Source organism: Macrosteles quadrilineatus, unplaced genomic scaffold (genome assembly GCF_028750875.1).
Source record: "Macrosteles quadrilineatus isolate MER2022 unplaced genomic scaffold, UCM_ALF_1.0 Scaffold_2__2_contigs__length_208266976, whole genome shotgun sequence".
NCBI lineage: Eukaryota > Metazoa > Arthropoda > Insecta > Hemiptera > Cicadellidae > Macrosteles > Macrosteles quadrilineatus.
Window position 1 is genome coordinate 114,133,392 of NW_026542595.1, and position 72,089 is coordinate 114,205,480.

The window sequence follows — 72,089 nt, forward strand, 5'->3', positions numbered from 1 at the left end:
CGTCAGTTTCACTTCCTGCTTCGTTACAACTAGACTCTTATCTACTAATCTTTTTTATCAGCTTTAGAAAATATTTTTTATAAGGGGTTCTTTAAGGTGGAGCTTGAAATTAACTTGCCAACCTCCTCTAAGTATTCGTGAAATTTGTTTTTAAATAACGTAAAATTGACTGTTTCACTGCCTGCTTTGTTTCAACTTTGCTACAACTCTAATCTATTAATTACGACTAACAGCTAGGGGGCCTGGGGCCCCAGCGAGCCAAAGGCGAGTTAGGCTTTCCAACGACCCATTAAGTAACAACATCAGTCCGGTAAAAGTCTAGATTTAGTTGTACAAAGCTTAACAAAAATATATCTAATTCAGTATTTTCTCACCAGTATAAATTTGGAGGTCACTTAGCTTATTGCCAATAACTTTTAAATGGATGGGTAATCGACCAAAGTGGATGTGATATTCTGAAATAGAATAAGATGTACCACAAATAACCACTATGCACTTCTTGAAAATACTAAATAAAGGTAGACAAAAGCTGGCTACAAATAGAAACTTAAAAACAGAAACTTGACAAAAGCAGTTTTTAATCTATTTTTGTAATTTTTCATTTTTTACAACAAATATTTAATAAAATCACACTTTCATAATTATTTGCAAATCTACATAAAAAAGGCTTTCCATTGGTCCATTAATTAACAAAATTGGTCTAGTAGAAGACCAGATTTAGTTGTACAAAGTTTAACAAAAATATCCCTAACTCAGTATTTTCTAATTACTATAGTTTCGGAGGTTGGTTAAATTTTTTGTAAATAGCTTTTAAATGGTGAGGAAATCGACGAGAGTGGAAGGTGATATTCTAAAAAGAATAGAATTTCCTACAAATTGATACCATGCACTTCTTGGAAATAAAAAAAACCACAAGCCACAAGTCGCACACAAATAAAAAGTGTGAAAAACACAGTTTTCAATATATTTCTTAATGTACAAGCATAAAATAAAATAAATATCAAGAGTTAAAAAATCAAACCAAGCAAAAATCAATCAAAACCAACCATGTGAAAAAAAGTCAAGACCATGCACAAAATAATACCTACAAAGCAAACCAATGCAGTTCATGCAAAACGCATGCACTATGCAAAAACAGGAAACTGTTCACAGGAAAACTTACTTTACTAACTACAGTGCCAAAAAACTCATTAAATAAAAAAAAGGATTTTCAATCAGCCAGTCTAATATTGCGGTTTGGAAAATCTTATTCCAGATATTGCACAATATGAACGTGTATGAGTGATATTGAAGAACAAATCCGATTGTGCAATATATTGAGTGAATTCAAAAAGTTTTCAAATATATTACACAATCTTAAATATTTTAAATCATGTATAGGTGATATTGCACAATATCCTTTCAGTCTGTAAGTGCATCTTCTAAAAATTGACGACTTGACTTAACCAAAGGTTGCACAATGTGTATGGTCGCTCTTCAATAAAATTGCGCAATATTTTGCACAATAAATATTGACTTTGTATGGGCCTCTTATAGTTATTTAGCTCAAAAAATAGGCAGAATCTTAGAAAAGTACAAAGCGAACCATGTGACTTGAGCCCTAGGCCTAGATGGCTACATGAAAACTACATGTGAGTGAATAAATCCTAATAAATGTAAATATTATGAAATATGTTTTGTACATACCTTTATTCGATGATGGTAGAGAGTTAAACGAAATAGTAACAAACCAATTTAGTAAATTTAAAACAGTATCCAACTTTATATAGAAAGTTAAAATTGGAGATACAAACACGTCTTCCCTGACAGAGATGGAGTAGAAAAAAGAAAGCTTCTTTCCAGCAAGAAATCTAAGCTTGCTCGCGGCGGAGGAATACTTGAGCAGCGTGAAATAGAACTAAAAGACTAAAGTACCAGATCTTGGTTAGAAATTGTAATAACAAATTAGAGATAGTCATAATCAAAAGCAATAACAATGCTTTAACGGAAAACTAGTAAATCAGACAGAAAATTCTTAAAAGCAAGAGAACTATATTTTTAATAGCTGAAAGCGGAGCGAACTACTACTGGTGACCCCACAGCCAACAAAATAAACGAATCGACGACTCACGTAAGTACTATAACAAAACCCACTATTCTAGTTAGCATACTAAAACAAGTGTGTCAGAAAACTGTCACAATTCATAATTAAAACATTCACTTCGGATACAACATGATCTCAGAACAACAAACAAACCACAAGAAACAGCTGCCAGCAGACTGTTCTCTGTTAAAAAGGGATTTCGACATCAGCTGATTTCAACAGCTGTAATTTCGTCTCAACCCACTAAAAAAATATACTCTCAGGCTATTACGATTGATGCTTAAGGCATAGATAATGCATTCTCCTGAAAAAGGTCTTTCATAGTCAAAAGCCTTTATTCCAGCTACCGCCTACCGAGTAAATATTTGATAAATAGAAGAATTTATTCTATTTACCAAATATATACTTCAAGTTGACCGTTAAATGCTTTTCAAACTGTCCCTTTTTAGCGAATTATAATAGTGAATAAGCTTTTACCGTAGTACTCATGGTAAGACCTGGACCCGGGACCGATTTACTTTTTCGTTTTGAGGTCCCTAGAGACCAAAAACACCATCCATTATTAATAAATAATACACTATAGTACCCTTTTTTAATATTTTTGTATATAATATAATACTGTATATTTAAAAAAATGGGTACTATGGTGTATTATTTATTAATATTAATTACAGTAGCCCTACACGTGAACAGTATCAAATATAATATATATATGTATATATATTTATATACAGTATATATATATATGTCTCCGTTAGCGCGATAACTCGAGCAAAAATCATCCGATTTTGATTAAATTCGGTATAAACGTGTAAACCTACGTTTATTCGATCGAGTTCTCGAACCAGCATGATCGGATCATGGGAACGGGGCTTTTATGGGGGAAGAAATAGGTTTTCCCATTTTTGCCTCTAAAAAATTAAAACATAGCATTTTCTTTCCAAACCATTTTGTAGAGCTTAAAAAAAAACAAATAAGTTAGGATATTGAAGCGTTATTATGCGCCTAATGGTTAGGGAGAAAATTCCAAAAAACTGTAAATTTAAAATTCCCATGTTATTCTTTTGGAGAATAAGTAAACTGTTGTAGTTTGTTTGTTTATGATCATATTTTGATCAAATTTGGAAAATGCATTAATTTCATACTAAACTATTAACATAAAAAAAACCTTTTTACCCTCCCTGTTGCAGCAAACCTAAGTACTCGTTAAACTAATGATATTTAAATAGGGAATAAATGTTATATTTTTAAGGAGACATTTTAGTGTTAATCCAATCAGGCAAATGGAAATTCGCTTAGTCTGCAGGTTTGCTGTGGCTGGTGTATTTTAGTTTATATTACGTTTTGTTATATTTATGTTTTACTTGAATGATCGTTTGTATGAATAAATTAATTTCTCCCAACGTTGTCCTGTTGTGTAAAGTTTTCTGTGTCATTTTTCATCATTTCCGAAGAAAGTAACATCCTATGCTTTCGCCGACCAAGGACACAAAGATCCAGTAGAAATGAAGAACTGAAGACATGCAACAAAATAAGGAATAAACTGGAAGAGAATAGCTCAACATAATTGAAAGCAGACAAAAGTTACGCCTATCGTAACCATCGGAAAAGAAGAATATATAAAGAAGACTAAAGATTTTATCAAAGAAAATACTTTTAGACTGTAAAACAACATATGCTTTGTACACAAAAACCTAATAGGAAGCAACTATTATGCCTTTACTCCATAAAAGATACACGTAAAGGGACGGCAATTGAAATTATTTCTATATAATACGAATGCAAAAACCGCTGTTGATTAACAAAATGTAACTGTCTTTTATAAAATGTTTTCTTGGGAAAAGAAACTCATTCCAATCTTGTTCAAAAGTTTGGATTTAACCACATGAATAAACCAAATATCAATGACACGAGTCGAGCGAAACTTTATTTACCAGGAACATTAATTGTTCAACTACAAGTCACTGTTACTCGTGCTTAATTAACAGTTGCAACTACTATAACGAGGGAAACTATCTGAATGTTTACAGCAAAATGTCACCAGCTACAAGTCAACTTTGTCATTGTTGAAATTGTTTACTGGGCTGAACAAAACCGAGTATCCTTTGTTTGATTCCACATGTTCTTGGATTCATTTACTGCGTTCAGTGCTTTATTATAGTTTCACTGTTGTGTCGTATTTCAGCTGTATTATTTATAACGAAACGCAAGCAATTTCGACGTAATATTTTAAGCATTTTTTCATCAAAAACATATTAAAATAAATACAATTTTCAATGCATAAAATAATCTGTACAACGTTGATTCTGTAAAATCATTGCATAGGCTTGCGGATTCTGTTAAAATAACTTAAAACCCATTTTTTATCTTTGAAAATCAAGTGTAATTTTTATAAACCCTCATTTCATAAAAAAGTTTTATGACTTTTGAAGATTTTAAGATAAGAAAAGTCTACATTTGTTTTTGTATGTTGTGATTTTGTATGGTTTTAACATAAGGTTATTTCGCCAGTCAAACAAATATAATACAGTACAGTATATTTTATTCATTTAAAAATCCTTACTGTACAATGGCGTAACACTTTTTAATTCACTTCCACTTTTTCTTAAACTTTATCCAAACCAATTAAAATCTAAAAGACAATTAAAATCTTTGTTGATGAAGTTTACCCGTTTCAACGTCCAAGAATTTTCATCTAAATTCAGTTCCATGAATCGTGATGTGAATATTTAAATATAAATTTACACCATTGTATATTGTATAAGATTGTATATCTGTCAATAGTTCTTTAATCTATGTATCCAACTTTTATTTCATTTTCACTATGCCAATACAACTTGTATACATTGTTAATTATGGCTCAATAAATTATTTGATTTGAATTTATTTGACCCTATTACAAGCGTACTACCCAATATTATGAGCATTGAATTCGCTTGATATTTTTGTAAATTTAACAGATAGGTAACGAATCAAATTGCCAATTAGAAACTTACTTTCCAGGATTTTTTATAGATGCTCTAAATAATTTGAAACCTTAACGATGAGCTCTAGACCCAGTTGACTTGACCATCACTTGAGTGTCGGATTATAAGGGACTACATGACATCAGTGTATGCTTGGCTTTACAGTGTCTAGATTAGTATATGACGTCACAATATGTGTAGAGAATGGCTGATTAGGTCTCTGAATCCTCTTGAGTTGCAATAATGACAAAAACAAGTACAATTGAAAACTTTGTACTTCAAATTTGAGATTTAATTTCGAGCAATCTTTATTTCAGGACATTAATATATTAACAAATGAAAAAAGATTGTTGCGAAGCTTGAAAATCATCGTTTTATAGTTCATACTTATTGGTTTGCCTTATACAATCACAACATAACATAATTCGAAGTAAACTACTATAATGGAGATTGGCAAAACCCATTTTAATTTAATTCCTGGTCCACAAAATCTATAATAGGGCAAATAAACTTAAACGACTGTTGTATTTTTTTTTATTTACCTAATGGAACATATTTAACATACACATAAATACATGCTTTGCTTCGACTAAGTTTGAGATATTTTGTGTTATTGTAAATGAATCTAAAAGTTAAGTTACTAAAGAAATTTGAATAGATTCCTTTTACCAAATCAAAATAGTACGAAATATTTTAAACAGCTTACGAGATTTGTTGAAAATGATCCTTTGTAAAGGATTTTCGCAAACAAACAGATAAAGAAGTGTTTACATCCCTACACACGTGTAAAGCGTCGTTTTGCCTTTGAAGTAACTCAACTTGTTTATAAATCGATATCATCGCTGGACGCTTTTTGTACTAAAAGGTATCTTTGGGTATTTAATGTATGGAATATTCAAACAATTTGTTTGGCTTGTATTTAAGACTTAATCATGACAGTTTGTAATCCAGTTGAAATTAAGTAGTTTGATGAGCAGTTAAACTTTTCTTACAAAAAAATCAGATTTATTTAACCTATCCAATCGGATATTGCTTAAGTTCTTTAATGAAATTGCTAAGCTATTCATTGATTTGAATTCTTAAACAAATCCTATTGTATTAAGTATTTTTTTTTTTACTGTAAGTTATTAAAAGATGTAATTTTTTAAACGGCGTTGCCTCGTTTTGTTGTGCAACAAGGATAGCAATATTTCTAAAAAATCTAGCTTTATACGAAAATTTACGAACAAACGTAGTCCCAAGGATAATATTATCTATAGTATTATAAAATTAAGGTGGTGTCTATCTGTCTGTCACGACTAAAATACTAAACCGATACTGCCAAAATTAAGCAGAAATATGGTCCACATATTTAGGAATTTCTTAGGACTATTCACTTCCCTGAGTTCCTCTCGGGCTACGCCCCTTGGATGTTTAAAGTTTTGAGGTGAGGTTACCAAAAGTAAATACTACTTGGTGTGCATTAAATAGGTGTTCCTATTAAGCCACTAGTTGACAATTATTTACATAACTACACAAACGCACCCACAACAATATCGCCAAACAACTTGAAATAATTCTGAAAGATTATATATTGTAACTTCTACACAATAACCACAAACTAATGCAATCTATCGCTTTGGAAATTAGCTAAAAAGTTGGTTTTAGGCAAAAGAGAAATAAGATAATAATTTGTCAAGAAACTAATTATAACAATAACACTACATAACACATCTCCCCTTTAGTATGAAAATACCGACTAACCAAAAGTTCTACACAATAGTTCAAAAATTACTGAACAAACGAAATGTGTACATCAAAATTTGACATAACTGAGAACCAAAATTTTAATTGTATTTGAATTAGAAATAAACGACCTTTTACGCATTTGAGCACGGCCATCTTGTTTTTAAATAAAACAACCAATTTTCTTTATTACCACCAAAGTTTTCAATTAAACGTTATTATTTGAATTGTAATGCTATCAGTATTCATTCATCAGTTAACGAAAGATTTTTTATAGAACTCGATGATGTAATCACGAAAACCGTAACTAAACTCCTGATTCAGTGTAATCTTTTGAGGTAAAAACATGTCGAGAAAGATGTTACTTTAATTAATTGTAACTAATATTTTTGTTTATACTTGAACGCAGTCCCACTGAATATTTTAAATCTAATTGACTTTTACTTATCACCATCAATTGTTACCACTAAACATATAACTTCACAACAATTATATGTTTGGTGCCTTTAGCAGACTATAACCTCTGGAATATTCAAATTTATTGATAATAACATCAACAAGGTCATACAAAGTGACTGTTTACACAAAAGATATGGTGTGTATTTGTATATGATTTTCCTTCACCCACGTTTCGACAAGGTATAAAGTCCTGTCATCACTAGTTCCTCGGAGCTATAAGGTTGTCATAAGCTATAAACGAGCTGCTACGATATCGTTTCTATCAAATACAACTTTTCCTCCGTCGTTGGTTTTATTGTATCTGAAACCAATTTGTCTTAACAATCTATTGGTCAAGGTCACCGATCCTTCATAGTTAATATTTTCTTTAAGGGGAGCGAGGCATAGTTAGAGCGCGGGACTTCAGTCCCTGAGGTCCCGGGTTCGATCCCCGCCAAATCACCAATGGATTTTATCCAAGTGATAATGCCGCAACCCCTAGGTCTAGCCTGAAGTAATGTGAAAAACAATCCCAATAGAGTCCTAGGACAAAAAATATTTTCTTTAAATTCATAGGTGATTCTTTTTGTTGTAGAAAAATTCTCCTCTACTATAATACGCATTCTACTGCCCGTCTCAAAACATCCTTTTTTAAGTTTTACAACTTTTCCATTTTTTTAAGTTTTCGCTTTCTTTGCGTACATGGTGTTTAAAACTGCATTGGATCATCTTCTAATAAATTTTCAAATCTGATGAGTGCTAGGTTGGCGCAATAGCTCTATTGTATTGGGAATGTGACAGGTTATTGAGCGTTTGGATGATACAACAAGTCTATGGATTCGTTGAATGGACAGTTGGTTGTAATGGTTTATTATTTCGATGTATTTTAAAATGAACCTGATTTTAAATTTAAAAAAATTAACATCATGGCGTAGGAAATGTGGATAATCAAAATTATTTTTAAAACAAAGTCTCATGTTACAGACTTGTTGTGTTTTTATCATCAAACTTTTCAATCTCCATTAGAAAAAAATATTATTTTTACTTTGTAAATCCTTATTTGTGTACAAATGTTACAACATTTTACCTTAAATCCTTATCTTGTGTGTACAGCTTAACTTGAGTTTATACACACAGTAAAAGCCGAATTGGGTTCAGTGTTGGCTTCGTTAACACCAACCTAATAGCTTTTAACAACTAGTAGAATGTTCAACAGTAACTGCGCTGTTACTACTAACTGTGTCGTACAACTGTTAACTCGTCTTAGATATTTGTTGTAACACAATCTAGAAGTGCACAATCTGGAAATAATGTCTTGTTTAAAAATCATTTATCTTATTACCTTATGCTAAGCAATACAATGAGTAAATTTATAATTTTTATTTTTGTTATCCCATCAGTCTGTGGATGTAGAGTACGATTATCCTTATAATTTTCAAAAATGGTACCTCAAGCTGTTCTTACATTTGCTTAAAACTGGCATGAAATACTATATTTTTGTGATACTTTACAAAAAAAAAAAAAAAAAAAAAAAAACCTTTAAAATATACTTTTTATCATTACGAATGTCACAAGAAATATCTTTTATTTCTGTGAGTTCGAAGAAAACAATAAATATAGACAATTATAAAGTTTCTGTGACAGTATTCAAACTATATTTTACTTTTGTTTGCGATCCGCTTAAGGTTGTACAAAGTCGAGTTTACTGCTGTGAGCTGTGTACTCAGACGAGGTCAAAGTCGTTACAGCCCAGTATCTTGTGTTTATAACTTCATATTACGTTTTGTTTACATTCAAGACTAGATCTTAGAGAGGTTAACATTGCTCATCTAAGTCATTTGTCATTTTTGTGGGAAATCGTAGCAATAAGTTGACTTGTAAGTTATATTTATCTACTGTTCGGTTATTCATAAGAACATTTAATCGGTTGTTCTAATGAACAAATTAATTTAATAATTTTACAAACAAAGTAAAGTAAAAATAATAGAGACACATAAATGTCTCTATATTGGGATCATCCAAAAAAATATTATTTTAAAAGTATATTAACATAACCAAAATAAAATGACAATATTATTCCTATGAAAAATGACGATATTTTTCTGTTTTCGTGAAAATGATACGTAAGCAAGCAGTAAAAATGTTGCACCATTCATGAAACTTCACATCCAGAAAGTAAAAAAATATATATATGCCAATCCATATATGTAATAAATAATAAACACTTTAATGTCTTAATTTAAAAGTAAAAATATCCATGAATTATGTAAAGCTTCCTTGTAATGTTGTAAATATTTTTCTTTGACGACACAAACGAGCCTTAATTGGCTGGCTCTCACACAAGGTAATGAAACCACAACATGTTCACTAAATAAATAGGATCTGTTTTTTATATAGTTTTCAAAAAGATTATACTTATCAAAAACTCAGTGTTCATTGATCTTAACCGTGTAAGACATTTAAATGAGGGTAATAGTTCTTATATTGATGAACCTTATAGTAGATGGTTCAAAGTTTTAAATTTCACTGAATATTTAAAGAAAACAACACAAATTTCTAATACATGTGTTTTCTTTAATTACTCACGTTTAGTCCTAAATTCACAAGACAATATTTTTTTCAGGGTTTCTAAATTTGGAACACTGTTGTCCTCAAATAACTTATCACTTTTTACGAAGTAATGATATATACTCTATCGGGGAGCTTTATGTATGGTACAAAATCTGTGCGGTGTTATACAGATCAGTTACACGAAAACAGAATAGTGCCGTAATTTTTTATCTGAAAATTATCTTCAATTAATTTTTATTACTTAGGTATACATATAAAATCATATTCTTTACATTGATCTTAAAATGACGATAGTTTATTTTTGATTATTTTTTACTTCACTTTGTTTTTAAAACTATAAAATAAAACTAGGTTATTAGATTAATCGTACAAATCCAAACTGTCAATAGATAGAACTTACAAGGCGTCTTTTTGCTACCATTTTTCACTAAACGGACAAATGACTCAGATAGTTAAAGCAAACATTTGTAAGTACATTTTGACACTAATAAAGCAATTTATTCCGCCGTCAATTTTAGACAATCATATAACAACTGTATCCAAACAATTTTCTGGAGTGAAAACTAAATTATTTTCTTATAGGATTTAGTTTTAAGAAATGTCCTTGTAAATCAGAATGGACTCGATACTGCCTAAATGGTTAATATTCCTTTATGTTTTTCTAGGAGTATTACCTGTTAAACAATTAAACAACGGAAAATACATAGTTTCCTATTGGCCTGCAATAAGATATGTAGTTATGGTTTTGGTAGCGTTACCAATTTGGATTAATACTTTTTTTAGCGACCGCTTTTTAGAATCTATAATGGAACAACATATATTAGTGATGATAACAGTATCGCTAGCAGGTTTAATAAATGTTAGTGGTGCTATAATCCTAACTTCAGTAACAATATTTAAAACTTTACAGAACAGTTTTCACGATTTACTAAAAGATTTAATTTATGTGAAAACTTTATTTAAAGTGATAAACATACGGTGTAACCCAAAAGACGAAATTAGAGTTATTTCTTTTGTGGTTATTGCAATACCAATTTTTATACACTGTATATTGAAATTGATGTGTTTGAAAATTAGTGTTCAAACTATTCTTCTTGTTTTAACAATGAATTATCTACTCATTTACCATAATTGTCTGATAACTCTGTACTTAAGAATTGTTATTGTGACTGGTGAATTATTTAATAGTTTGAATAACTCTGTTAAATATTGTTGTGTAACAAGTAACAGAAGTGTATCTATTTCTTATTTGTACCATTATTCTGAAGGTATGTAAGTATACTTTTAAAATAAATTTATATTAATTTGGCTTAATATTTTTCTTTATTTTATTGTATTGCCCGTTGTGTATTAAAACAACCCGTTGTAGTATCACTAACAGCTGCTTTGTGCTGTCAGAGTTTGAACGACTGCTTATGGTGAAGTTCGTAGGGGATTTAATTAAGTAAAAAAATAGGTCCTTAAAACAAATAACACACGAGGCTAGACATGTAATAAAATATTTTTGTTCACCTCACAACGATTTTTTTAAGCATTTTGAAAAACGTTTATTGAAGGCCGAAAGTTACGTATTGCTGTCCATGCCAACTGTCATCGTCATTTGGGGGCCGAGCAGGTTGTACTATTTCTACTATTCAGGGCTGTTTTTTTATGCCTCAGATGAATTTCAGTCAGACTTACGCTCTGCTTATGTCCGAGATAGTCTTTCAACACGTTTGTTTTTTTTTTTGTTTCTTGTTCCTTGATTTCACCACTGAAAATGTAAGCAAAAAATTTCCCCTATCTTTTTTAATCCTCTAATATGTGTTAAACTTGATTTAACATAAAAAAACCTTTATTGCTATACTTGTTGTTTTTACTGTCTACCAGCATTTTATCCAACCCATCAATATGCTTTTAGGTTCACCAAACGTCACCATAGAAGAAGTGAGAGAAATACACTCAATGCTAACAAAAACCATTAAAAAAATCAATTCATTCTTTAGTATTCAGCTCGTGTGTGTCTTTGCCTTTCTTTTCGTCAATGCAATTGCCTCTCCATATTTATTTGCTTCGCAATTCAAAAACTATTTTGGGTTTAACTTGGAGCTCGTTGATGATTTACTAGCATTCTCTCACAATGGGTTCCTGGTTTTCTTTTTGTCATGGGTCGCGTCAGATACATCAACAAAGGTAGGTTGTAGAAATCTCTGTTGAAAATCTTAATTTTTTTTAGTGTTATATTAAAAATTAATTTTTAAATTAACACATTCACTACCATGTGATAGAAGACCACTCACAAAGGAGTGTAGGCAACGTGTTAAACCTTAAAATAAAAGACGCTACCAAATATATTTAAATGTACAAATATTTAAAGTGAAATTAATTTAAATACTAAAATAATATTACATTATGATAATTGTGTATGTGACTAGTGCTTATTTGTATTTTTATAGGCTAAGAAAACTGCTATCCACTTAAGTTGCCTACTAAGCAGGAATCTGACAACTCGAGCTAAAAAAGAAGTGAGCATAGTGAGACTCAAAATGGGATAAGTAACTGTAAAACATTTAAATTAACTTATTGTTTTGAAATTCGTAAGTAAATGTAATATGTGAATAAGGTTTTTATTTTTTTTTTCAAACAAAGGTGTCTTGTGAATGAGTTATCACACAACTTCAGGACTCTTCTATTTTTTATTTATTTAATTAGCTCTTTAATTTTATAATGGACTGCTAAGTGTCTTATGTAATTTTCAGATAAGTCAGCTTGTCCTACTTCAGATTTATTTGCCAGATTATGAGTTTCTATTTACTCCATTTAAAAATAATCTATGTCCAACTAGCAAACTTGTGTAGAACTTGTGTGTTTTTTTCTAAATGTAAGTTTTTACCTCAATATATTCATATTTTATGTTTAGGTAAAATACACCTTGAGTCAAATAGTGGAAAGCGATACGAACTTAACTGTTTGTGATGTTTTCAATTTGGACTTGACCTTGGTAATCTCCGTAAGTATTTTGAATTTGGGGTTTTTGAAATGGAAATATTCAAAGTCAAGTCGTATTGCTTGTATAGTATTTAGATTTCTTATTGTATTCGACCTTTGTATCTCTTTAAGGGGAGTTGCTACTAAAATCACTAAAATTGTTATTTTAACTAATTTTTACTTTGTATCAGGCTTTTATACTTAAGAGAGACCTAAAACAAAAAAAAACTAAAAATTTTAATAAAAATATTTTTTTTATGTGCCCTAAAAGTGGGTTTTATTGTTTTTTCGGAACATTTTTAAAATTGATATTTAAAGAAAACCACAAACCTTACACAAATGGAAATGTTATACTTTTGTTCAGCATTAAATTTACTTTAATATCACGTATTTTTATTGTATTAAAGAAACATTTACTTTTTTTTTAATAACAGAAAATTTTAAGAATATTTTTAATTTTTTTTAAAATTTATATATAAAAAACAATTTTACCAAATGGATTCAAAATACGTGTTCTTTTAAGTTTTTAAATGCAAAAGGTGTGTACAAAATTTCAGAACTGTAGCTCAAGTAGTTTTTTTGGAATATAAAAGTTTTTAGGCTTAAACATGGAAAAACACAACTTTCGGGAAACAGAAGTTTTACGGCAGATGTGTTTTACTATACAAAATAATTAGAATTTTTTAATAAAAACCATTTTTGGTAATGTTTTTTAACAATGCCATGGTAACAAACAAATAAGAATGCAAAAAGCTATAAACTACAATTTATTTAGGGCTAAGTTATGAATAACATATGCACGTATACCTTTTTATAAGCCTTTGGTTACATTAGCCTATTTTATTTTTATTCTTTCGTTTTATTTTTTTCTTCTAGGTACATGTATGTAAAAATGATTTTGGGTGGTTTTTATGATGTAAAAAGATATATATAATAATTTAGGAACAAAAAATTTTTTTTTAATTTTTGAAGATTTTTCACTAATTTGAGTAGCGACTCCCCTTAAACATGAAATTTAATCGCTAATATTTTCCAATGTCTCTTTGAATGTTCCAATGTCTTTTGTTTCTGCTCAAATAAAGTAATGTGATAATAATGCTGTACCTATTTATCTTTAAAGGTCATCATATAACTTGATACGTGAAATCAACTGTTTGACTGAGTAAAACGCCTATGAACCGTCGTGATTTTTACTTTATAGTTAGTTTTAAATCTATGTATTAACAGTTATTGGGATTTCTTTCCCAAGTCGGTTAGGCTCTTCTGCCCGACCGATTTTCATAATTTTTGTCTTAAATTATAGGTATGCGCTCTTTGAGTTAATTACATTGCACAAATTAATCATTCCATTTGTGACTTTCCAGTTTGTCGGCATGTTGGCATCAGTAGTGACAATCATCTTGCAATTGGAGCTAGCAAATGAACCAAAATAGCTATGAGCTGGATCTCTTTGGACCCAAAACATTTCAAAAGTTACATTGAATCCAACAAAAAGTGCAAATATGAATGCTTTTCCCTGCGAGAACGGATGCAATTGCAGGAATACAATGTGTGTGGATATTTAACAGGCTCTTGTAAATTTGAGTGTTAATCACAAAGAAGAAATCTCTTATTGCATGAGAGATTATGAAGATAATTATGAAGATAATGATAATTACAAAGTCACAGGATCGATTCTGAAAAAAGACTTTTAAGATGCTTGATACTTGACCTAGTTGATCATTTTACTAATTTCACCTGCTTAATACACAGCTGATTTCAGTCAGTAACAATGTATTTACCTTATTCAATGTATTTACTAAATTATCCTCCTATCCTCCTTCTAGTGTCGTAACACTTAACTTAGTGTCAATGTAAGTAGTTAGGGATAAAATAGGAGGGTTCACTAAATTTACAAAACTCAAACCAACAAGGTTTAAAACTAAATTGCCCAAGTTGCAATGTAAAATTCAATATAACCCTAAATAAACAAGCTCCTGTTCTCATCGACAAACGAAACAATCCATCATTTTCTTTACTTTACAACATAACAGGTTAATTTACAAGATTGATTGGTCCATTCGTATAAAATCATTGAACTGAACAAAGAATCATCACACAGTCACTGAATTGTTTGTTTGTTTACCAATAATACAAGTTTAATTTTCTACCAAAACTCTCTTTTGCTCATCGATGATACTAATGATGAAATAACAATTCACAGTTGTTATCCAATCCTAATGTGTAAAGCATTGAACACCTTATATTAACCAAAGTAAAACATCTGGTTAAGCATTGTTTAAGAGAGATCAATCAACTTGAGATACAAGATACAAGATTCTTTATTTGGTCGATTGAACAGATATACAGTTATGGACCACGTCAAATTGATGAGTTAGGCTACCGATACATAAAAATTGAAATATTGCATACAGTACAGGTACATAGTGAATGAACATTTTTGGTTGACTAGATTTAGTAGGAACATTTAAGCTGCGAATATACACAAAGGAATAAAAACATAAAGGTTACTAGACACAAACAATAAACATGTGGAAAACAATAGCCTACAGTAGGCCTACTTATTTTAACAGAAAACAGATTTTAGTTCGGAAGAAGGTACGTCAAAAAATCTTCGATTTTAAAAAATGGCCTAGACACTAAAAACCTGTAAAGAGTGCTTTTATATCTGCTGAAACACATTTGTCTAGCATTTTCTGGTTGCCTATTAAACATTTTTACACTTATTTTGTCTAACCAACAATGGGTCAAGCTTAGCCTATTAAAGGATTCATCTATCTGCCACTTGTGTCTTGTGTTGTGGTGGTGGCCATCACTTCTAAGTTTAAAATCATTAAAATTATTCTTAACTCTACAGAGACAAACATAAATATATACATTTACTACAGTCAAGATTTTCTCAGCAACAAATAGAGGTTTACTGTGTGCAAGGAGAGATGATCTGTTCATGACTCTAATGGCCTTTTTTGCAGTTTTAGGACACATGACACATGACTACTGTTGCCCCACAGGCTAATACCATACATCAAAATACTGTGAAAAAAGGCAAAGTAGGCACCCCTGAGAAAGTGTTTAGGTAACAAGTTTCGTAAATGCCTCAACAAGCAAATTGCCCTATTTTACCTAGTACAGACGGATTGGATATGTGGGTTCCAGTTTAATGTGGAGTCTAGAACAATGCCTAAAAGTTTTGCATGGCCCATGTTACAGTGTTCAAAGGTGGGGGTAACTTTACACAAAGAGAAAAGCAAACTTTGAGTTTTATTATTGTTAAGTGACAAACCGTTTGAATTAAACCAGTCAGTGCTTTCAAGCAAGGCGTTGCAAGCAAGATATTGTGAACAATCAATAAATAAACAAATTGGTTTGCACCCCGGTACAACTTATAATTATTTTTATTAGATTATGTTAACACAACCTTACCTTAGACGATGTTCGATAAAAAAAAAATTGTGAACGGAATTATTTGTATTTTGAAAATTATCACCCTTTCAAAATTTGAAATTTACACTGATAACTTCATACAAATCCTTTAACGTTGTCTACAAAACTCGCACATCCAAAAGAAGTTGAGAAGCGTTGCCTTGGACAACAACCCGTTGTGGAACTCAGATAAAATATCACACAGCTAAACATGTCAACAATGTCCACGTGACTTCTTTTGTAAATACACGTGCCTTTTACACTTTGCCTTTTTACATTTTACCTTTACAAAAACAACATTTTACCTTTTACGAAATACAACCAAATCCGTGTACATGGCTGTCCTCTGAGTGGACATATTTATTTGAACCTCTAGTTAGATTGATTCTTCATGACGTTTTTATTTAGGGTGTAGAAATAAGTATGTGTATCTTATAATCTTTTCGTTTTATTTAAACAACAAAGTTAGGCTAAATGAAAATGCAACTTTATACATCGTACTTTTCCTTAACATTAATTAATAGTTTAAAAGGAGAATTGAACAAATTGAGGAAAGATAGACTCAGAAGATAATACCTGAGAATATTATCCATAATTTTTAGTATGTATTCTTAAGTGGACCAAAATACATTTCTTAAAATCTTTAAGAATATAGATGCGATCTTAAACTGAGATTGAAAAATGTTAGTGTTAAAGCTTAAAGGAATTTTAAATAATGAATAATTAATTGTTGTATTATCTTGGTAAGATATATAGAAAATGCCCATTTTTATACTTTCTATGCAATATTCGCAATGTTTTAAAACTTATTTTTAATAAACAGCTATAAATTGTGTCTGCAGTCTTCATTAAAACGATTCTCAAGATTTTCCATTAAACTTTGAATCTGATTCAATTTAGCATCTAAACACAAAGTCTCTGAAGGTTAGAAACTTAATATTGTGTCTTTGTTGTCTAAATTCATTCGAGATACAACAGTGATTGGAGTTTGAACAATATTCTAAAGTTTTAATAAGTTTATTAAATATATTTTGGTGGGGAACACAGTTTAACCTTACAGAGCAAGAGACTTCCAATGCAAATCCATCCAATTTATTTATAGTTTGATATTTGTTATAAAAAAAATATAGAAATATTAAATTATTATCGCACACAACCTGCAGAGCGACGGCATCGGTCCAGAAAGAGCTTTCTATCACGGACAAGAGTTCTGGATGGATCACTCTCAAGCAATCGGGTGGTATATACCATCAACAGCTGTAGACATGGAAGGACCCTTCTTCATTAGCATGAATCTCCTGAAAAGGCATTTCTGCGTGTAGAATATTTGAGTCTCTCCTGAAAAAATAGAGTTTGAGAATATTAATATGCTGTTCAAAACTCTCCAGTATCTTCTTCAGATGGTGGAAGGACATATGATTGAACTTAAATGATAGTCTTACTGGAAGAGCTACCGGGGTCAGCACACGAAATGATTAAGGGAATTACCTCAAACTGTACAAGGTGTCTATTCAATATTTATTCGTAAAATCTCTTTTTATAACAATAAGGAAATAATGGGCAAGATGTCATATTGTAGACGATTGTCACTAAAACGGATTACTCGGATAGTTAAAATAAACAGTGTCTCTTTTGACAATGATGGAGCAATTCATGTTTTTCCAATTATTTAACGAAAACTGTCATACTCAATCTTAACAATAATTTAGGATTTGACTAAATTTCTTTCAATAATTTAGAAAAGCACTCAAGCAATGTACTTTTAAATCCTGATGGAATCTGTACTGCCTAAATGGTTCTTAGTACTTTATATCTTCTTAGGAATACTACCTCTACGAAGAACGAAGAAAGGGGAGTACATAGTTTCCTATTGGCCATCGTTCAGATATTTCATTATGGTGTCAATTGCTCTGCCGTTTTGGATAGATAGATTTTTCACCGACCGTTTAGTAAAAATGATGATAGAAAAACGTATCTTACTGATGATAACAGTGACGATATCAATTGTAATAGCTGTCAGTGGAGTTTTAATTGTTACTTCAGTCACAATAGTTAAAACTTTGCAGAACAGTTTTCACAATTTACTTCAAGACTTGATTACTGTTGAAACTGTTTTCAAACTCCTAAAAGTAAGGCGTGATAAAAAATATAAGAGGCTCGGTGTTGTGTCTTTCGTGGTTATTGGGTTTTGTATTTTTATACACTTCTTTCTAAAAGTACTTTCTGCAGGAATTAGTGTACAGACTATTTTAATTGCTTTTACGTTAAATTTTATCCTCATTTACCATATTTTTACTATAAATCTGTACTTGGTGATTGTTTCTGTGACTGGTGAATATTTTAATGTTCTGAATAGTACGGTTAAATATTGTTGTTTGAGAAGTATGAGAAACAAGAGGACTGTGTCATACTTATACCACCTTTCTGAAGGTATGCAAGTCCACTGTATTTTTATTTAACCTTTCTTAAATTTTGAAAACTTTTTTATATTTGCCCTTATCCTTTTCTAAAACTAGTAATTGCCTTCTTGAACAACCCTGCAAACCTCTAGAACTATTATTTTTTAATACTTCTTTGAAGTTTCTGCAAAAACAGCCCGTACAACCAGTACCTTAGAAGTTTTTACTAGATTATCCACTGTATGAAAAAGCCACACGTTACTCTAAATATGAAAAAAAATCACAATTTTGTTCTATAGTTTAACACAAAGAAAAGGTTTCAAGAATACGTTGTCAAAAGATTAACAGTGCCTTATTACTTTAAGATATTTTTTAATTAATTACTTAGCATTGTGTGTTTGAAAATTTCTTATAACATTGCATTTTCAGAGTCACCAAAAGTCACTATACAGGATGTGAGAGAAGTTTTCTCATTGCTTACAAGAACAATCACAAAAATCAATTCATTTTTCGGTATCCAACTTCTGTGCATCTTCGCTTTTCTTTTCTTCAATACAATTATCACTCCGTACGTGTTTGTTTCACAATCTAAAATCCATTCAGGTACGAATTGGTTGAACTTGGAGTTCATCATTAGTGTACTGGCATTCTCACATAATGGGTTCATGGTTTTGTTTTTGGCATGGACAGCATCAGATACTTCTACAAAAGTAAGTATAGGAAACCCTTAGTGTTTAGTTGTATAGTTTCTTATATTAAAATTACGGCTTTTTTAAGTTGAAAAAAAATATTCCGAATTAAAATCAAATATTACGATTTTAAAGTGCAAATGGAATGCTTTCTTCACAACATAAGCTAAGAATAAAACATCACTAATCAACAGACTGATACAACATTCTGATTATTTAGTTTCACTAATTTAAAACAAATTTTTGTAGCGAATTTATTTCGTAGAAGAAGATAAACATTTTCTTTAACTATATATCAAGATTTCACTACAGTAGAATGGGGTACAACCAAACACACCTTATCTTATTCTCAAATTGAAATGTTGCCCTGTTTTGGAAATAACTTGTACATTTTGTTGAAATTCGTTTTACAAACAGTGCTTGGTTATTTATCTTATGGTCATTAATTTTAATTGTATATTTTCTTATCATTATTTTATGTTAAATTAATAGTCACGTTACGTATATAATAAGATTATAACAAACATTTCTATACTTGTTTCTGTATTATGTGTCTATTTTTTTAGGCAAATAAAACTGCTTACCATACAAGTTGCCTACTAAGCAGGAATCTCTCGCCATCAGCTAAAAAAGAAGTAAGCTAAATAATATTTAACTTTTATAAAAACTGAAAAGTATGATTTCATATTTTTATATTTGGCCTATAATTTGTTTGGTTATATATATTACCTTTTGATACCAACAGCGACTTTGAGTAATATAGTGTATTTTAGTTGTCAACAGATTTTGACTTAAGTAACATTATTTTATGATAGTTTGTTATTAGTAAATTATAACAATAAAGTTCATAAATATTATTTAAAAACCACAATCCTCTTGCATTAACTTTATGTAACTTTTATGTTTTACTTTGATATCTTTGTATTTTATATTTTATAGTTGTAGTTTGTGAAAAACACTTGTCTTTGGTTATTTTTTTATAATAAATTGCTTTGCCTCCTCAGCATTAAATATTTTCAATACAACTATGTAGAGTATTTTATGTGCACATTCTGGCACGGATCGCAGGCTCTGATAGACAATACAATTTTATGAGATTTGGCAAAGTACGTTTTCTTGCTTATACCATTCAAATCTGACCTAATTTCCCCCTTAAAATCTAAATAAACGTCAATTTGTTCTACTATCAAACTACCTTTTTCTGATATATGCTTTTATTTTAGGTGAAATACACACTAAACCAAATGGTGGAGACCAATACACATTTCACAGTTTGCAACTTATTCAATTTAGATTTAAGTTTAGTAACCTCGGTGAGTATTAGTAGTGTTTCTTTACAATAATATTTGTATTGATCTTCTCCTCTATATTCAGGGTGACCGGAAAACAGGACGTTGTAAAATAAGTATTACTCGTTTGTTTGTGCCAACTTAAAATGTTAACTTTTAAAATTTAACTTAAAATTTCTTTGAACTGTATACGTTTGCCATTTTGTAGATACTTAACTAAACATAGTTGGCTAAATTTGTCAGATGCCCTTTACTTATATAAAACATTGTAAGTCAGGTGAATTCAACTTTCATTGACGTAAGTTTCAATATTTTTCTTAATTTCCTTAATTACACACCTCAACATTTCAAGACTGTTTGAAAACTTCATCAAACTTCACCAACTGTCGCTACTTTTTATTTAATGCTTCCCTAATCAGCACAAAGTAGCATTAGGGGTTCAAGATTTTTTGAGTGTAGACCTAAAGTTGAGAACGCTCGAAAGGGAAAAATCATGCAGTTAAAATCTGGCCTCCTCCGGTTTACACAATATCACATCAACGTAAGAGGAACCTTCATAGTAACATAATACATACAGTGACTATTGACTCTTGAGTTATGTGCTCAGTGAGGTGGTTTTTGTTGAAAGTAAAATAGGTATTTTTTTTAAGCGTTGCTTTCTCACATGTGACCTGAAAAAAGTGCTTCAGCAGTTCAACACTTACTAATCAAAGTTTGACTATCCGTTTCGACATTTACGACTTTCTAACAGTTATTTTCATCTGACCAGCTGATTGTTTTCGGATATTGAGCGGCTTCTTATTCGGATATATCCAATTTCCTAATTAATAATTTATTTGAGAACTGTATTTTAGCTGAAAACTATGCCATGACGGTAATGATGAAAGGGAACTAAAAAAGTCGCTGCTCTGTCGTGATAAGCTGCATATTTCATAAATACTCAAGAAATCATACTATTTTTGTTAATAATGTATAGTTTACTACAACAATTATCTTATCGATTAATTAGCAGAAAATAACAATGTAATTATTTCTTCCACAGTTTGTCGGGGCGTTGGCATCAGTGGTAACAATCATCTTGCAACTAGAGCTGTCGAACAAGACCCAGAGCCAATAATATTGTGACGTATCTTTGAAGCCAATAAAAACAATGTAAATAATCTAGATAGTGGGATACTGTGTATGTCAGAATAAACAAAAGCAATACATCATTTATATTGACCTCACAATGTATAATATTTCTCGGTTTGTTTTTTTGTTGAGCCTAGAATCATTGAACTTAATGAAGAGTGATCACATATTGTAATCTTTGTGGTTATTTTAAACTCTAATGATTTTCATGTAAGTTAACCGTCAAAGATTTTAGATTGCCATTTTGAAACGGCTTTAGTCATGTAAATGAAATTTTTTATATTTGTGTACCAGAGCAAAATACATAATGTCTCGAAGTTTGAGATTGTACCTCAATTCAAACTCTAGTTATAATTTTATTTATACAAATATATACACACAGCCGGAAATGAGGCTCCGGTGACTCATGTTTATTATGTATAATATTCTTGTGACCTAAGGTACAATCCTGTTAAGTTTTGCGAGAGAGCTCACAAACACCCTGTTTGTATACAGAGCGTCCGGTTAAAGATAGGATGGCTAAAATGTGTTTAAAAGAATTATGTTTCAACCTATAACGAAATAGTACTTAAACTATAGCTATTAGATGTTTTCACCTCAAACAGTATGAGAACAACATATAATTGTGGTATAAAATAAATTATTGTAATTCAAATGGAACAACTTGTATTACTACATTTGTAAGAATAGCATTCAATGTTGAAATAAAGATAATTTTTGATATCTTCACAACATTTACAATCAGAATATTACAAAAACATTGGGTTGTTGTATGAGATTAGTTAAAGTAAAAATTATTCATAAAAACACAGATTCGTTAAAGTTAAAATTATTTATAAAACCACAAACTTTATAAATATTAAGAGCCTTGTTTCGAGGTTGCAGATTTCCTGTGAAGGTTTCAAATATTATCAAAAACTTCCTCGTCAAATAAACTTTGCAATAAGCTGGCAAATAAGCCAACAACGATGGCACATATGTATAAAGGACCTAAGTTACTTCAAAGGAGAAATCCCGTTTAAGACATGTGGAGATTTTAAAACGGTTCATCATATGTTCTTTTGTGCACGTCCTAAATGTGGGTTGATATCCCACAAATATCTCCTGTCAAAGTTTCCTGTCCGCATTTTTCACTGAAATTACTTATTTAAAGATTAATACCTTGTATTTTTCTCTATAAATTTAACTTTTAGATTACCTTTAATGCGATTTCAAAATATTGCTCTATTTGTGGCTCAAAATTCGTTAAAATTGGTTATTGAAAAAACATTTAATCGTTTATCATTTTATTTTATTTTACCATCAATAGTGGTTTATGGTTTATCATTTAGTGGTTTAAATAACAATCAAAATGGTTTTCATTTATATAGAATTCTCTCAGTATCTTGAATATATTTGCGAACGTTTGATCATTCTAGTGTTATTTATAAATGTATTTTTCTGTTAGTTTTTACTTGTTCTGGAGTCATAAAAGTACCAGGTTATAAGGTTAACCACTTAAAAAGAATTATTACCACTTAAAGATTGGTTTAAAATCACTGTCGTCATTTTACAGAAGGTAAAGTAACTGAACAATGAGGTTAAACTTGGTATTCCATTTATATTTTAATTAGCAACGTATTCTGTTTCGATCATGTATCAAAAGTTCTCTAACATTTGTTTCCAAACTTAATCGTTTATAAAAATAAAAGTTGAACTTACCTAAACACTATTTAACAATGGTACGCTACCCAAAACAACGGCATTAATGCATGCAGGGTCATACACAAAGAATAATTTGTTTCGTTCCGCCTAGCAAACAATTTCAACATAGTTGACTCGTTCGTGACATTTTGCTCCAAACGTTCAGTTAGTTTGTCTTGTAACGGTTGCAACTGTTAATTAATTCGCAACAGTTGCAACTGTTAACTATCCCCGAGTTGCAACGGATCGTAGTTGGACAACATGTGTTCTAGGTTTGACAATTGCAATCGAATCGTGCCAATTATACTTTGTTTTCTCATTTGGTGGTAACAATTCATTTTTTCCATTTCAACGCCAAGTCTTTTTGATTGAAGGAAAGTTTCAGAAAAGAAATATTTTGATGTTGTTAATCCCAATATTAATATGTATTGTTCAAAATTATTTCCTTGCTGAGGCTTCTTAGTTTCTCGAAGAGATTTACTTCAGGGGACTAAAATAATCCCTCGATGACTTCACAAACAGTGAAGTAAGCATTATCGGTAAGATTATTTTAGTTGGCAGGTTGACAAGACTTATTACTTTTAAAACATTTTGTATTAAATAATATTTTCCTTTTGTGATAATTAAATTACTCCTAATACTTGAAAACTATAAATTTGAGACTCTTCGTATGTACAGTTATGAATCCACATCAAATTAGTGTTCAATCGCGAACTAATGTCCATAAAAGAAATTGAAGTGGAATAAAGTTAAAATCTTTAGCTCGAATTATCGAAATAGTATTCAAAGGATACATTCTGGCTTTGCTATACCTTTGGATCAGACGAACTTTGAAACAGATCCGATAACTGTATCAAAGCAGTAGCTTCATAGCGTAGAGGTTGATGAATGATGAAAGCAATGCGATGTTACAGTGGATATAATCCGTTTAATAAATAGACATCGTGGGCAAAGGTGCATATAGTTCTCGTTGGAATATTTGTCAATGAAATAAATACCTTCGGTCAAATTGCTACCTAGGCTTAATGTCAACTATCTAATAGTCCAATTGTTCAGCTTGTTTAGAAAGAACCATAAAGTACGTGAAGTGAGGAGTTTCCTTCTCTTTTTTCAACTACAGTAATGGAAATAATAATTAGTGACTGGTTGATTTCGGAAATGTTCGATACTGATTTCTGTTCTTTTAAATCGATTCTGGATTCTGGATTCAGATTCCAATAAGTTAATATTTTTTTATCATTCCTTACAAGTACTGTATAATGTGTATAATGTATGATGTGAAATCGCAACAGATGACGATTATTAACGATCTCAATGATTGATAGCATTCTTGAAGAAAATGATTTCCCCTCATAATCGGGTCGTCAATCTTTCCAAAATTTATGTTTTCTTTCTACTGATCGGTCGAAAATAGTAGTTTACGCAACGATTGCGTTAAGTGAGTCTTTACGACACGAGTAGAAAATTTAAGGCACGAGCCTTGGCGAGTGCCTTAAAAACTTCTACGAGTGTCGTAAAGACTATTAACGCGAGTTGCGTACACTACTTTACCTACGACCGTTTTTTAATTACTATCAATCTGGATTTAATTACTCTACTGATAACTTTTTAGAGAGGTTATGTTTTCGTGTATTGTCATTGCCACTGAAAGTGATGCAACGACTTGTTGTATAATCAGCTGATTTCCTGTAATTACGTGTTTGTTAAACTTCGTTAAATATTACATTGCTAGCAGCATTCTTACCATAAATAATATTGTATCAGGTACAATTCGGCAAATATTTCATTTATTTTTGGACTTCCACCAACTTAATTAAGAATACGCGAGTATCAACATGAACAAGTCGGATCAACAATTAAATTGGTCAACTGATCAGCTGATCAGCTGATTAGTTGACGTTCGAAGCATTACAATTTTAATTCTTTTCTCTCAATACTTGAACCTCATTGGTCCGTTACCTGTGTGGATATGAGAAAACTATGCGGATATGAAATGAAACTATGCGGATATGAAAGTAAACAGCTGTAAAGTGAAACTTTTCAATTCTAAGAACTGGACTGAAATGGCTACTTTAAAAAACGGTCGTAGGTAAAAATGTTTTCTTTGCAATTGCAAATATTAGTTTTAGTCGTATAATGATGATGAATCGGCAATAGCTCTACATAACAAATCAAATGCACAGTTAAACAACATAATGCATAAAAAGTGTCTCCTTAAAAATTGATATTTTCAATCGGTAATATTTCACATTACACCCACAGAAGCACATAAATGTAACACATTTCTGAGTCTCAGCAAGTAAGTCCTATACACGAGGGAAGAGCTTGCAATATTGTGTGATCTATTCCAGCCTGACATCGTCAAGTGTTTATCGATTCTTGGAGGAATCTCGAAAATGTTAAAGCACTTGTAACGTCTCAATGACTTAAATCTGAATTTTATTTAATTGTATTTATTTTATTTTGTATTTTTATCAAAGTTTCTCAGGGATGGGTTCTTTGCCACGTGACTGATTTTATCCTAACTGCAGAATGTGTGAAATGTTAGATATAATGTTAAGTTATACAAAGCCACTATGTGTAAGTGTTATTTGGTCGCAGCACTCTTAAAATAAGGTGCCAGACAACTACCAAATATGCGTGCTTGTTTAGTGTTAAGCCGCAGCACCAGCGGTCAGCCGGGGCCTGACAAATGCTTTGTATGGAGTTAAATTGTTTAGTGCCACTACTTGTAAGTGTTATTTCGGTCGCAGCACTCTTTAAAAAGGTGCCAGACAACTACCGAATGTGCGTGAGTGTTGAGTGTTAAAGCCGCAGCACCAGCGGTCTGCCGGGGCCTGACAAATGCTTTGTGTGTAGGCCTATTCTAATTTCTATCCTACTTACTTGTCTAATTCAAATTACCTTATTAATATTTCAAATGAGTACACAATTGGGACTGACCTTATTCCTTGTTTTTATTTTCTTTCACAAATACAAATTTGATTACTATTAATTATTGTTTTATTTGCGCCTGGCAAATGGTTTAAACCCGCAGCGCTGACTGTCAACTCGTGAAGTGAAGACTGGCCCGTGGATTGCTGTATTTATACCCGATTTGGTTGCTATGGAGACCATGGAATGTTCTAGAACTTTAAACCCAGATGTTTCCACCAAAAGTTATCTTCCTTTTCCGGCAGCCTGACGTCATCGCTGCCCGCTTGATCGTCGTTGATCCAACAGCTGCTGTCGGCTGGAGCTCGAGCTGTCAGAGAAGCTATTGTAGACTAATAAACAAACATTCAAACAAATGTAATACTGTAAATAAATATGTTTTAATTATTTAGTTAGTTGTTATATTTACATGTCTATCCCTTTGTGTGTGAAATAAAATAGTAATGTATATTTATAACTGTAATTGTGTTGCTGAAATATTTTCAATGGATAACCTAACCTAAATACGGTAAGTGGGTAAGCTAACCTAGGTACGGTAATTGGGTAGAAATATTATTGGTTACACCTATTTACAAAACAAACTATTAGAAACATTATTACATTAGTAATTTAATAAACATTAAGAAATATTTAAACTATGAAAAATGCGAGATAGGCCTACTTTTATTACAATTGATCTAACGAAAACCTAACCTAGCCTAGGCATAACATAGCCTAAATGGTTAAATTGAAACATTACACACTCAATAATACAATTATATGTTGTATACAATTTTGCATTTATAACATTTCTTTAGCACGCGTCTACTTTGAATTAAAATAATAGTACTTCGACTTACACCCTAAGTTAGTATAATAAAATCAGGTGTATACCTCATCTTTTAACAGGTACAAAAGGCTAAGGAAAGTAGGTGGCAAAGAGTGTTTGATTGATTGTAAACTCTATAAATGACGTTTGTACTATTATAATGTGTGCTTTAGCTCATCAAAGTTAAAAAGGTTCCATTTTGCAACTAAATGTGAATAAAAATGCATAACTTACACTTGATATCTACATTGTTAGGATTCGAATAGTTGTAAACGAATAACAATAGGATTTTAGTACTGTAATGGATTTATTCAAAAACAAATTGGCAAACAATGGAATCAAAGGAAATTGAGTTTTGGATTGGAGCACATTTACAATTACCACAAACTAACAGAGAGATGAATTAACGTGTTGAGCTAAAGCATAGCTATTTCGGATGCGTAAAACATATTTGTTTACCTAATAAATCTAATTTGACTTTTATAGATATTAGAGAAAATAATATTTTACAAATCCATGCCCTAGATTACCAGAAAGTTTATCGCCGTAATTTTCTAATATTGTGAGTTTGAGTTTTCTATATTCTTGAAACAAAAGATCTTTGAGCAAATTAAAAATATTGACTTTTCAATATATATAAGTCAAGTATCGAAAGTAAAAATTTAATAATCATCGATTAAGTCATGTCGGTCTTTCACAGATGACTTTCTTCAACAGTTTTCTTAAAGCATTTTAAATCATAAAACAACTATAAAACTATTGTTCAAGTCATAGTTTACATATAGATTACGTATAGAGTCAGCCAGTTTATGAAAATTTATTTTCACTCAAACTATTAGAAAATTTCTTTACCTATGAACATGTAATATGAAAACGCAAAATTGACATATAAATAAAATGTTTGATTGCATCACGATTTCAACCAAATATTCTTAAATGAAATTTAATTAACATTCGAGTGCTAATCTGAAAATAATGTATTATTTTCAATTTATGAATCCCTTAAAAATACATGTACATTAACAATACTTGTTAAAACATTAATTAAGTTTTAAAAGCAGTTATACTGGGTTGTGTAAAATTGAAATGTGAAATCACAGCGATAGTACAACAAAGCTTAATTAGTCATTGAATCATTAAAAGTGTTCAATCGATGTTTGCACTTGTACACGACAAAACTGTATTGTCCAACTTGGCAAACTTTTCAAACAGTTCCAACTTTGTGTTCTGAAAACCAATAATGTGGACGAGTTTGTAAACTTTACTACTTTGTGAAGTATATTTATTTGGGATCAAACAGAAATGATTAGAGGGAACAGAAATATCCATTGTTCAAATAATGGTTCAGTTTGAATCAGAATATTGTAGTTGCTTGCGAGTTTCAACTCTAATGGCTTTCCGATATCTTTATTTACCCTGGAATGGTTTAATAGTTGTTTAGAAACGTTAATAATTTACTTGCGGTTTTCCACGATCATAATTAATTATATTGCAAGCATATATTAATTGGGAGTCTGTATCGATGTACAGAATGTTGTATGACATTTTTGTTGTTGTTTTTTTTTTTAATGGGGTTTATATTGTGTAATTTTAGAACTTTTTTCAAATTTTATTTTTTTGCAATATTTTAAATTCCTACAAACATGATTAAATACGAAGTTATGTTGAAGTTCATGTAAAACCGTGGAAATATTAATAACTGAAAATATGTTTGTTTATGTAATTTCATTTGTTTAGCATTGAATGGGTAATATAGTTTTATATTAAGAAAAGGCTGTGTTCAAGTAGCCTAATATAAGTGTAGGGACTTTGGTTTTGTATACCAACCACACCTAATAATAATAACCTAACCTAACCTAAGGGTGGTTAGGTTAGGTTAGGCAGATTTGTTTATTCAAACGAATTGAAATCTTATTTGGAAGCCTATTTATTGGTGTGGTCAGGGTACAATACCAAAGTACCTAAGTTTAAGTTCATGAAAGAGGCGATTTATGTCTAGGCAATGTTATTCTTTAGTTTTAAAATCTAACAATAAATTGCATTTTCACCTTGATTTTATTTCTTTTAATACATAAAACTGCCTAAATATAATATTATATCCTTTTTGACACTGAGTATCAAACCATACATAATTTTGTAGTGTATTGTTTATGATTATGATTAAGATAATGATTGTGTATATTTCATACTTAATGTTGTAGTAAGTAAATGTAACTGTTTTCTGTGATTTTGCAAAGTATATACTAACCTTTTCAGCTAAAAAAATGGTTTATAAGAAGTGACAAAATCGAATCACTAAATAAACATAATTTCGTCAACCAACATTGTATGTTCAAAAGTAGTAGCAAGTCTTTGAACAACTATGAACAATCATTAGCGGCACAACGTCTCATCAAGTGTTGCTAAAACAGCTTAAGGTAATGTTTATACTTATCTGTCACGACGAGTAACGAGCAAAACACAGATACATTTATATCCTTAAGTGACAGGCAAGCTCTAATCTGCAGAACAAGTTGTTACATATAATTATCATTTACTCGAGATACTAAAATATACCATGTGAACCAGAAGGAACATTTCTGAAAACAATAACTTGTTGTATACATTAATAGCCTTTAGATCAATTCCAATGGTTTAGAATATAAATCTAATTCATTTACAGAATGTATAATTACAAACAGACTCTCCAAAAATATTTAAAACAACCATACAATGTAAACTTTGTAAGGGCTTGAAGCAACGCTTTAAATTTATAGCTTTTTATCTGCTTAATACAAAAGGTTTTACTAAAAAAAACGAAAATCAAAAATGAACAACTTTATGTATTATCAATACCTACCCAAGTATTTTATAATCCTTTGTCTTATCCTCCTTGATTTAATTAGCAATGTAAAAATATTACCTGAATATAACTTTATTTTAAAATTATTGTATTCTAATTATGTGGCTGATTTTAGAATAACATTTAAAGTCTTTTCATTTTAAGCAACTACGTGTACAGTACTAATTTAATTCGCTCCATAAAATACAGTGTCTTTCAATGACCTATTATGTAGGACTAGCTGTTTTTACTATTAGAAGACCAGCTTTAAGTTTCTAAATAAATCATTATACAATTCAATAGTAAACCACTAAATAACTTTATACATACAGCTATAATTCACATTCTCTACAAAACATTGTACAGAAAAATAGTTTACAATTAAAATCAGCTGATCCATTTAATATCATTACACTAATACCATTACACGAGCTCTACACAAAGAAAGAGGAAAAGTTAGAAATGATAAATAGCACAGTTTAGCCACACGAAGGACCAGTTTGTTATAAGGACTTGGAGATAATGACACCAAGTGAAGGACCGACTTTATTTCCTGTTTCAGACAAAGACAGATTACAGCTGTTTTGGGTCTCGTTTGTTTACCGGCGTTGTAAAAACCACATGGATTAAAAATAATATTTAGCATATCTTTATTTAAGGAAGATTTGTAAATAGGTATTCATTATCCCAAAACAAACACTACTAAATAAATGTGTGTTTATTTATTAAACGTTTTAAATAACAAACTAGTTCTATAGTTTATAGCTAACCACGCTTTAGTCAACTCACTTAATCACAAAAAAAAAGCTGTATACTTGGACTTCAAAAAGATTTAAATTATAATTAATTACAACAACAATAATAATAATAATAATAATAATAGCAATAATATGGAAGATGATTAAACTTAACCTACTTTAGTTATGGTTCATAATTTTTAGTTTTAAAAATGAACCCTTCTTATCTTTATTTGCCTATTTTATATATATTTTAATGATGGAATTTTAAACTGAATTCTTAGTTTTTTAAATATTGTCGTACTTGTAGCTCTTAAAAACAATTAGAATTTCCTTCCGAAGTCTGCAAAATGATTCACCAAAGAAATAAACACATTTGAAGCCTTAAGTAATTATAGGCTAATTATGCAGTTTAATTTGTTTGAGAGGAATGCAACCAATCAGGTTGTGTTTGTGTCAAAGGAACGTTTGAACGTGTTTAAGCAGAGCTTTTAATCATCAATTGTAACGTCCTTTATCAGGAGACTAGTGTAGTTAGCATCACAGAGGAGAATTGTATAACAAATAAAAAAACTATAAGTAAAGCAATAAAAATACATTCTTTCCTAAATTATATACAGAGTTTAGCAAAAGTAAGGATCCCCTCTTTACTTTTCAATTGCTTAAACAATAAAAACTAAACTCTGCACCACTTTTTATAGAAAAATGTTATTTTGAATTAGTATTTAAATTTACCTGGTAGATGATGTTTTTTGAGGACAGCTTTAAAGATTTAAATGTATACCTCCATCAAGTGACACGCCATTTTGAAAGTTTTCACAAAAGAAGAATATCAGGGAAACTCGGAAGTCTCTATCTGAACCCAGTACGAAGTGGTGGTCATTGCATCTAAAATACATTCTCTAGCTGATGTAGATGTAAAATGAATTCCCTATACAGTAAATTCGCAACCACTTGCATTTGGCCGAGATAGAGATTTCAAGTTTTAAAAAAATGTATTTTTAAAGCCTTTTCAAATGAGGTGGGACTCTAGGGGACTTTTCTGTTTGTACCAAATTTCATAAAGTTCTTTGAGGAAATCAAAACGAAAAATTGATTGGTTTCGGTTTCAGATCATAGCGTAGCTAATTTGCTAATAAAGAGTGATAATCTGAATTTTAATATAAACGCAAAATTCGAGTTTGACTTTAAATATGATTTTGGTTTAACCAAAAAGCTTAAAGTAACTTGGGTGGACCCTAAATCTTCCTTTACCATGAAAACTTAGTTTTCCCTAAGTTTTTAGTTAAATAATAAGTTTAGTAGTTATACTATATTCTTTATTAGGTGTAACTTACAGTAAATTTCCTTATGAAGGAATAGATGCTAGGAAGGTGGTGAGGTACAAAGGTATAAATGCAGAATAGCTTACTATCATATTCAGCACACTGCTGCAGGCGTACCTTTGAAAACTCGGATACGTTGAGTCATTCACAATGAATTTTACATTCAGATAAAATTAATGTACGGAAGCCTATGTAACTCATTTTGTTGTTATTTTGTAAGAAAAGTAAATAGAAGATTAGTTAATGTACTCGCTTGGCTATTGCGTGAGGGCCGGGACTGTGAATAAAACTAGAGTTACTAAAAGAATTTACAATTTATTAAAAAGAGGAGAAGCTAAAGTCAATCAAACAAAATACAATGATAAAATATAAATCGAATACAGTTAAACAAGGGGAAATGAACCAGCACAGTGAATAGACAAATGAATAAGGTAAAATTATACTTTATCCTAACAAATAAATTGGTAATTGGAGTTAATATGAATTAAAAATGTAAAACAAAAAAATAAAATATTAAATAACCTTCAAAAAAAAGGAAGTAAATTGAATAGAATTAAAACAAAGTTTGAAAATCTAACTTCTAAAGCCTTAAATTAATTATCCCTGAGTAAGCAAGCAGGACTTACATTTTTAGATTAAATAATTATAAAATTGACATACTTTTGGGTTGATGCACTGGACACTTCACAAAATAATTTTTAATCTGCCTTTAAAGGCAACAGGCCATGGTTAAAATATCACTTCACCTCGCGAATCACTCGCGACCGAAAACTTCGACTCCCGAACGCGGTGACCCGACCGAAGACTTCCTGGAGACCGCCTTTCCTGGGTTTTTGATGGAATAGACGTCCCCCTGTCCGCCTATAGAGACAGCCAATCAGAGGGTGTGATCGTTGGTTAATCTTCTCTGATTGGTTAAGACAGTCCACGTGGACTTGATGTGCAGATGTCAAAAGGTACATAGCTTGCAGATTGTCTTCTGTCTCTCTCCACGATTGATGCATCGGCAGCTGAACGTTACACCACCGTGGGACAGGAAATGTATAGACGGACGGGAGGTCATGGATAGGATTACTGAGATCTGTGGAAGAATATGCTGTAGTTACACCTACAATAGCAAATCTTCAAATATAGCTCTTGAATATATGACTGAAATAGTACTTACACTGGTTCTTTTAAATATGTAATAGTTCATCTCAAGTGCATAAGTTGTATAAGCAAGCTAAACCTGAAGACATTGTATTATTTGTATATAGTATTGTACTAGATGAGCAAAACTGCAACTTGTAATGAAAGAATAAAGAACGAAAACATATAAATCTAGACCTCAATCAAAGAGTCACTTTAAAGTTAGTTACAGACTTATTAAAATTGAAAATATCTTGTAAGCAATTTATATAAGGAATCTACAATTGAATGAAACAAGAACTCCATCAAAAACTATTGAATATTATAAATCCTAATGATTTGCCCCACTATGATACGGCAGCTTGGGCAGGTCAGCGGGCGTGTTTGGGTCTCCATGATGTTGCCATCAGCTGCGGTGACGGAATACACCTCTTGGCGCACGAAATGTGTGACACAGTCACTACACAGGACGTTGTGGCCTCAATGGATGCATACTCTCGTTGGTCGATTTGTGGACACACGAGGCATGCTACCTGACCCTCCGATGCAAGCTCAGGCGTCTCATCCATTGCGGCGATGCGTACTCTCTCAATTTCCATGCGTTGTTGGAGAACGGTTCCAATAGGCATGAAAACCTCGTTTTGTAGGTTGCTTCCCACGTTTTCTAGGTATCCTCTTTGTACAGGAACTGCTACTGTTATGTTTTCGATGTAATAATCATATTTAAAAAAAGTATATAAGTGGGCTGTATTAATATTGATGTTTGTTACCTTGTTAGATTTGACTTCACTAGGCCTACTTCTCTTCATGTTAGTAAAAATTTGATTGACTAGGGGCCCCTGTTTGTGGTTTTCATCTTCTTGTATATTGCATACTGGCAATTAGCAATTTAGTTAAATATATCTTGATATTATATTATATGTATATCTGCTCTTGATATTATATTATATATATCTTGCACTGCACTTTAAACTAACTTTGCACTGTGAAGTGATGCTTACTGACATCAACATGGTTATAGTAAAAAGTGAAAGAGGGATTGCACTGTATGATTTTAGGCTGCTTGCATTTACAGGAACAGGGCTGACAACCTAAAAAATGAAATTCTCCTGCCAATACCAACTTGGTATTATTTGAAAGTAAATTAATTATTTTTCCTTGATTACTTTTAATTAGCAATTTTGATATCTTTTGTCGTTTTAAATAAAATAAATAGTAAAGTAATAATTACATGACAGCTACAATTTCTTCTGTTTCTGAAAAATAAAAATGGCATAAGCAAATATTATACACAACGCTTATCCTGGCTGTATGGTAAACCCACAAAGATTTACCATACGTTGAAGCTAGGTCGACTGGGTCAACTGAAACCTAGCTTAGATCAAACAATAGGTCAAATACTTTGTAGTAGCCTTCGACTACATTTTACAACAGGTATTTTGTTCACCTTTCCCAGAAATAGCTGTTCATGTCGTGTTCCTGAATTATCAATAAGATATATTGTTTTATTGTCATTATAAACACGAGAGAAATTCGCCTATCTTTATGGTCGTATTATATAAATATTATTGAACTGATTAATGTATCAAATGATCATTGTTCAGTAATTGTAAAAATTAGGATGTTTACCGTACAACTGTGTTTTAGTATACTAGCTGTGTACCCGTTCTACGGATGGGGATTAGATAGTCAGATGAAATCTTATTATCATCAGAACAGCAGTTGGTTTGAATATTTGGTGTGCATTTTTCAAGTTATGCAGCAAAACTCCGTATACAGCACTGTTTCCGGGTCCAGTTTAATTGCAAAAACATTTTATTGAAAAAAAGTACCAGTTTTATTTGTTTTCTAACATTAATCGCATAACAATAAAACCACATAAACAATTAACAAATCAGTTTGGTAATTCAATCGTAAATTGAGAACATGATAATTTATTTTGATGTTTTATTGTTATTTACAACCAATTTTATATCTTATAATATTAAATTTATATCTATGAAAGCTTAATTGTATGTTATCGACCTACAGAAAAAACTAGAGCAATTTGTATTGGTAAAAATATATATGTATAATTTATTGTATCTAAATATTTACCCAGATTTATATATAAAAAATAGTCATGGCTCATTTATGCATGTTATTTAAATGTATGCATTGTAAATAATGTTGTATCGGTCTAATATTATATGTCGCGTATATTTTAATATTATAAATTATCATAATTTTTTATAATCAATGTATAAATATTCAAGTCATTACCTCTAGGGCTAACACAAGACATGGAAGCCTAGCTCGTTTTTCGCTACATTACACTAAGTCCCACAATCCATCTTGACCAGGAAAATACGTCATCAATTTTGTTCATCCCTGTAATCTTTTATGTGTTTATCTTTGGAAAACGTCGTTTTGTATTTCACATTAATACGTTTAAACTTTGGTGTTGTATTTTCCTATTTTTTTTTTGTCAAACGATTAGTGGATTTATTATATTGTGTTGAGACGTAATAACCTTTAATGATGTATTGCCTTGAAATAACAATTAGACTTGTTGGTCACAACAATCTAATTTTCTGTTGGTAGGCCTACTAAAATTGTACTATAACTTTTATACAACTATCGTTACATGAATGCTTTAAATACCTAGTTAACAATGAATAAATTGTATTACTACAAACTATTTTTTTATGAAACTAAAATAGTACCTGCAGTAATATGAAGAAATCATGTACCATAAGGCATATTACACTAATTAAGGGTATTTGCATTGAACGCAAGTATTGAATTCAGTATCTTAAAAGATTAACAACAAGATTAACAGCTGTGTGAAATATGAATATGATTTAACTTTCAAACAAATCCAAAATGAGTCATAGCCTAAACGTTAATACATTTAACAATAACAATAATACATCTAAAATGTAATGCCTCTTAAAATATTGTAAAATTTTATTCTTATCGCAAAAGTGGCAACTCGGTATTTTGTGTAACAACGTTCAAAATCATTTAACGATTACTCGCAATGTATTTCAGTTCTCGGCGTACAAAAGAAAAACTCGTTTGAACACTGTGGGAATCTAATGACTCCTTAATTGCTTTTATAATTGCACCAAACCATCTCAGTGGAGGATTTCCGAATGAAAGTTTGGATAGTACATTACCTTTATTGCTTTTCGATGTGATTATTGGAAAATAACACATAAAACAACTGGACTCAGTTACCTAACAATTTACACAAGTTTTCTCTGCACTGAACATCGGTGTAATGATTTTAAATACCTACAAATGTTCTTTTTATCGAAACGATGTTTTAAAGTGATTTTATTTATGGAACTGATAGCGCCCAAACTTAATTTTAACTAAAAGTAGCCAAATCCGAGTTAAAAAATTGTCTTTAGTCCCCTTAAACAAGGGTCGGTTGGTTACAGAATAAAAATTGCAACAACACTACTTTTACAGAGTCTTAACTTTGACAATGTTATTAAAGGATATGACATACAACTTTTTTACGTACCTTGAATATATTACTAACTTCTACAGCTCTGTTGTTTATAGCTTAAATTTCCACAAGAGTTGTTTCATTATGTAAATTGCAAGAACAATGCATAAATTTAAAAATTCCTTTAATACAATGCATATATTTCAATTTAGCAGCTATATTACATTAGCAACAACACACTCATGTGATTATTTAAAATAATCATATTAGTATTTTGTTACTATTGTAAAATAGCTGTTAATTAAAAAGTTATGCATTGATTAAATAAGAAAGGTTTTTCATTTATGCATTCTTCTAGCAATTTATATAATGGAAGACCTATTGTGGTAAATTACGCATTGAAACAACAGTGTTGTTGAAGTGTATAATCAAGATACAGGGAAAACGTTGTATGTCATCTACTTTAATAACGTTGTCAAAGTTTAGGCACTGTAATGTTAGTGTTGTTACAATTTTAACACTAATAAATCCTTGTTTACATGAATTGTAATCAAAACAAATTATACTATACATTTTCCATTAAGTTTTAGATTAGAATGTCCATTTTGAAATAATCCGAATAAATAAATTTGAATTGAAATAAATTTTTACCCCTTACCAGAACAAGATTTTTGTGTGAAGGCTGTTAATCGTACCCCTTACCGGACTAAGATTTTTGTGTGAAGGCTGTTAATCGTACCCCTTACCGGACTATGATTTTTGTGTGAAGGCTGTTAATCGTACCCCTTACCGGACTAAGATTTTTGTGTGAAGGCTGTTAATCGTACCCCTTACCGGACTATGATTTTTGTGTGAAGGCTGTTAATCGTACCCCTTACCGGACTAAGATTTTTGTGTGAAGGCTGTTAATCGTACCCCTTACCGGACTATGATTTTTGTGTGAAGGCTGTTAATCGTACCCCTTACCGGACTATGATTTTTGTGTGAAGGCTGTTAATCGTACCCCTTATCGGACTATGATTTTTGTGTGAAGGCTGTTAATCGTACCCCTTACCGGACTATGATTTTTGTGTGAAGGCTGTTAATCGTACCCCTTACCGGACTATGATTTTTGTGTGAAGGCTGTTAATCGTACCCCTTACCGGACTATGATTTTTGTGTGAAGGCTGTTAATCGTACCCCTTACCAGACTAAGACTTTTGTGTGAAGGCTGTTAATCGTTCCCCATTTCCGGACTATGATTTTTGTGTGAAGGCTGTTAATCGTACCCCTTACCGGACTATGATTTTTGTGTGAAGGCTGTTAATCGTACCCCTTACCGGACTATGATTTTTGTGTGAAGGCTGTTAATCGTACCACTTACCGGACTATGATTTTTGTGTGAAGGCTGTTAATCGTACTCCTTACCGGACTATGATTTTTGTGAAAAGGCTGTTAATCGTACTCCTTACCAGACTATGATTTTTGTGTGAAGGCTGTTAATCGTACTCCTTACCAGACTAAGATTTTTGTGTGAAGGCTGTTAATCGTACTCCTTACCAGACTATGATTTTTGTGTAAAGGCTGTTAATCGTACCCCTTACCGGACTATGATTTTTGTGTGAAGGCTGTTAATCGTACTCCTTACCAGACTATGATTTTTGTGTAAAGGCTGTTAATCGTACCCCTTACCGGACTATGATTTTTGTGTGAAGGCTGTTAATCGTACCCCTTACCGGACTAAGATTTTTGTGTGAAGGCTGTTAATCGTACCCCTTACCGGACTATGATTTTTGTGTGAAGGCTGTTAATCGTACCCCTTACCGGACTAAGATTTTTGTGTGAAGGCTGTTAATCGTTCCCCATTTCCGGACTATGATTTTTGTGTGAAGGCTGTTAATCGTACCCCTTACCGGACTATGATTTTTGTGTGAAGGCTGTTAATCGTACCCCTTACCGGACTATGATTTTTGTGTGAAGGCTGTTAATCGTACCACTTACCGGACTATGATTTTTGTGTGAAGGCTGTTAATCGTACTCCTTACCGGACTAAGATTTTTGTGAAAAGGCTGTTAATCGTACTCCTTACCAGACTATGATTTTTGTGTGAAGGCTGTTAATCGTACTCCTTACCAGACTAAGATTTTTGTGTGAAGGCTGTTAATCGTACTCCTTACCAGACTATGATTTTTGTGTAAAGGCTGTTAATCGTACCCCTTACCGGACTATGATTTTTGTGTGAAGGCTGTTAATCGTACTCCTTACCGGACTATGATTTTTGTGTGAAGGCTGTTAATCGTTCCCCTTACCGGACTATGATTTTTGTGTAAAGGCTGTTAATCGTACCCCTTACCGGACTAAGATTTTTGTGTGAAGGCTGTTAATCGTACCCCTTACCAGACTATGATTTTTGTGTGAAGGCTGTTAATCGTACTCCTTACCGGACTATGATTTTTGTGTAAAGGCTGTTAATCGTACTCCTTACCGGACTATGATTTTTGTGTGAAGGCTGTTAATCGTACTCCTTACCAGACTAAGATTTTTGTGTGAAGGCTGTTAATCGTACTCCTTACCAGACTATGATTTTTGTGTAAAGGCTGTTAATCGTACCCCTTACCGGACTATGATTTTTGTGTAAAGGCTGTTAATCGTACCCCTTACCAGACTATGATTTTTGTGTAAAGGCTGTTAATCGTACCCCTTACCGGACTATGATTTTTGTGTGAAGGCTGTTAATCGTACCCCTTACCAGACTATGATTTTTGTGTAAAGGCTGTTAATCGTACCCCTTACCGGACTATGATTTTTGTGTGAAGGCTGTTAATCGGTCCCCTTACCAGACTATGATTTTTGTGTAAAGGCTGTTAATCGTACCCCTTACCAGACTATGATTTTTGTGTAAAGGCTGTTAATCGTACTCCTTACCAGACTATGATTTTTGTGTGAAGGCTGTTAATCGTACTCCTTACCGGACTATGATTTTTGTGTAAAGGCTGTTAATCGTACCCCTTACCGGACTATGATTTTTGTGTGAAGGCTGTTAATCGGTCCCCTTACCAGACTATGATTTTTGTGTAAAGGCTGTTAATCGTACCCCTTACCAGACTATGATTTTTGTGTAAAGGCTGTTAATCGTACCCCTTACCAGACTATGATTTTTGTGTGAAGGCTGTTAATCGTACCCCTTACCAGACTATGATTTTTGTGTGAAGGCTGTTAATCGGTCCCCTTACCGGACTATGATTTTTGTGTAAAGGCTGTTAATCGTACTCCTTACCGGACTATGATTTTTGTGTAAAGGCTGTTAATCGTACCCCTTACCAGACTATGATTTTTGTGTGAAGGCTGTTAATCGTACTCCTTACCGGACTATGATTTTTGTGTGAAGGCTGTTAATCGGTCCCCTTACCGGACTATGATTTTTGTGTAAAGGCTGTTAATCGTACTCCTTACCGGACTATGGTTTTTGTGTAAAGGCTGTTAATCGTGCCCCTTACCAGACTATGATTTTTGTGTAAAGGCTGTTAATCGTACCCCTTACCGGACTATGATTTTTGTGTAAAGGCTGTTAATCGTACCCCTTACCAGACTATGATTTTTGTGTGAAGGCTGTTAATCGTACTCCTTACCGGACTATGATTTTTGTGTGAAGGCTGTTTATCGGTCCCCTTACCGGACTATGATTTTTGTGTAAAGGCTGTTAATCGTACCCCTTACCGAACTATGATTTTTGTGTAAAGGCTGTTAATCGTACCCCTTACCAGACTATGATTTTTGTGTAAAGGCTGTTAATCGTACCCCTTACCGGACTATGATTTTTGTGTAAAGGCTGTTAATCGTACCCCTTACCAGACTATGATTTTTGTGTAAAGGCTGTTAATCGTACCCCTTACCGGACTATGATTTTTGTGTGAAGGCTGTTAATCGTACCCCTTACCAGACTATGATTTTTGTGTGAAGGCTGTTAATCGTACTCCTTACCGGACTATGATTTTTGTGTGAAGGCTGTTAATCGGTCCCCTTACCGGACTTTGATTTTTGTGTAAAGGCTGTTAATCGTACCCCTTACCGGACTATGATTTTTGTGTGAAGGCTGTTAATCGTACCCCTTACCAGACTATGATTTTTGTGTGAAGGCTGTTAATCGGTCCCCTTACCGGACTATGATTTTTGTGTAAAGGCTGTTAATCGTACCCCTTACCAGACTATGATTTTTGTGTGAAGGCTGTTAATCGTACCCCTTACCAGACTATGATTTTTGTGTGAAGGCTGTTAATCGTACTCCTTACCGGACTATGTTTTTTGTGTGAAGGCTGTTAATCGTACCCCTTACCAGACTATGATTTTTGTGTGAAGGCTGTTAATCGTACTCCTTACCGGACTATGTTTTTTGTGTGAAGGCTGTTAATCGGTCCCCTTACCGGACTATGATTTTTGTGTAAAGGCTGTTAATCGTACCCCTTACCAGACTATGATTTTTGTGTAAAGGCTGTTAATCGGTCCCCTTACCAGACTATGATTTTTGTGTGAAGGCTGTTAATCGTACCCCTTACCGGACTTAAGATTTACAGTAGAAAGGTGAATTGAACTGATAAATTCTAGTGGCAGTGACCAGGATCCGAACCCACGACATCGCTACCTTGGGCCCGAAGTCCGTGACACTACCAACTGAGCCACCGACTCACATATACCTAGTATGTTAGATGAGATTTAAAAATTCCAGCATTAGCTGATAAAAATAAATTTTTGACGAAAAACGTAGTTTTAAGCTAAACAAAAGTACAGCTATTAAGACATCCATACTGCTAAAAAAGAATCCTAATAAGTATAAAAGATGGGACTCTTTTACTTAGTTTTTGACAAAGATTACAGGTTAGGAATTTTGTTAACCTTAAGTTTGGATGTTATCAGTTCCCTGAATAAAATCACATAAAACATCGTTGAAATAAAACTTTTTTAAATAAAAAAAAAATATCATTTAAAAACGTTACATTGATAAACTAATGCAGAGAAAACCTGTTAAAATGCTGGGAAGCTGGTTCCACTTGTGTTTCATGTGTTATTTTCCAATATTCACATCGAAAAGCAATAAAGGTAATGTACTATCTAAGCTTTCATTCTGGAAATCCTCCACTGAGATGGTTTGGTGCAATTATAAAAGCAATTAAGGAGTCATTAGATTCCTACAGTGTTCAAACGAGTTTTTCTTTTGTACGCTCAGAACTGAAATACATTGGTGATAATCGTTAAATGATTCTAAACGTTGTTCTTACACATATCTTGGTGCTAATTTTGTGTAAAGGAATTAATTTTAACTATATTTCAACAGGTACTAAAATTCATTATTATTTTATGTAGAAAATATTAGGCAACAACTTATTTGGAAATGTTGGATAGTTAAATTTTATTTGTCATGCAAGGTTCAGCCGTTTAAGTATGCATTTTTTTATTGCTTCTTGTTAATTGTTTTAAGGTTTGGAACATAATACTTATTTTAATGCTTAGGTTTTATCAGTCCTACAGTGTCGTTACATAGTTAATCAAGTATATTTAAAAGTTTACACATTTCAATGTGAAAAAGAAAACTACGTTTTCCCAAAATACTAAAAGATCACAGGGATAAACAAAATTGATGACGTATTTTCCTGGTCAAGATGGATTGTGGGACTTAGTGTAATGTAGCGAAAACGTGCTGGGCTTCCATGTCTTGTGTTAGCCCTGGAGGTAATGACTTGAATATTATTTATTAATTGATCATAAATAAATTATGATAGTTTTTAATATTATTATATTCACGACCTAACAACTAAACTACATTATTCTTTGTACATATAAACTTATGTAACTACGTATGAAAATTATTTAGTGTAATTAAATATTTGATGACTAATGCAGTTTACTTCCAGTCATACCCGTGACAAATGTAATCGTTTCGTAATTTGTGTTTGTGTTTAATGTTTGTAACAATTCTGACAACACATCTAGGAGTGGATTCTTTTGTAAGCCTGACGTTTGTGGAATTGAGGAACCACCGAAACGTGTAGGAAGTAAATTTCGACACTACAGTACATGTTAAGGCTTGTCTGACAAGGTAAGTTTTTATTAATAGTAATTAATTAGATGTGTTCACAATAAATTATAATGTCTATAATTACGATACAATTGCTATTTCACTCAATGCAGGTCTATGACATAGAAAAAAAAAATCATAGTTTTTCACAGTAACAATGATGAAAGTTTAAAAAAATATAGATGTATCGAACAGTCATAATTGTTAATTATAAGTTTGCATAACGTGTATGATGATTAGTTATTTTGTTATTTATGAGTGTTTGTATGTGGTGGGAATATACATTTTATGTAGAACCACGAAACTAGTTTGAGAATTAATTTCGATTTATCGTTCGGAAACAAATAAAACTAACACTTATTCAATGCACTCAATATCCCCATTGCTTAAAATATTTTGCATCTAGTAATATTGAAGACGAAAGTCCGTTGTCTCAAATTCAAAATTCAAAGCTTTGTTTCATTTCAAACCATTTAAACAATATTTTCAAAGTCGACGGATATGGTAGTTTTATCGTTTACAAATGTTTTATAATAAATATTTAAGTGTTCAGTATACTTACATATTGCACAGGCAGCAAGCTGTATTTTGAGATGTTATAAAAATGTATTACATCATTTTTAAAACAACAATTTTAATTCCTACCTCAGTCATGTACAAGAGCTATGTTTGAAAATTCACTGTTTTAGGCTTGGAGAACTGTATGTTAATTCTATCTGAAACTTCAATTCATTGTGAATGACTCGATGTACATGAGTCTTCAAAGATGCGCCTGCAGCAGTGTGCTGAATATGATAGTAAGCTATTCTGCATTTATACCTTTGTACCTCACCACCTTCCTATAATCTGCTCCTTCATAAGGAGATTTACTGTAAGCTACACCTAATAAAACATATAGTATAGGTACTAAACTTATTGGTTAGTAAACTAAAAACTTAAATAAATATGAGCTTACGTATTGAAGAAATATTAGGTGTCCGTTCAAGTTACATAAAGGTTTTCGATTCGTCCCAATTCAGATGTAATTAGACTTTCAGATATCCCCTCTTACTTTTCAGAGATTTTAGCAAGAAAACCAAACCATGAACACCTTATTTTATCGTGTAAAAATCTACTTTGTGGTAATTGTAACAAGTTTGTCTCGGATATTTGTGGAGCAAAAAAAATTAATGAAAAAACCCCTTTGGATTATCTTTATTTAAAAAACATTTATTGAAAAAGGACTTAAGTGAAAACTGGGGTTCTATTATCTTGACCAAGTTTTAACTTATGTGGTGATGGTGATCATTTAAGATTTTCATCCGCTAGAGATCACCTTCGAAAATGTTATTTTTCAATAATCGCCACTTCGTAGTCACACTGGGTTGAGTTAAGTCCTCACGTTTTTGTTTATATTTTTCCTTTGTAATCTTTCAAAATGACGTGTCATTTGATGGAGTACTACATTTACATATTTAAAGCTGCCCCCAAAATACCTCCTGCCAAGTAAATTTTGCAGATTCAAAAGTGCAGCTTAATCCTTTATTTAAGTTAAGGTAAAAATATTTTTTATTGCACTGGTATAAGTTATTTTAATGAGTCGATGCTCTGTCATGCTAACTAGATGAACCTCCTGATAAAGGACGTTACAATTGATGATTAAAAGCTCTGCTTAAACACGTTCAAACGTTCCTTTGACACAAACACAACCTGATTGGTTGCATTCCTCTCAAACAAATTAAACTGCATAATTAGCCTATCATTACTTAAGGCTTCAAATCTGTTTATTTCTTTGGTGAATAATCATAAGGATAATTTGTATGCTTCGGAAGGAAATTCTAATTGTTTTTAAGAACTGCAAGTGTGGCATTAAACTTAAAAAGGGCTAAGTTTTAAATCCTTTTATTTTATCAGTATAGATGTATAATGCGGGGTTAGATATAAACTATAGTTTATTTGTTTTACCAGTTATAATTCTCTAATACTAAATCAAACCATATAAAAAAAGTGTAACACATGTTTGTTAAAATGTGAAGTAAAAAGTTTAAACCCTCGTATGGTTGTTTTAGATATATATATATATATATATATATATATATATATATATATATATATATATTTGAAAGGTCTGTTTGTAATTAAATGTTCTGTAAATGAATAATATAATATTCTGCACCACCAAAAGATATTCAAAATAGTTATAAATATATTACAAACAAAAAAATAAATAAATAAATGTTTCTACTGGTTTCTTTAGCCTCTTTTAATACCCTAAATAAATAACAACGCGATACGTATCAACTTGTTCTGCAGATTAGAGCTTGCCTGTCACTTAATGATATAAATGTATCTGTGTTTTGCTCGTTGTAGTGACAGATAAGTATGAACATTAACTTAAGCTGTTTTAGCAACACTTGACGAGACTTTGTGTCGCTAATGATTGTTCATAATTGTTCAAAGACTTGCTACTACTTTTAAACATTAAACTTTCGTAATGCTTATTTTCTGTATATAGTGATTCTGACATTTCTCATGAACCATTTTTTTTAGTAGGAGAGCTAAGTGTATATATTTGAAAATCACATAAGTTAAGCCAGTAGTAAATGCGTGGACCCCCACAAACGTCCAGATGTATAAGTATGACAAATCTCATTAAATACAAAACCAAAGCCATTCTATATGATTGACTATTAATAGTAAATAATTTTTTCCAATATAAAAACCTGTTAGTGTTAAGATATTCGTCAGAGTAAAGTTACAGATCGGATAGCCATTGGAGTTATAACTCGAAAACAACTACAATGTTCTGTTACAAACGGAACCTTATTTGATCAATGGATATTTTTGTTCCCTTTAATCATCTGTTTGATCCCAAATAAATATACTTCAAAGTAGTAAAATTACAAACTCGTCCACATTATTGGTTCCCAGAACACAAAGTTGCAACTGTTTGAAAAGTTTGCCAAGTTGAACAATACAGTTTTGTCGTGTACAAGTGCAAACATCGATTGAACACTTTTAATGATTCATTGATTTATGAAGCTTTGTTATACATCTGTTGTGATTTCACATTTCAATTTTACACAGCCCAGCATAACTACTTTGAAAACTTGTTAAAAGTATTTTTAATTTAAATGAATTGACAAAGGATTCATAACTAGGAGTAATACAGTATTTTTTAAGATTTTTGTTTGAATGTATATTAAATTATACAGTGTGGTAAAAAAGTCCCTGGACAGTTCAATATTTTAAAAAATGATGTAGATAGAGCTACAATACTTAGTACAAAGTTACAGGGCATAAAACTCTATTTTAACACATATTCAGTGATCCAATAACTCTTCAGGGGGACGGCCCTCAAGGAGTCGGAAGAAAATCTTAAATAGAAGCATAGGTCAATATGTTAAATGTCATATGTCAATATGTCAATAAATTAAAGGTCTTTTTTAGTAGAATACAATGCCGCAAACCGCACTTCATAAGGTTGATCCTGCGCAAAATGACAGTTGTTCAAAGATTCATTTAATTAACATTGCTATTATACGCTTTCTCCTCAGGGGGCACAGCCCTATGAATCGGAAGAAAATTGTTAACGTAAGAATAGGTCGATATGCACATCAAATTAAAGGTCTTCACTTGTAGATTACGATGCCGTAATTTCAAGCTCAAAAGAATGCCTGAGTAAAAAATGGCAGTCGTTCAAAGATTCAAAATGGCGGATTCAAGAAATCTTTGAACATCTGCTATTTTGCGCAGGATCAACCTTTTGAAGTGCGGTTTGCGGCATTGTATTCTACTAAAAAAGACCTTTAATTTGATGTGCATATTGACCTATGCTTCCATTTAAGATTTTCTTCCGACTCCTTGTAGGCCGTCCCCCTGAAGAGTTATTGGATCACTGAATATGTGTTAAAATAGAGTTTTGTGCCCTGTAACTTTGTACTAAGTATTGTAGCTCTATCTACATTATTTTTTTTAAATATTGAACTGTCCAGGGACTTTTTTACCACCCTGTATTTATTTAATGGACGTTTGGTTTCAATAATGATCAAAAACAAACTTTTTTGTAAAATTAACTTACATTGTTGCGACCATGGAAAAGGAAGAAGAATCATTGTAAAAGTTACAATTTTCTTTTAAGCTATGTTTTCGTAAATAACCAGTTTTCTAACAGTTTAGAATAAATTAAATCCTCTAAAACTGGTTGAATCTATACTAACCAACTAAGTAAACAGATTTCTTTGGGTTTATTTGTAAACTATGGTTTGAGCAATATTTTTTATAATTGTTTTATGACTTAGCTACTCTAATAATACTGTTATATCGTCATATTATATTCTATATTATATTATATTTTAACCTTCGATATTTGACTATAATTTTAAGATTTTATGTAGCAATAATATATGAAACTCAAACTCACAAAGATTAGAAAACTAACGGCAATACACTTTCCAGAAAGTGCAGCCAATTTATACTCCAAAAAACAATGCTTAAGAGTGTAAAGGAAGTCTAATACAATATTATCAGTTAACATTTATAGAAACATTTATAGATTGGTAGAAAGAAATTATACTTTGATAAAAATTAATTACACTGCAAGTTCAAGCAAGTTGTAAGTGGCACCATACAACCACTCGGTAATCTAGGTTAGGGATATGTAAAATATTATTTTCTCTAAACAAATAATTTTACTATCTATACAAGTCAAATTAGATTTATTAGGTAAATAAATCATTTTTACGCATCCGAAATAGCTATGCTTGAGCTCAACACGTAAATTCATCTGTCTGTTAGTTTTGTGGTATTTGTAAATGTGCTCCAATCCAAAACTCAATTTCCTTTCATTTCGTGGTTTCCGTTGTATGATCTTTTTTGAATAAATCCATTACCGTACTAAAATCCAATTCTTATTAGCTTACAACTATTCGAATCCTCACAATGTGTATATCAAGTGTAAGTTATGCCGTTTTATTCGCATTTAGTTGCGAAATTTTACCTTTTTAACTTCTATGAGCTAAAGCACACATTATAATAATATCAAAGTAATTTATAAAGTATACAATTACTCATTCAATCTTCGCCACCTAAATTCCTTAGCCTTTTGTACCTGTTAAAAGGTGAGTTATACAACAAAGGTTATTATACTAACTTAGGGTGTAACCTAATATTGAAAGTAGACAAGTGCTAAATACATGTTAATAAATGCAAACGTATATAGTAAAATATAAATGTATTATTAAGTGTTTATGCATTTTTGACGAAGAGATTCCTCCAAGAATCGATGACCACTCTACGATGTCAGGCTGGAATATATCACACAATATTGCAAACTCTACCCTCGTGTATGTAGCTTTACTTGCTGAGACTGTGAAATGTATCACATTTATGTGGGTGTATTATTATGTGGGTGTTATTTATGTGGGTGTAATGTGAAACATAACAGATTGAAAATATCAATGTTTAAAGAGGTATCGTTTATGCTTTATGTTGTTAACTGTGCATTTAATTTGTTATGTAGAGCTATTAATTCATCATCATACAACTGAAACAAATATTTACAAGTGCTAAGGAAACACATTTTTTTTACCAGTCATCAGACAGAAAACATCAATTTCGGTAAGATTGAAGACCCGATAATGAGGGGAAAATATTTTCTTCAAGAATGATATCAATCAATCATTGAGATGGTTTGGAAATAACTGGGAAATATTTGAATGAACCAAAAAATGCATATTGCAATTAAAATATTTTTAAGTTGAATTTAATTGATTTGTTCACATTTATGATAGCAATCTATTGCAACTTAAGACTACAAGTCTTAAGTTGAATTAGTATGGAAAAATTTTCTGGTTTATTCGTACTTTCTGTATATATTTAAAACGCTTAAAGTTGCACATAAAATCCGTGTTTTTTTTGTAGAATTCTTACATAAATTAAATAGGTAAAGGAAATATATTTAACACGTTGTATCGGTTACCTACAAAATATAATAAAAAATATGTCACAAAGTGTTCAGTTAGGTTATAAAATTCTCATAAAAAAACTAAAACTTTATTGAAACGTTGGCGTTGTTGTTACAAAGAAAAATCTAGGTATCGACAGAGATCAAAATAAATATTGAACCTTCGAAGAGCTAATAAAACAACGAACAGATTAAACACCCTTTGAGCATTGTTTGTGAAAACTTGAAATATCCAATACACGTCTGTAGCTTTTATATTGTCTACATTAAACAAACTTTGTGTGCTTCTAGTGTACAAATGCTTGGAAAGGACCGAAATAAGCCAAAGGTAATACTAATTCATCTTTTAAGTTGACATCTGATCTGGAACAGTAGATGCTTCCAAATATTTAGTTTGTAACATAATCTTCTTTTTAATGCCCGATCTGAAAAGGCTTATTAAGAGACAAACCGAGATGTAAAAGAATTACTTAAAAATGTTTTATGAAGAATAATTTATATATCTCAGCTATTATATGTAAATAGTAGACCCTGACCAATCAGCTGATTTAAATTTGAATAAGATGCCGAAGTGGATATATAATTAAAAAATAACATTAACTTCACTATAATTTGACGAATTTTTAAACAATAGATCGATCATCACACTAACATGGCTAGTAGAACAATAATAGACGATTTCAAACTAAACCTCTTTTCTACACATTCAGGATCAAAAGGATTTGATTAAAACCTCAATCCTTAGAACTTGATAATTTTATTTCTTTGTGTACAAATACCAAAATCTTCTCATAGACTCTTTGATCATCAATAGCCATTCACTTTCCAAGTATTGAATCCACATGACAAGAAGTTGTCTAATCAAAGCTTCCCTTATAACTCAGACAACTCAGGAGTTCAAAGTTTTAACGAGAACTGTTTCAAAACTGTAGCTTCAGTTAACCTATACACAACAATGGAAACAGAACTCATCTGTTCTAGTTGAATTTAACAAGCCAATTTCTGTGAAATTGTGTCAATAGTTTCTATACCTATAGTGTAAATGGTATCCTTTTGGAAAGATAAAGTGTTATGATGGTTGACGCCAGTGGGTACTAAAATGTGTATATGTATTTGTAAAAGTAAGTGGAGATAGTGAAATGTATTTGAACGCAACTTATTTATGTCCAAGAATACAACGGTATGAGGCAATAAAACAGCTGTTAAGAAATCTTATAACAGCTGTATAGCAATCATAAAACAGCTGTTTGACATTCATTAAACATCTCCCTGCAGTAAAGGTGGCTGTAACCTTTATGGTTCCCAAACAGTAGTTTCGTAAACAAATTTGAGAACCGTCAACTTAACTTCCTAGGCTGTAAAGTGTGCAGCTTCTAATGTAGCTTCAGTGAAAAGCTTTTGATGCTTAAGTAGGTTACGATGAAAAAGTCAGTTATCATTAGATAGTTGTAACCTATGTTAAGTTACTTTTTAAACTGAAACTGTATTTCTTTCTCAACACTATTTTATCGTTAGCATACTATATACCGTATAATTTTTAATATGTCTCAAATAAGAGCAGATATTCCAATATGCCTTGCATACTTTTACTTTGTGTCTAGCGGTGGTTAAGGTTTGAATATAAATATGATATATTATAATATATTATAGTATAATATAATACATTGTGATATATTATTGTTGAATATAAATATTGAAAAAAAGTAATACATAACTATCCGCGATCTTAACAAAATAACCCCATTTTCAGCCTTCACTCATATTTGGGTTAAAATACGCACATAGTGACAACCCCATCTTAAATAATTGATAATTGATCATTTATAATCATCGTCTTTACGTACGAGTTTTTTTTCCAAAATCCAGCCTTATTAGCGAATTTCCCTAGGGAAGTAGCTATTACCGTAGGTCTCATGGTAAGACCTAAGCCCGGGACCGATTTACTTTTTCATTTTGATGTCCCCAGAGGCCAAAAACACCATTCGTTCAAATTTTTATATATATATATATATATATATATGTGTGTGTGTCCATCCGCACGATAACTTGAGTAATTTTTGTCCGATTTTGATAAAATTGGTTTGAAGGTGTAAGGCGAGATAAACTTGAATGAGTTCGCGAACCAGCATGATCGGACTATGGGAACGGGGGTTTATGGGGGGTTTTATGGGGTAAAAATAGGTTTTTCCCATTTTTGACCCTAAAAACACAAAATTTCACAATTTCTTTTTAAACCATTTTGTAGAGCTTAAAAAAACAAATAATTTAGTATATTGAAGCGTTATTATGCGCCTTATTGTTACCGAGAAAATTCTAAAAAATTGTAATTTTAAAATTCCCATGTTATTCTTATGGAGAATAAGTCAACTGATGTAGTTTGCTTGTTTATGAACATATTTTGATCGATTTTGGAAAATACTTTTATTTCTTACTAAACTAGTATCATTTAAAAAAAAAATCTTTTTTACCCTCCCTGTTGCAGCAAACCTAAGTACTCGTTAAACTAATTCTATTTAAATAGGAAGTAAATGTGCTATTTTTATGGAGGCATTTTAGTGTAAATCCAATCAGGTTGATGGAAATTCGCTTAGTTTGCAGGTTTGCTGCGGCGGGGGTATTTTAATTTTACATTGCCTCTAGAAGGTACCTCAGTAATCAAATTAACACAAGACAACAAACATGTTTCAATTAGGAAAAGTATTTTTTAGCAAATACCAACTAAACGTTTGGAAGCTTCTTTATAATCAAGTGTATTTCATAAAACAAAATACAAGAAGTAAGACTGATCATATGTAACTGTTTGATAGTTATCTCATGTTATACATTTTAAAATGTCAATTATATATTGTTTATGATAACAAATACAGTCTTTAAGTAGCTGGTAATAGAAAGGATTGTTTTAGTTAGATTGAAGGATGGCACGTTTAATAAATCACCCGCTGAATGGAGAAGTCTCGTCATTTCTACATTTGAATCACAAATGTGTCCACGAGTTACAAGGGGCAATGTTTAAATCATTTTTCCAGGAATAAAGAGATTTATATTTGTAAACCTCATCATCACCAGACAATTTTATTACGTAGTTTGGACAGCTGTTAAATATCAACAAGATTTTCAACCATGGTAAACTCTTTAAGACCAGCAAAAGAATTATCTTTATAATACTATTCTGTAACGAAGGTTTTCTTCACCTAATGAATTGCAGTAAATGTATTCTTTAGCTACTAACTACCTGTATTATCCAGGCTTAGCAAACTATTAGAGATACTGTACTCTGGTAAAATAATTCATTCATTGTGAAAATATGCTACCCTTTGGCATCTGAGTAATACTTTGTGAATTAATACCCAAAAGACATTAAATCATTATCTCGTGTCAAATATAATTTTGTGAAAAATAGTTTGTTATTAAGATAAGCAAGACATTTTTAACTTAAGTTAATTGAGAGGTAAGTAATACAACTGAAGTATGTGACATAAGGAGTTAAGATGACTATTGAAAGGTAAGTAATGCAAGTGAAGTATGTGACTTAGGAAGTTAGGACAACTACTAAAAGGTAAGTAATATTTAAGCTGAGTAACGGCAGGTGGTTAAAACTCGGAACAAATTCAAACTAATCTTTCTTCCAGTGCTCGTAGTATACTGTCTCCTATTGAAAATTTAATTGGTTGTACAATCTGCATTAAGTATATTTTGGTTTTAAAAAGTATTGCCACAGTTTTAACTCAAAGTTTCTTTAACATGTCAAAGGTAAATCAGAGCTAAACGCTTTGATTGGTCGTTTCAGAGTTACTACAAACATCGTTGAAATTATATTTTATCCTTTACAATGTTTACTAGTTCAGGAGTTATTTTGTATCTAGATGTGCTTTTAATACAGTTGTACTCTGCGGTTACTATGAGTTAGCTCATGATATGTATGATTTTCTGTATCTAAGAAGTGGCAAAAGTGAAGATGCTCCTAGCTTTAAACTCCAGGATGAAGACCCCAAATAAATTATGATAGAATTATGAAGTTTATAATAGGTTCAAAATAATTTAACCCTACAAATATAATTTAACTAAAAACTAATAACAGTACCTAGGCATAAGCTCTGATGCAGTATTTAGAAGATATTCAAGGGGGTTAAAAGTTTTACAACGATCTCTGTCAAGAAATAACTTAGATTACCAATATGTTGGACACAGAAATACCTTTTAGGATCAATAAACACTCTACGATGTCAGGCTGGAATATATCACACAATATTGTAAACTCTACCCTCGTGTATGGGACTTACATGCTGAAACTGTGACAATGTATTACTTTTACGTGCTTTCAGTTTGTTAAAGTAGCAGAACAGTTGATCAATTATCTATATAAACTTATTTCATCAAGGTATTTTTGTTAACTTTAAATTGTAATTTAAATGAATTATTATTTTATTATAAAATATTATTTATTGTAATATATTATTATTAAATTAAATTTTTTATTAAATTTTATTAAATTTGTTTTTTAAATTTTTTTTATTCTTTGTGGAGTAAAGCAGAAGAAATACAACTTAGATAAGGCGACTTTGGAAGTCAGGATAACTTTTGAAAGGTATGTAATTACAACTGAGGTTTGGTTCTTAGGAAGTTAAGATAACTATTAAAATGTAAGTCATACAACTATATATGTGACTTAAGTTAATTGAGAGGTAAGTAATACAACTGAAATATGTGACTTAGGAAGTTAAGATAACTATTGAAAGGTAAGTAACACAAGTGGAGTATGTGACTTAGGGAACTAAGTTAACTATTGAAAGGTAAGTTAAGAAATACGACTGTGGTAAGTGACCTAGGGAGTTAAGATAACTATTAAAAGGTAACTAATACAACTGAGGTATAGAGGTAAGTAATACAACGGATGTAAGTGACTTAGGGAGTCAAGATAACTATTAAAAGGTAACTAATACAACTGAGGTATAGAGGTAAGTAATACAACGGATGTATGTGACTTAGGGAGTTTCGATAACTATTGTATGTTAATTAATACGACTAAGGTATGTGATTTAGAAGGTTAGGACCACTATTGAAATTTAAGTACAGGAATACAAATTTGATATGTTACTTAGTAAAAATATGGCAGCGAGTGAAAGGTAACTAGGGTATGTTAGATGTAAAAGATATTAAAAGATTGATAGAAACCAGTGTATGTGGATTTGAAATGGATTGAAAGATTTTCAACAAAAGTTTATAAACTTGGAATAATTGCTGTACATAGTATCTTCATGAAACATAAAATGTGTTTTTGTAATTTAAGTCTTCTATTTTTTTTTTTTTTTTGTATTTTATCGTTATGAAAATTGCTACTACTAGAAGGATCTAACAGCAGGTTGAAAACACAATAATAAATGGTATCAGAAAACTGACACATACTTTCTCAAATTAGCTCCTTGGATGTACCCCAAATTAGTTCCCGAATACCAAATTTTATTAAAATCGGACCACAGGTATAATTTGTAGCTATGTAATAAACCAAACCACACACATTCACATATCATTTCGGAAACTTTTGGGTTCAGGGTACAGTAATTCCATCCAAAACTCCAAGTGTATATGGCTGTGGCGTCTAGCGCCACGTCTCGTGAACTCGAACTCGAAAGTTTTGTCGAACATATTTTCCTCATTTACAGTACAATAAATACAATAAAAAATTCTTCCAAACTCCACATTCGTTATCGATAAATGTTGAATAGATACACATCTTCTGTAGGAACAGGAAATACTGAATTAGTTTAACCTCGTCCTCCTGTAGTCATAGTAACTGTTTGTCTGATAAATCTGTCAGAACGATATGTCAATTGTCAGATTATATTGAGCCGGAGATCCTGCTGCAGTTGGCTAAGTCGATTTGTTGGATATTGTTTGGAAATTCAATCTCATGCACTGTCTTATACACAGTTCTTGGAGCTTTTATGAGATTGACCCATTTATTTACATCCTAAAGAACAATTCGGCCAATGATAAACCTTTGTGAGAGAACTCTGCAAGCTTTATGTGTTGACCATAAGCTAAAGTTTTGAATTGTAGCTCTTAAAGTATAGGATGTCTATGCTTACAAATAAAAAAATGAGTTTTTGTTTACTTGGAGTACAAAAATATTTAAGGGTGTCTTTGTTGACATTACAAATGTTTGTAATCACAAAAAATGTTTGTAATCACAAAAAAAAAACTACAAAACGCTCTGATAGCCTGTTAATAATTTAATATGTCCACTGTGCCAGTAACTAGCTAAAAATATTTATCACCCTGAAACGAACAACATCTTTGTGAGTCAGTGGCTCAATTGGTAGCGTCACCGACTTCGTGCTCAAGGCAGCGATGTCGTAGGTTCGGATCCTAGTCACTGTCACTACTTTTGATCAGTAAATTTCGCCATTTTACAGTCCCAGCTTCCCCTTTGCTTTGCTAAATACGTTCCACACACAGGATTATAACCTATTTGGACGGGAAAATGCAAGAAGAAAAGCCGCATACCTTAAAAACCTCTTTAAAAATTTTGAAAAACTCTTTCGTGTTTTGACACCTAATACTGTAAAATTCTCTAAGCTTAAACTGGTTTTAAAGTTAATCTTTGTGGTTGATCTCTTTCTTAAAATAATTCTCGAAACCTTTGGTAGAGTGATTTAACCTTACATTTGTATGGGCCTAGTTCTGAATGTATCGAAAAAATAGGGAAAGATGTTAGTTGGTACAGTAAATGAATTACAGCATATTAGGTTTTATTGTAGACCTATCGTGTGAACCTGTAAACCGTCCAAATATTTGAAAGTTTTAGAGTAAATCGAAGGTAAGTACTGTACATGGTTATAACGATCCAAATTAAAATAAAAGGGTGAAGTAGATTCTGGAATGAAATAAAGGCATAACCATAACTAGGGTATAACCTTTAATTACAATAGTAAATTTGTATGGTAAGTATAAGGATGTAATCTGAGGTAAGTGAGGTGTAGGTAGTGTAGTGAGGGTGTATCTGAGGTAGTTATTATGGGTAACCCCATGTGTATAAATGAGGTAAGCAAACGTTTATAACATTGGTAAAAATAAGGGTATAACTGAAGTAAGTAAAAGTTTATAACATTAGTATGTTTAAGGGCATAGTTAAGATAAGTAAAAGCATATACCAATGGTAAGTATAAGGGTATAGTTGAGGCAAGTAAAAGCTTATAACACTGGTAAGTATAAGGGTATAGTTGAGGAATAATCGCATATAACATTGATAAGTATAAGGGTATAACTGGGGTAAGTAAAATGTTATAGTACTGGTAAGGATACGGATGTAGGCCTAGTTGAGGTAAGTAAAAGCTTATAACACTGGTAAGTATAAGGGTATAGTTGAGGTAAGTAAAAGCTTATAACACTGGTAAGTATAAGGGTATAGTTGAGGTAAGTAAAAGCTTATAACACTGGTAAGTATAAGGGTATAACTGAGGTAAGTAAAAGCCTAAAACATTGGTAAGTATAAGGGTATAACTGAGGTAAGTAAAAGCCTAAAACATTTGTAAGTATAAGGGTATAACTAAGGTAAGTAAAAGCTCATAACATTTGTAAGTATAAGGGTATAACTGAGGTAAGTAAAAGCCTATAACATTTGTATGTATAAGGGTATAACTGAGGTAAGTAAAAGCCTAAAACATTGGTAAGTATAAGGGAATAACTGAGGTAAGTAAAAGCCTAAAACATTGGTAAGTATAAGGGTATAACTGAGGTAAGTAAAAGCCTAAAACATTGGTAAGTATAAGGGTATAACTGAGGTAAGTAAAAGCCTAAAACATTGGTAAGTATAAGGGAATAACTGAGGTAAGTAAAAGCCTCAAACATTGGTAAGTATAAGGGTATAACTGAGGTAAGTAAAAGCCTAAAACATTGGTAAGTATAAGGGTATAACTGAGGTAAGTAAAAGCCTAAAACATTTGTAAGTATAAGGGTATAACTAAGGTAAGTAAAAGCTCATAACATTTGTAAGTATAAGGGTATAACTGAGGTAAGTAAAAGCCTATAACATTTGTATGTATAAGGGTATAACTGAGGTAAGTAAAAGCCTAAAACATTGGTAAGTATAAGGGTATAACTGAGGTAAGTAAAAGCCTAAAACATTGGTAAGTATAAGGGAATAACTGAGGTAAGTAAAAGCCTCAAACATTGGTAAGTATAAGGGCATAACTGAGGTTAGTAAAAGCCTAAAACATTGGTAAGTATAAGGGTATAACTGAGGAAAGTAAAAGCCTAAATCATTTGTAAGCATAAGGGCATAACTGAGGTAAGTAAAAGCCTAAAACATTTGTAAGTATAAGGGTATAACTGAGGTAAGTATAAGGGTATAATTAAGGTAAGTAAAAGCATATAACAATGATAAGTATAAGGGTATAATTAAGGTAAGTTAAAGCATATAACAATGATAAGTATAAGGGTATAACTGAGGTAAATAAAAGCTCATGACATTAATAATCATAAGGGTATAAAGGTAAGTAAAAGCTTATGATATTGGTAAGTATAAGAGTATAACTGAGGTAAATAAAAGCTCATGACATTAATAATCAGATAAGTATTAGGGTATAATTGAGGTAAATAAAAGCTTATGACATTGGTAGTTATAAGGGTATAACTGAGAAAAAACGCTTATAACAATGATAAGTCTACGAGAGGTTAATACAATCTTATAACAATGGTAAGTCTAAGAAGTTCCTGATGCTTGTAAAGCCATAGTTTAGATTTAACTGGTAAAGTATGAAAAACTAATGTTGATTTTCTGATATGAACGACATTTTTATACATTCAATCTTAATCCTTTGGTTAAACCTGCAATATTGAGCAAGGAAATCCTTCTTCTACCAACCACTTGTTCTACAGATTCAAGATTGTTGTTCTTAGTTCTTGGAGTTGCCGAGCTCCAGTTGAAGAATGATAGTCATGATTGATGATAACATTCCTATGAACTGAAACGACAAAATTGTGTTAATTATACAGAGTTAAACAGGTATTCACACTTTAGTATGGTGTATAATGGTTATTTTTCTTTAATTTTGAACTAGGGTTTTAACAAAATTTAATGTGTGTTTCAGTACTATTTAATACCCTGTATTCGTAATCTTATTATAAAGCAAAACTAAATGGTAACCTTTTAGGAGTTAATTTACAGGAGATTACGTAAAAATTTACATTTTAAAGAGTAGTTAGCAGCATGTCAAGAATGTAGAAACTAAAAAAAAAAAACAGATAAAAAATTGTCTTTTAATACCATAGTGGTGTTACCATAATGGTTATAACCAAGGTAGATTAGTTAAACAATACATCAATAAATTATCTAGTTAATTACTCACAGATAACACGAGAGGCAAGTCCAAATCAAACATGTGACACACGGTGAATGCAGTTCTACTCTCCTTTATTTGATCTAAAGTGTATTTTACCTGTAATATAATAGTGTGTCAGAATAGACGTAATTTAATGACATAGAGTGGTTTGTTGTTTATTGACTTTGAAAATTACAGTTTCACTTTAAAATGTAACCTCTTCAAAAAGACAGTGATTATTTTGCATAAGTATTTTAAGACGAATAAAATTAGAAGGTGAGTTTAGAATGGAGTTAGATGATCTGTGAAGTTTATTGCTGTAAGATCTTATTACCAAGAACAATGTAAGATATAAGATGTGTTAGATGACAGTGTAGGGTGTCACCGTCCCTTAATTAAGTGTAGTCTTTAGTTGTTCATGCTTCTTGAATTTAAGTTATGTTGTAATAGTTGTCTTCGTTATTTTTTCAGCCTTTTAGGCTTATCTAATGGTGAATCACATGTTTCCAATTTAAGTGTAAAAACAAAGAGACGCGTTAAAGTCACTTAATCCCGAATTGGAATATGGAGGTTCACACGGACATCTATGTTAATCGCGCTTCACCAATCATACTGTCCAGATCATTGCTTGAACTCTAAATTTACATACACATTGTATTTGATAGTTCAATAAACCACAAACGTAAGTTCTTCCAGCATCGAAATTAATTATGTTCCCGTTCTCAAAAGGGCTTACTCTCCGTTTTTAGAGTAGTGGTGGCAGCGATACCTCTGAAGACTCTTGGACTTTTACTCGTGACCAGCAGAAAGCTTTTCATGTAAACAGTATGATTGACTAAAAGCCTAAAGACCAAAGAAAGCTGAGTCCAGTTAAATTGACAAAAAAGCTGGTGAGTTTTCCCTACTGTCAATCTCATTTTTTTTAAACTCTGATAACTATCCAACTAAAAAACCAGTCTGATTTTGTTGGGTGTTAACAGATTCTGGGAATACAAAAATGAATCATTTATTCTTGTATCAAATGTATATCTATGACGTAATCATTTGAAATACGTACTTCTTTTTTGATTGTTGGGTCCAAATCATGGCTAAGCAAGCAGCTGACGTGATAGGCTGTTCTTTGGGCCTGTAAAAGTAGTAAATTATTAACAATATTTATGTATTTATATAACCGCTACAATAAAAGTTATGATGTGAATGTAAATTTTAAATTTTCAAATATTTTACTAGAACACAGAAATTTTTTTTATGAATGGATTATTATTCTTGGTTGTTTCAGTATTTTACAGCATTTACAATTGAGGTTAGTTTTTATCTTATAAATTTAGACACTACCATGTAGTATATAATAGATTTTCGAGTTAGGCTTATCCTATACCAGAGTCTGCTGTTGTAGATGAAGTTTTATTATGTGTACTACAACTATTTACCAATGCAAACTGAAGGGAATTCATTGTAAAACTAAACACACGTTATGTACCAAGTTACCAACAATGCATGAAACACATAATAATAATGTCTACAATAGTAAACTTCTGTATTAACAATAGAGTTTTATACTTGAATCAGACGTTTGTGTCTATAGTATATAAGCACATTATGTTTTGTGTGCGTGTGTTTAAAATAAATGGGGAAATAAGAAAATAATGTAAAGGTAATTTTATTAGAATATATACTTAGCATGAATTCACTTAAAAAGTAGATAGTTCATACTGAGAAATGGTTCATAGGCTGCTTAACATAATAAAGAGAATGAAAGTAGTTCATTTTTTTTACCATTACTCACTTCAAACGAAGTATCTGAAGCTGTCCATGCCAGAAGAACCAGTAAAAATCCACAATAAGCAAATGACAATATATCAACAACAATTTGTAAATGAAACCCTTGCACTGAAACTCTTCCTTTTATTGTTAGAAAGAAGTTATACGGATTAACTATTGTATTGATGAAAAAGAAAATGAACAGCCATAAAAGTTGGAAGTCGAAAAACGAGTTGACTTTTGCAATGGTTGTTGTCAACATTTTGTGTATTTGCCTGATGTCTTCTATGGTGATATCAACTTTATCTGGAAATAAAACAAGATGTTGGTCTTTAAGATGTTTTGGTAAGTGGAAATAAATACAATAATTTAAATTTCTACAACCCAGACACAAAATAAGATACGTTCCATAAAAAAAAACATTTAAACTCAACAAACTTTGCTTAGTACCTTTGAAAATGAGCCCAGGATCATAAAAGACGGATGCCATATTTCAAAGTAATTTTAGGTTATAAGGAAAAAATAATGATTGGTTGGTAAAAAACTGTAATATTAATAGCATTTAATTTTATTTCTATATTTGTAATGTGAAGAACGCCGAAGTTATAATTATGTATAAGGTCAAGCTGTTTCATAAATCCCAGAGTGGAATCTCACTAGCGTTAGACCTACTCGTAGCAAACAATATTAACCTTAACTAATCTCAAACTCTTATACACTTCAAACAAAATGTTGTTCTTCATTAGAAATTTAGCTTCACAACTGCAGTACTTTGTGCACATTGTCTACATCTATAAACTTTTAATAACTAAATATTTTTTTTCATAAATTAGTCAACTATTATTTTCTGTTTCTCAATATTTATGTGAATTTAAATAGAGCTCTCAACTAGAAACTTAAAAATAAAGATAAAATTCTAGATCCCGAAAGGTTGTGAGATTATTTTGTACTAACCGGTAGAAAATGCCAGCAATATTCTTCTAAAATAGCATACACAAAAGATTATCTTACGTTATTACAATTTTTTTGATGTGAAGATATAGAAAAACCTTTTTTGCCAATCTCGAACTGATCAAGTCAACAATCGTGTTGATATGACTTGCAATATTGCTATACCTTTGACTATCAAAATGTTGCAAATTTCATTTGTATACTTCTTTCTAATAAATCGACTTCACAATTCAATGGTTTTATTCTATGTTCTATATACTAAGAATAATTTCACTCTAATAATATTTGACAATTTAAGGTAAACCACTGACATACCCGATGTTTCGACGTAAAATAAAGGCACTGTACTTCTTTGAATACGTTTGTTGATTGTACAATATAGAATATTCTTGTTCAAAATGTGGACTAGTTCTTTAACCACTCCAACAATTCTTACGTAAAGTGTGATAAATAAATGGTAGTACATCATTAGATTGTTAACCGATAAATAATACAAAAAGTATTCATAACTACGGTTTTGAAGAACAAAGAACAAGAAAACTGGGATGATAATTAATAGTAAAGTTTGAATTTGAAACGATTTGGTTTTTGTTTCTACTTTCACATTTTTCTCATTGTAGAGTTCTTTAACGAGTAATATGTCTTTCACTAAATCATGGAAACTGTTGGAAATAGTTTTGAAAATTGTTGTAATAATTAAAATAATACACCCTTTTACACTTAGAATTAAAAGGGCTGGAATTATTAACTTTGCAACTTCTTGTGCTTTGAGTTGAGCTATTAAATCATCTTGTAAGAAATAACTCAACCAAATCGGTACATTTATCGATACTATCGATAAGTATCGAAAAGCGGACCAATACGATATCATGTACACTCCATTGCTACGAGATAATGGTAGTAAACCAACATAAGTATACATTACTAATATCCATCTTGGAAATATAGTTTCCATTTTAGAACCACAAAACAAACAATAAATTACGTAATTTTTTCCATAGTTATAGCGATTGGTGAAAAACCGTTACAATTATTTCCCAACATGATATAGGAAATACTATCTTACATATGTCATTAATTTTAACTATCACAGTCATTACAGAAGGATATCAAGTTGACATCTTGTCTATTACAATTGTACCATCGTGTCTTTTGTTGTCTTCTGATGTTCTTCAACAAGTGTTTGCCTTCCCAATTACAGATGAATTTATATGCCATTAGTATTAATATAATAGTTTACGTCAATTACATAAAAATGGTAAATTAAAAAATTATCTATATACTTTTTCTCAACTGTTGTACGTGCATTATTTTCTGTATGCATAATTATTTATGTTTATGACTACTGAACAAAGGTTAGGATATACGCGAAATAGGTGGCAGTAAGTATCAACTTGTGTTAGATGAAATTTAAGTTATATTTACGTGTTAGTATATGTTTTAATCAAGTTGAATATTATTTACAAGTTTTCCTCATGTTCAGACAGAAAAGTATTTCTTACGTGTTCACTCATGCACGAAGTTTAATTGTGTTTACACGCTAGTCACAAACGTAAGATACCTTCTAAGACACTTTTGCTTTAATATTGTTTGTAGACAGCGATTTTACAAAAGATAGATTCACCTGTATCGAAATGTAACAAACTGGTAAACTGTAGTGGCTTTCGCCTTGTTAAACTTTGTTTCACTTTCAGATAATATCCTGCTTCATTACAGCACTTGCGATGTGCTTTGTAGACTGAATTGTTAACAAGCTTTGATCAAACTAATTAATGATAAGGAAATTTATCACCTAACGCCTTGGAATTGGCTGAACTAATTATAAATTTATTTTGTTACTAAATGTATATCTGATTGTACGGTTAACATTTCATGTAGTATTTGTAGTAAAGAATTGCTAACAAAAACACTGCTAGAGGATGCAATTGATTTATTTGTCGACCTTGAGGACTTTTTAAAGACACTTTGGAGCTGACTGAAGACTTGGGTTCTCAAAACCTCTCATAAACGAAGATTGTCAGTAACAGTGTTTGGTACGTGGTGATCCAAATCTCACCTTAATCAGTGTGATAAATAATATTTAGTAAATAAAAAACACTATTGTTGTATGTTACATGGAGAAACGTGTTGGGTTAGAGTCTTTTTTCTTCGAGAAGCCTTAGATTTTAGTTGTTTACAGCAAATTCTTTAAAATTAAGAATTTGGAAATTTTAGAGTTTAATTAATGATTGAATTTAACAACCGAACAAGAGTGTGCTCTCATAGCGCATTTAAATCTTTACAAAAGTGCTGCAATCTTGGAAACTTTATGTTTAAATAATTTTAAACATCATATAACCAACTCATACAGTCTGAGAACTAAAATAGAACATAGAAGTTCACTACCACATTATAAGAGGTTTGAATACCAAGTACAAAGCTACATCTGTTCCATATGTTGAGGTATATTTCAACATCCGTAGTGACTGTTACGAAATTAGATATGAAACAAACAGGACAGAAACCTAACAAGTTGATACTCGCAGTAATTACAAGTCAGAAGTTATATTAGGCTTCTAACTACATGAATACATTACTGGCTCATTTGTGTATAAACGAACCAACTTGCAACTTGAAAGAAGTTCTATATAAGTATCTTGAAAAGTAGTATTCATTTTAGTATTTGCACAAAGAATATTTTTGTCTAGGTTCAAAAGATATATTTAATTGGTTGACTAAAATGTATTATATAATCACAAACTCCATCTAAGGCTCGTTATAATATTGTATATACATGTGTATCAAGGCGCTTATCTTAAATTTGTTTGCTAGTATTGAAGGAAAAACCATCAAATAGTGTTGCATCTCTCTATACTGTGTTGACAAGAATTGATTAGTAATACATAAACAAATATTTAATTAAATAACAAATTTAGAAAATCTGCTTTTCGAAACAACCATTTAATTAACTTAACGTATAATATTATTTTAAATAAATTGTATTCCAACACTCACAAACTAGGTACCACAAACTGAGTTTGATAAGTATCCTGATATATCATGATGCTACATAATTTGCTTCATAATTTCATGTAAAACATAAACCGTTATTAGGTGATTATAAATGAACATGATTAAAAGACTCAAATTTTTTTTTGTTTTGATTTAAGATTTCTGCATACAAATTAGAATATATATTTTTTTAATTTTTTTCCATTAAATATTATTTATTTGTGTATACTACGAACCTAAAAACTGGAATTATCTGCGTATAACAATAAAAAGTATGTTTATTTTTTTTAATCAGAACAATCTTTTTGTTCCTTTACGTTTTGTTTTCTAATAAATGTTTGTTATGTAGTTCATTCTTCTTTTGTATGTTAAAAATGGAACACTGAAACTGAAGAAGATTTAACTAAACAAAAAACGAATATAGTTTAAATTTTAACTACAATTGTTATGATTGATACCTATAAACTTAATATTTAACCTAAATTTAAGTATTGTTAACTATCATTCTTGATTAGTTTCTGTGCAAAACGAATTCGCCCTAGTAGGGTAATATTAGGGTTTTCATCACATCAGCTGTTGTCTTCCTATAGTAATAATTTCTTTAAAAATACGGAAATGACGTAGAGGGGGTTGTATGAGAGTGGTTCCGGTCTTACGTTACAAATTGACGTACGTGGGCTGTGGAGTAGGTTGTTGAGGTCATTTGTATGTGTTTAAAAGAATAGGAAGCTAGTTTACACTTATAGTGTAGGATAGCTTCATTCTTTTGTTTATTCTTTATTTATAGAAAACACAAGGAATGAGAGTAAGTTATATAGGTTTACTATTACAATACAGAATACTACGAATTATCTTTGACTGTACCTGTCTGTTGCAATTGAGGGTTGTAATGGTTTTACGTATAATTGGTGTGACGTATAATGTTTTCCTTTTATGGAATACATCATCAGAGGGTGAGGTATGTGGTATGACGTAGGATTGGAATTATAAGCCAAAACTGCAGACTTTGAAACTTTGCACAGAAAACTGCCGAGTGTAGCATAAATTGCATTTAGCTGTATTTTTTCCCCTTTCAACTAGCAGTTTAGACGTTTGAATTGAATCTTTTAAACTCATGGGAAATTAATTATGAATATTATTTGCTTATAAATATGTTATTTGTTTTAATTAGTCCTTTACGTTTTTGCGATTGCTCGATTTCGATCAACATGTTCACTAGATCTTGCTAAACTAAACGTTTTATATTTAGTTTTTTATTCATTTGTATGACAGTCGGAAGATGAAAAAAAACCTTTTTCTAATTTATAATGTTCTTATATATTTTTTTATTTATTATTTATACACGTTGGTTTATTAATATATTCTTTTTGCAAACGATAAGAGGGGAGAAATGAAAATAATGCTGTTCTTTAGATATACAGATTGACATAATTAGACATCTATTGTTCATAAAAAAAAAACAATATTAATTATACACTTAGTCAAAACACACCTTTTCGCATTATTTTGAGAGGGTATTAATCTCCTAGACAGCCGTCAATTGCAGTGTATAAGTGGCGATGTTGTGTTAGGAGATATACATGTTTGAAGATATACACAATAAATGTATTCAGTGGTTTGTGTGCAGTTGCCAAACATCATTACTATGTTTTGTGCGCTCAGGTTATAACTGTATTTAATAATTTGACGCATCTACAACATTTTAAATGTGATTCAATACAACCCTTTAACTATAAGCCCGTAGGAAAGGTTTTGTCAACAACTGTTATTTAACGGGAAGGTTCTCCTCGAGATCTTTCATTCAAGTATGCGGTTGATATGGGTGCGAATTACAGTTTTCTCAAAAGTTCGTTATCCATATTAGCTTTATATATACAGTAGATAAGCTCTCAACAGCTGACACGGTTCTTTGATATTACCTGGAGGCCACTTATTTAATAGGGATTTTTTTACAGATACCAGAAATAACTACATAATTGGAAAGAACATTGACTATTTTAGTTCCTTTCTTTGCTCAATTTCTTCCTTCCTTTCGATCAGTTTGTTATGAGTGATTGTGACTTTGGCAGGCGGGGAAGCTTTCGTGACTTGTAGCCTGTTCAGGTTTTGAGCAGGAATAGTGGAAGCTTTGGACTCTGGAATCCTCCCCTGCCTTGAATCACTATCCAAAGTCGCCAGATGAGGTTGATGCGTTTCCTGAACCAATCTTCCTGCATCTTATCACTCCTATCTTATTCAAGACGACCTTCTAGTTCTTCGATAGTGTTTTCCATCTGCTTGCTATTGGATACCATAAATGCAATGAGGCAGAAAAGGCAGGAAGATTGGTTCAGGAAACACATCAACCTCATCTGGTAACTTTGGATAGAGATTCAAGAGGACAGGCAGGGGAGGATTCCAGAGTCCAAAGCTTCCACTATTCCTGCTCAAAACTTGAACAGGCTACAAGTCACGAAAGCTTCCCCGCCTGCCAAAGTCACAATCACTCATAACAAACTGATCGAAAGGAAGGAAGAAATTAAGCAAAGAAAAAAACTAAAATAGTCAATATTCTTTCCAATTATGTAGTTATTTCCTGTATCTGTAAAAAAATCCCTATTAAATAAGTAGCCTCCAGATAATACCAAAGTACCGTGTCAGCTGTTAAGAGCTTATCTACTGTATATATAAAGCTAATATGGATAACAAACTTTTGAGAAAACTGTAATTCGCACCCATATCAACCGCATACTTGAATGAAACATCTCTAGGAGAACCCTTCCCGTTAAATAACAGTTGTTGACAAACCCTTTCCTACGGGCTTATAGTTAAAGGGTTGTATTAAATCACATTTAAAATGTTGAAGATGCGTCAAATTATTACATACAGTTATAACCTGAGCGCACACAACATAGTAATGATGTTTGGCAACTGCACACAAACCACTGAATACATTTATTGTGTATATTTTCAAACATGTATATCTTCTAACACGACATCGCCACTTATACACTGCAATTGAAGGCTGTCTAGGAGATTAATACCCTCTTAAATTAATGTGAAAAGGTGTGTTTTCACTGAGGGTAAAATTAATATTGTTTTTTTTATGAACAATAGATGTCTAATTATGTCAATCTGTGTATCTAAAGAACAGCATTATTTTCTTTTCTCCCTCTTACCGTTTGCAAAAAGAATAAAGTAATAAATCAACGCGTAAAAACAATAAATAAAAATATATATACAAATATTATAAATTAGAAAAAGGGTTTTTTTCATCTTCCGACAGTCATACAAATGAATAAAAAACTAAATATAAACTGTTTAGTTTAGCAAGAACTAGTGTACATGTAGCTCAAAATCGAGCAATCGCAAAAAGGTAAAGGACTAACTAAAAACAAATAATATATTTAGAAGCAAATAATATTCATAATTAATTTCCGATGAGTTTAAACGATTCAACTGAAACGTCCAAACTGCTAGTTGAAAGGAAAAAAATACAGATAAATGCAATTTATGCTATATTTGGCAGTTTTCTGCGTAAAGTTTCTCGTCATGACAAACATTTTTAAGTAAGCGGTTTATGAGGGTAATAGGACTTGATAGTTTCCTCAAATACAAATATAAAGTCGAAACAGTCTGCAGTTTTGGCTTATAATTCCAATCCTACGTCATACCACATACCTCACCCTCTGATGACGTATTCCATAAAAGGAAAACATGATACGTCACAACAATTATACGTAAAACCATTACCTCCCTCAATTGCAACAGACAGGTACGGTCAAAGATAATTCGCAGTATTCTGTATTGTAATAGTAAACCAATATAACTTACCCTCATTCCTTGTGTTTTCTATAAATAAAGAATAAACAAAAGAAGGAAGCAATCCTACACTGTAACTGTAAACTAGCTTCCTATTCTTTTAAGCACATACAAATGACCTCAACAACCTACGTCACTGCCCACATACGTCACTTTGTGACGTAAGACCGGAACCACCCTCATACAACCCCCCTCTACGTCATTTCCGTAATTTTATAGAAATTATTACCATATGAAGAAAACAGCTGATGTGATGAAAACCCTATTACCCTACTCACCTTTTTTAAGGTAAATATGTCAAAGACAATTTTGGTACTCAATCTATAATTAATGGATTTATCCTTAAGTAAATTTGTACCAAAAATTAACACAAAAACAAACTACAAGTTACTAAAAATTATCTAACAAACAATTTTTACAATAAATTATTCACAGTGTTGATCGTTGTAAATTACAGCTGCAAAATATCGTTTACAAAGTGTCAAAGACCAGTTTCTCATTAGCTTCACTCGTTTTTTGAAATCCCTCTTGCGCGAATTCTTCATCAAAGATGCGTGTGAAAAAAATGTGAAAGTTTAAACTTAGAAATGAGAGTAGCCTATATAGATCGAAGTAACCGCTGGCCATACACCTGGAAAGGCCCATCCCTCAACCAACGCCCCAAATTCCAATACCTTCAGTACTATGAAACTGAGTTGGGAAAGACCTCATGCCGTAGCTCGACCACGAGTACGTCTGCGACTTACCCGTTTCACCCGACCGCGACAGTGTAAGTATTCTGTGTAAATAGACAATAGACAATCTGTAGTGTTAGTGTTAAATCAGATATAATGATAGAAACCCCATCCGAAGATGCCATACAGACTGGCACAAATAAGACTGAACACAAACCTTCAGCTCAAGAACGAGAGGCAAAAAAATATGGTAAGTAATATAATTCGAGTTATTGAATCTGGGATAATAAAAACTATAAAAGTACCGTACAATTTATCCAAGGTACGCTGTACGCTGAAACTAAAGTATGTAAAAGGCAATAAAGATAGTCATACCAAGTTAAAATGTTTATTTTATTAATAAAAACGCTTATTTCACATCCAATTTTTTTTTTGGGCACCCCCTGAGAAATATTGAAGCTAAGATTACTTGTTTTTTAACCAAATACAGTAAAATGTTCTTTTGCCTGACAACCTGTTCTACAAATTTTATTTCTATTTATTTATTAACTTGGTATAGCAAATATACAATAAATTTTTAATACGTAGTTGTATTGTCCTTTTAAAGAGACTTGTCCACATCATGAATGATGAGAAGATTCTTGTTCTTAGTTCTTGGAGCTGCCGAGCTCCAGTTGAAGAATGATAGTCATGATTGATGATAACATTCCTATGAACTGAAACAGTAAACATGTGTTAACTATAGAGAGAAACCCTTTATTGTACATGATGTACAACATAATGTTTCCAGATTTAGTTAGCGTATTTGACGTAGATAGCAGCATGTCAAAAACATAACACACCTCATTGCTTAGTCTCTGTAGAACTACAGCTAGTGTAGAAAATCGTCAATATAGACCATCGTTTTTTTTTACTAGATTGAACCTATATACGTTAAAATATAGAAAAAAATATAATTTATTACTCACGGATAAAACTAGAGGCATGTCCAAATCAAACATGTGACACACGGTGAATGCAGTTCTACTCTCCTTTATTTGATCTATGGTGTATTTTACCTGTAACATTATAGTGTATTTGAATATACGTAATTAAAAGACATAATTGTGTATTACATTCGAATTAAAAATGTAAGGTGACTATTCTTACGTAACTCAATCTTTTTACCAAGACTTAGTAGTACTTAGTGTTTGCGTCATGAATATGAATGCAAGGTGGGCGTAAAATCAAGTTGATCTAGGAACAACTGTTTGTAAAACCATTTGTACCTTAGATACGATTGGATTTAGTAAACAACTAAATGGAGAACCTAGTTTTTTTACATAAACAAACATGAATTAATTTATTTTCTTTAATGGTTGTTAATTACATAAACTCTATTTAAACATCTTGTATTTGATGATTGTTTTAGCATGTAAATGCAATTTATTTACGTTTACACCCTCGTCATTTCTTCTCCAAACTCCTTGTTTAGGAGTTACATTGTGTTATATACAAGAGAATGTTGTTGTGTCCATTCTGCATCCTGAAGCTCCCAAACGATGTTTTTAGAGGAAATGCGAAGTATAAATAAGCCTAAAGAGTCCTTGAAGCCTAGACGTTCTAACTCTTAAAACAATTAAAGATGTACAAATGCATTTTCGGTACTTTCCTGTTAAAGGGAACATTCATTATTATCGAAGATTTTTTTCGATATATCGATTTTTTCCTTTACGATACATTACAAATTGACAGCTGATATTTAGGCTAAAATAATGGCATAGTCTATTATATGGAAAGAAATGAATCTGTTCTAAGCTCTTAGCTAACCTAACATAACCAACCAAACGTGCTGTATCATTTAAAAATTCCGTTTGATAATAGAAAAGGTGAGTGGAGAATATTAAATGGAGTTTTTAAATGTTACAGCAAGTTTGGTTAGTTTTGTTAGGTTAGTTTAGAACAGTTTTATTTCAATATTTTTTTATATTTTTTTGTCGATTCTGAACAATATTTATTTATCGTAGTTGTCAGCTGATATGTTTCAATTTGTTAATATCGATATATCGAGAAAAATATCATCGATAATAATGAATGTTCCCTTTAACAGGAAAGTACCGCATTTTCTAATCCCACAGTATACTAGACATTTGAATTACAATCACTCTGGTGTTTGAGAAAATATTTTTTGACAATGAACTCTTCAGCAGCTGTTTGAAATCATCCAAGATGGCCGCTAGTCTCAAACTGACTCTTAAAAGGTTCACTACCGGCCATCACACTGCTGTGAATTTGTAGTCAACTGAAACTAGGCAGTGAATGCGTTAAATTTCATAAATATGTTAAAAGATTTTAGAATACATGAAACTAATAATAAGTTTTTTGCGGCTGACTTAATAATCTTTATAGAATTCAGACGAAACCATAATAATTGATAAAGGAAAGCCATGTCCAGTTAGAGCCATAAAATGCTATTGAGTTTTAGGAGGATCTACAAAAAAAGCTTTTATTGTTGTTCCAAGTTATTCTTTAAGCCCTTCAAAATCAGTCTGTAATACAGTAATATAATGTTAATAGATTTTGAATATCTAGCATTCGTATAATAATTCATTATTGAATAATGTATGTAAAATAAAGTATTTATTAAATATTTACTTCTTTTTTGATTGCCGGATCCAAACCATGGCTTAATAAGCAGCTTACATGGTAGGCTGTCCTCTTGGCCTGTAAAAGTAGTTATTAATCCCTTTCTTAATTCATATATGTACTATACATTTTCTATACAAAACTACATCTTATTAGGAAATGTGTAAACAGTTTTGCATCAACTTTTTTCAAAGTGGAAGATTAGGTTTCATTTTGTTTAGGGTTTTGTTTAGGTAGAGGTACTTTCGTATTTTAGAGACCACACCGATACTCTACTTCCAAATTATATTTCAATTAGATTAGATAACAAAATCTTCCTTACCTAACCTAACCTAAGGATTCTATTTTACTAATTTAGGTGTGACTAGTTGTGGTCGGTATAATACGAAAGTACCTAAGTAGAAATTGAGCTAATATATATATTTGATATAGAGACACTACCATAAAATAGAATTGTATTCACATATTATTGTTGTACTCTGGCTTAGCGAAAAAAATAACTGTTAAACAAGCTTTTTATCCCATTTTGTGTGTGCGTTTTGGTGGTAACAATTCAAGTATGTTACGATGACATATACAGGGTGAATAAAAAGTCAAGACCCCCCCTCTAATATTTTTCCAAGTAAATATACAGAGATATCCTTTTGGTAGTCGAGCAATCTTAGCAGGAAGTTTCATTTTATAATTTTGAAATTTTTGAGTGTCCCCCCAAAAGGGGGGATTTGGGGGCAACTCAAATATTTTAAATGTAAACCCCCTTCAAGTGACACCTCATTTTGAAGTGTTTACAAAAACTTAAAGAAAACTAGAGGTCATTATCTCTTCTCTATCCAAAATGGTAGCCCGTCAAATGTTGTGGAAAATCAATGGTAAAATTGTTAATATTGGCTGCCATTTTGGATAGAGAAGAGATAGCGAGCTCTGGTTTTCACCATTCTTTAAGTTTGTTTAAACACTTCAAAATGAGGTGTCACTTGATAGGGGTTTCTATTGAAAAAAATTTATTTGTCCCCCGAATCCCCCCTTTTGGGGGATACTCAAAAATTTTAAATGTAAACCCCCTTCAAGTGATACCTCATTTTGAAGTGTTTACAAAAACTCAAAGAATGGTGAAAACCAGAGCTCGCTATCTCTTCTCTATCCAAAATGGCAGCCAATATTAACAATTTTACCATTGATTTTCCACAACATTTGACGGGCTATCATTTTTGTTAGAGAAGAAACAGTGACCTCTAGTTTTCACCATTCTTTAAGTTTTTGTAAACACTTCAAAATGAGGTGTCACTTGAAGGGGGCTTACATTTAAAATATTTGAGTTGCCCCCCAAATCCCCCTTTTGGGGGGACACTCAAAAATTTTGAAAATGATAAAATGAAACTTTCTGCTAAGATTGCCGACCACCAAAAGGATATCTCTG

At 31.5% G+C, this 72,089-nt stretch overlaps 1 long non-coding RNA gene across 1 annotated transcript in view; it reads right to left on the reverse strand.

The window, feature by feature from the left end:
* Positions 1–1,798, reverse strand: part of LOC128988210 (uncharacterized) — an 18,682-nt gene extending 16,884 nt beyond the window's left edge. The window contains exon 1 of the long non-coding RNA XR_008490343.1: positions 1,687–1,798. This is a non-coding gene — a long non-coding RNA (uncharacterized LOC128988210). The remainder of the gene's footprint in view (positions 1–1,686) is intronic.
* Between the last annotated feature and the right edge of the window lie 70,291 nt (positions 1,799–72,089).